The sequence below is a fragment of the Lontra canadensis genome, unplaced genomic scaffold (genome assembly GCF_010015895.1).
Source record: "Lontra canadensis isolate GAN:19392208 unplaced genomic scaffold, GSC_riverotter_1.0 scaffold9, whole genome shotgun sequence".
Taxonomy (NCBI): domain Eukaryota; kingdom Metazoa; phylum Chordata; class Mammalia; order Carnivora; family Mustelidae; genus Lontra; species Lontra canadensis.
In genome coordinates this window covers 31061590-31133492 of record NW_022631003.1, presented here as the reverse complement: position 1 = coordinate 31133492, position 71903 = coordinate 31061590, and the positions used below count along the sequence as shown (strand labels likewise).

Genomic DNA, 71903 nt, shown 5'->3' with positions numbered 1-71903 from the left:
TTCTTGTTCTTGTGATTCTGATAGAATTACGTACATCCCTGGAAGAACATCAGTCTGCCTTGGAACTTATAATGAGCAAGTATCGAGAGCAAATGTTTAGACTGCTAATGGCTAGCAAAAAAGATGATCCGGGTATAATAACGAAGTTAAAAGAACAGCACTCCAAGGTAATCCATTTTATAAATATAATTTGAAATGAAAAAGAAGCATAATTGGTTAACTTGTGTTGAGATTTCTTTTTAATCACAGGTATATAACATATCAAATATTTCATCTTTCTGATATTTTCTGCTTTTCCTTATTTTTGTCATTTCTTATTACATATTTTGTTTGATTTACTTTCTTAACTCCTATTGTTCTCAGTAGCTTTAACATATTTTCAAAAATAAACTTTATTTGGGAAGTAAAGGTAGGTATATTAAAAAATATTTTTATAAGGTTATCTGCTTTTAAGAAATATTTCTTCTAATTTGTGTATTGACATTTGTTGCAAAAACAAAAATTGAAATGCTGAAAAACATTTTCAGAAATCTGAAACCAGCTAAAGGTAGATCTGTTTTTCTTAAGACTGTTTTCTGAATGAGGCTAATTAATCCAGACTGTAAATTATACTGATCGTGATGGAAAAACCATGGTGGGGGTGGTGCAAGGAGGAAAAGAACCAACATATTAAGATTTGACCCCACCCCCACTCCCCAATCACATATCACTTAACACCATTTTTAGAGACAGAGATAAACTGGTTAGAAATTGTTTTTTTCCTCCTCTGTTCATTTCACTTATTGACATCCCTGTGTCTGTTTCCTTTGTGTATGTCCCTTTGTTTATTAGCAACTGCTATGAAGACAAGTAGAATAATTCTTTCCTATTTACATTTTAAGCTGAATTTTAACTGCTGCTGTGAATAAAAATATTAGAGTATTGTGATTTCTAGTTATACCTGTATTGGATAATGATGACCTAACTTAATAATAGTTAGCTCATCATTATCTGATAATTATTAGTTAAAACTAACATTATGTAAGAAATACTGTTTTAAGACATGCATTTATCTTTCTCAATAACTGAAACACATTTTAGAGTCCTTAAAATAATTCTCCCATATTGGTGCTTACAGGTATTTTTAAATTATAAATTATTCTATTAAAATTAATACCTAGTAAATAGATATTTGTGTGACAAGTTTTCATATTAAGAGAATTAGTAATAGATACTCTTGTGTCAATTTTATAATAAATTAATAAATATGGGTTTAATGTTATCTAATTAAACTATTCATTTTCTAACCAAAAGGAAGAACCTTGGATGTTTAAGTGGCAATCTTTTGAATATAGATTTATGTATCTTTAATGAGATCATTATAAAAACAAAAATTTAGATATATAACTTGAGTGTTTCTTTTAAAGGTACAAAGATGAATTGACTGAAATTGTTGGTAAAATAAATATAATCTTGAGAAATTGCAAAAGGCCCTTATGTTTAAAACCTAAGAAATTTGTTAAGATCTAAAGAGATCGCTCTACCAAAGAATGTTTAGCATGAGATACTGCAGGTTGCTAGTTTCATCTGGTAGCAGCTATTCCAAAAGCAAATATTTTCTAGAACACATTAGATTTTACCATTCACTAGTGCAGTGTTATTAATTAGGAAAGTTAAACATTTCTTAAGATAACTGTAGACCATCTTTTATTATGTAGATTGAATTCATCTGAGTGCTGATCCTTCCATAAAATGACTGTTCAGTGACTTGTATGTTAATTCCAACTAATACATATTAATGTTTGTGATTTTGATTTTTCCCAAAAAGGAGACACTTCAACTCAATTAAACACTTATTAACACTTGTCCTGGCTTAGTTATTATAATAATAAGATGAATAAATAATAAGTTCCATCACTCTGCCGTTAGAGCTTAGAGTATAAAGGGAAATATAAACAGAATAAATAAGGTAGGATGTGATGAATCCTAAAATAGAGATGATTTAATATGGAAGTACTAGTGGAGCAAGATTAGTTCTCATGAAGATAATCTGGGAAGGTGTCAAGAAAGACAAATTCATCCAAGTCTAGCCTTGAATTAATTATTGGGGTGGAAGGGTCAATAAACAGAAGTGGGTGAGCAGAGAAACTTGTAGGATAAAGGTGCAGAAATAAGAAATTCCAAGATGTGTTTAGGTGTTGATACTCTGATGAGCCTAAACACACAAAAAATTTTATAACGCATTTAGGGGTAATAAGCGCAGTTACACATAACAGCATTTTGGCATAAGAGATCATTTTAAGACCAACTGTAGTACAGAATTTTACCCTCACTTAGAAGTTTTTGAGTATAGACTGGAAAATCAATAAAAAGTTTGAGAACTCATTTTTTCCAAATACTCATTTTTACATTATTTTTGAACAGATGCCTTTTTGGAAATCTTAAAAAAACAAACATTTCAAACAGTTGGCTAACACGCATGAACTAACACTCATTCAGTTTTTAAATTACGGATAATATCCGTATTAACATTATAATGACTCTATACTACAGATTGACATGGTACATCGTAACAGCTCCGAAGGATTCTTCCTTGATGCATCTCGACACATCTTTGAAGCATCTCAACATGGACTGGAGAGGAGGCACTTGGAAGCAAATCAGAATGTACACTAAATAAAACAGTCAACTTTTGGGGTGTGGATGGAAGGGGGGGAGGTCCATTTAAAACATTCTTTGACATTGAATTTTCCTTCCAGTTTAAATCAGCAAATAAATGAAATTGCCTTAAATATATATATACTGTGCTTTTGATAGCCATGCAAAAATATTCAGTGTAGAAACTTTACATGTCATTAATTCTCTGTGTATTGTATCATACACAGCCTGTTAGATAATGGCGGGCTTTAAAGGTTGTTCAAGCCAGATTTTCATTTTGTTGCTGCAGAATTTTGTAAACAGCTACCCTCTTTGTGGACATCAAAGTATTTTCTTGGAAGTCATTTTAATCTGATTTCATAGAAGTTTTGTTCGAACTATTAAAGGAACAGTTTTAACTCAGATTTGTAATAGTTTGTAGTTCTTTAGTTTGAGTTCTCAATAACCTAAAGATGCCTTTGTTTAGGTTTCATACTATATGTATATGTATATGTATATGTTAGTAATATATGCTACATTGTCTTTTTGTTTTAATTATTGTGGCAGGTCTTTATTGAGCAAATTTGAAATAACCCTAAACAAAAGTTAAAAATGAAAGGCATTTCAAAAAAGTTCAAGGATTGTATTACTGACAGTTCAAGGATTATGTTACTGACTCTTCTTGCTTTTCAGTTTTGAAAGTACAGCTCTTGGCCTCTGTGTTCACTAAAAGACCTAGGATACTTCCCTAAGGATTTTATTGTAATAAATGAACCCTCCATGAACTGGGCCTATAAAACTGTTCTGTTTGAAATCTTGGTGGTTTTTTTTTCTCATGATTTAATTAGAATAGACTCTGTCCTGAAAAAATTAATTTTCTTCCATTTTAAAGGCAAAGAATTATTTGCTTCCTGTACAGCCTTTTACCCTTAAAGGACACTAAATGATAAACTGAAGAAAATGTTGGTATTCAGAATTTTTACTCATCATCCTCAGTCTGTTGCTGCAGTTGTCTGTACTTAAAGCTTGTTTTTAAACATTAAGCTCCCTTTCCAGAGGGAGAGATTTTAATCATTTTTTTAAAAAACTATTTCAGAATATGATAGATGTTTGTCTTGATATTATTGTTGCTACCGTAATCTAATCCAGGACTGTCCGATAGCACTTCCTGAAATGATGGAAATGTTCTTTATCTGTGCTGTTCAGCATGGAAGCCACCAGTGCCACATGGCTATTGAGCACTTCAAGTGTCACTAGTGCAACTCAGGGACTGAATTAACTTTTTTAAAAGGTGTTTAATTTTAATTGACATTTACATAGCATCATATTGGGTAGTACAGATTAGTCCTTTTGTTTTGGCTTTCTGCATACTAGCATTGTATAGGTATCCCCATTAAAATAATTTAAGGACCTGCATTTTTGTTGTTACAATGTACTAAATGTGTGGTTTGCTAAAGATACTATTTGTTCTCCATATTTTTCCACAGTTTACTAGTTTTGTAAGTTTGGGAGGTCCTTTCAAAATCCTTTTTACAAATCAGATATATACAATTTAAGAGACAAGGTTATTGGGGGAGATTTTAGCTTTTGAGTTTGACCTTAATAAAAATCACCCTCAACTGCCAGTGAACAATGGTCTTAGAAGCTATTTGTTGAAAAAATTATTATTCTCAAGTTTCTGTTGATTTTTAAACCTCATGTCTGTCTCTTTCACTTGACTTTAAGCTCCTTGAAATCAGGGAACATGTCTTGATAGGTTTCCTATTCCCATTGCTTAGCACGGTGCCTGGCATATCACAGGTGTGCAAAAAGTAATAATAGCATGAGATTGGAAGAAATTTGTACTACCTGCTGCACCAAATAAATGTGGCCATTTTATACCTAAGTGATATTTGAACGGTTGGCAAAGAAGGCCATTTAATATTTTAATACTCAAAAGCAGACTTCTGTTCATTTTATTCAATATTTATTATCCATTATGTACCAGACATGGGCAAATATAAACAAGATACAGTTCCTCCTCTCAAGGAAGATTATAATCTGGAAAAGTTTCTAGGTTGGATTGAGATCAATTTTTAGACATGGATAATACAGAAAAGACTTGTGAATCATGAAGATGTTAGGGGTAAAGAGATCAAATATGTCAATTTTTGTCTTCCCCATTACTTTAATTAGTACTATATGTAGGTATAAAAAAGGAAAAGTTGTTGATCATTTGTAGGGTGAGAGGAATGTGAAATATGAGTACACTTCTTCTTGCTAGTGGGTTTAGTTATATTGTGGTGTTTATCCTTACTTGTAGCCCTGACAGAACTCTGATTTCAAAAGCACATTCATGGTCAGTCAACTTTCTGGTAAAACTGGTTTATAAAGTACCTTCATGTTAAATGGCAATGTAAGAATATTACATCCATATTAAGTGGCAAGGCAGACTTTTTAAAAAGGAGAGGATCCAAAAATAAAACTAAAGTATTTCACTGATTTGCAACTCCCATCTCTTTTTTTCAGGAATTACAAGCACATGTTGATCAGATAACAGAAATGGCAGCAGTAATGAGGAAAGCTATTGAAATTGATGAGCAACAGGGTTGCAAGGAACAGGAGCGAATATTTCAACTTGAAGTAAGTTTTAAATTGCAAGTGTGGGTAAAAACTGTCCATATAAAGATTTATGCCAGAAAATACATCCCATTTAAAAATATATGTATACACTTCTCTGGAAAACTGGTAATGTTCTGTTTCTTAACCTGGATACTGGTTATATGGGTATATAATGCAAGACCATTTCCATAGTAATAGAAGAGTCCAGGATCAGTAAAGCAGTATTTGAGAACATTGATGTTTTGATCCTGTGTTGCCTCCTGTTACTGGGTGAATATGCTTTTTAATTTAGTAATTTAAAAAATTTCTTCATTCTGTTGGAAATGATGATGATGCAGGAAATTTTTCTAAACCACGGATATTCTTAGGGCACTTGTATTTTTCTGAGGAATATAAAAGCTTTTCCGTCCTTTATTTGTGGCAGCAAAAGCATCAGTCATTGTTGAATAATTCAGATCAGTAGAATGGACTTTTATACTTTATTCATTTTTTAAAGATTTTATTTATTTGACAGAGAGGGAATACAAGCAGGGGGGATGGGAGAGGGAGAAGTAAGCTTCCCGCCAAGCAGGGAGTCCAACGTGGGGCTCGATCCCAGGACTCTGGGATTATGACCTGCGCTGGCGGCAAACGCCCAACAACTAAGCCAGCCAGGTGCCCCAACTTTTATGTTTTAAAAGCTTCATTTTGAAATCATAGTGGAGATGCTTTTGGTTATGGAGGGCCTAAAGTGATTTCTGTCTCTAAGCATTTTTAAACAGGGTTAAGCAAACTTTTTCAGTAAAGGACCAGATAGGAAATATTTTAGGTTTTGCAAACCAAACATTCTGTTGCAACTACTCAGCTCTGCCATTGTAACACAAAGCAGCAATATACAGAAAAAAGACTGAGTTTACCTATGTTCCTGTAAAGTTTAATTTAAAAACAACAGACCTCAAGCCAGGCTGTATGTAGTTTGCTGATCCCTGCTTTGTACCAGTCAAATTTAGAAAGACTGAAGACAAAGTGGTTGAGAATTACAAATGTTATTTTTAAATGTCTGCTAATTTCTTACAGTAACTAATCTGGGGGGGAGGTGGTAGTTACTAGTGCTAGATCTGGTCACTTGCCTTCTTGAAAAATACCACAATTCACTCAGCCAACCCTGCTGCTTTCAAATTAGAGGGAAGAAAACAAACCAGACCAGATGGCTTGTCCTTCATTCCATGCTTTCATGGAAAGGAATAAAAGGACTAAAGTACTAAGAGGTCCTAGTCCCAGGGTATTATTCACAGGCTTTGTTGAGTTTATAGAAATATAAACCTAGATATTATTTTCTTCATCTATACTGTGAGTGTAAAATAAGGCAATTTCTCAGGTTCCATCTATATTCAGAGCTGCATAAATAAGAAGGCTTTGCCCTGCTGGAAAACACTGAGCACAGTTCCTGTATCTTTAAAGTTTTCTTTGGATTCAAGTTGTCAACTTCAACTGCATATATCATTTTGTGTATGCCAATGATAGAACCTTCTGTCACACCTTCATATGTTTGGCTTAAGATATGTTTGTATTCTCGGGGCTGTCCTGCTGACTGCATCTTTGTTTTTTTACCCTCTTTTAGCAAGAAAACAAAGGCTTGAGAGAGATCCTTCAAATAACTCGAGAATCATTTCTGAACCTTAGGAAGGATGATATGTCTGAAAGTTCATCTTTGTCAGCATTAGTGACCAATAGTGACCTGAGTCTGAGGAAAAGCTGAAGAGCCTATAAGTGTGTGAGCTTCTTACAAGGCTCTAAATGGTCACCGGGACTGGTCTACTAAAGTGAATGAATTAACAGAAAAATCTGTCTCAAGCTACCCTTTGCTTTATTTTTTTTCTATAGTATGTACAGTGCACTGGCAATGATATTCTTGAGATAGCAACAAAAAAATGCATAGTTAATGGTCATAGACTTTATTCCAAAATAAAATTTAAAATAGAAACTTTGTTAACTGATGAACAAACTAAAGATTTTCTGAGTGCTAAAGTGTCAAGAGCTTCCAGCAGTGCAGGTGGCATTCTGGATGACACTTGGATAAACGTGACTATCCCCAGTAAGTGTTTGGGAGTTCATGAAATTATTCTCATTTTGCCACAGTTTTATGAAGAAAGATTGTCATACAAATTTTATTTCTCCTTGTATGGCGTCAGAGTTATCAGAGAGCTTTACGTACCATGAGACTTCAGCTTTAATGATTGCCTGTCTACCTTCCCATAAATGTAAATTTTTGTCAAAGAAAATTCAGTTAGCAAGGCCATAGGAATGTTTTATATGCACCATAAACAAGAGGTGATTTAATTTTAGCTAACTTGCCATAGTTAAAATAGCTAACAATTGTCCGTAAGTTGCTTAAGTATATGAAATATTTCAGGAATGAAAGAGAAAGAATATTACTTTCTAAGAAAGAAGATCTTAGACATATTAGTAGGTTAAACTACTCCTTTGAAAGATTTAAGTTTTGGTTCTAAATCAATAATGAAGATGAGATTTTTCTCTTCTCTGGTTGATCTTTAAGGATGTTATGTAGCTCTTAGCTGAAAGAGTTGAAATGTTTGATACAGCATAGGTAAGGTAATTTCAGAGTAAATTAAGAATTGTTCTGCCTCACTGAACCCTTTTTTAAAAGTATTTTTTTTTAAGTATTCTTAAGATACAGAAAGTAAGTTAAAATTTCGAAAAAAAAATTGTTTTCTGGGTCTATTCTTAAGCTTTATCTGGTCCTCATAACCTGTAAGATTTTTCTTATAACCTCTCAGTCAAAGGGGGGTGGGGGGAAGGAAGTCTATGGATTTATAAGTATTTGTTTTATTTTTTACAAAATATATATCCAGTACGTAAATTTTTAAAAGCCACTAGACATAAATGTACTTTAACATCAGTTGAAATCGAAATTTTTCTTATTTTGTGATTATAGAATAAAAGGATAAAAGAAAAATGTCACATATGATTAAATATATTCATTTATATTAAAATTAGCACAATAGGAAATTCCACTTTTGGGTATATAATTTGTTAAAGAAATATTCACATGGTAATTTTTGTGTATAATTTCATATATTGATAAAATTGAAAACTACTTTTCACCTTGGAATTTTCTATCCTAAGTTTGGGGTGAGTAGGGTCAAAGGGGCTGACTGAAAAGGGCTAATGGCCCAAACACTGAACAGATTCTCAGAGGCCTTAATTGATACTTTATAAATGACAGTTTTCATTTTAAACTTTTCTATTGGTTTTGGGGTAAGTATCTCTTAATTTGGTGACACATTCATTCATAGTCTTTATCCCAAGTCAGAATTAAAGAAAATAAGCTACACAGTTGAGATTAAGTCTGAGGCAATTCATTGAGGCAGCTCTGTTACAAAATGTTACTTGATAGTTATTTTTATAAATAATTTATTCTTGGTCCTCTTACTTGGATATAATTTTAAGATCTTGGTGTTTAAAGACATTTACTTCACTATATAGCAACAGTTTTTCATCCCTATTTTTTTTTTTTAAAGTAAAACCTTAAATTTATGTCTGAGAGTGTGTACTGCAAAGGAGCCATTTTATCAATAAAGACAAACGGTTGAAATTGATATGGTCTCCAAGTTAATTTGAGAACAATGCTTACATTTATCCTTATAAACAGGTTTTTTTTATGGCATCTCATCTCTTACCACAAAACTAGTACTTAGCAACAACTTACATCTGTATTTCTTAGGAATTGGCCAGCAACTTATTCCTTATCCTGCAAGCCTTTTTATTGTATGTGGTGGGTTTAAGAGTGTCCCCTCAAAGGTATGCCCAGTCCGGTTCTGATCTCCTGTACCTGTGAATGTGACCAGAATTTAAGTTTTTGCAAATTTAAGGATCTTGGGATAAAATCATCCTGGATTTAGGATGGGCCCTATATCCAATGACTGGTGTCCTTATAAGAGACAAAGATATTTCAAACAGACGCATGAGGAGAAAGCCATGTGAAGACAGGCGGGGAGTTATGCAAGCATTGGGGCCACACCGTGCCACCAGAAACCAGGAGAAAGGTATGGAATGCACTGTCCCTCAGAGCCTCCAGAAGGGGCCAGCCCTGCTTGATTTCGGACTTCTGGCCTTCTTAATTTTTTAGAATTGTGAGCCACCCCATATGGTGATTTGTTACAGCAACCCTAAAAAACAATATCTATTTATCATCTATCCACTACAATTCTAAAAAACCAATTATATACAACCTACAGATGAAGTATTATCTGCTCAAATTGATCTCCTTTATATAAGAGTGACTTACAAAGTATTTTATTTCTAAATTGCCTCAGTGATTGGAAGATCATATCATTAACTCAGTTTTGGTGATCTCCACCTTTTCCGACGGTCAGAGTAAAATAGGAGTCAGTTTTTAGTTAAACAGCAATGAAGAATAATTTCTAATTGGAATTGGAAGGGGCTTTCTTTTTACCTCTGTGGCTGCTTCTGTTCTTTCTTCTGACTTAAAATTAGAGAGCCCAAGGGCTCAGTCCTTATTTCTACTCTATTCCTACTCACTTCCTTGGTGATCTCATCCCATCTCATGACTTTAAATACCACCTGTAATGCTGATGACTCCCAGCTTTACAGCTCTCATTAAACCTCTCATTAATTCCAGACTCCTTCAAGTGTAACTATCAAAGAGAGATCTCAGACAACATGCTCAAAGCAGTCTCACTGTCCAGCCATCTCAGCTTATGATAACTCCATCTTTTCAGCCGAAAACCTTGGTGGCATCTTCGTCTCTACTTCTTGTTCTGTTTTACACCCAATTCATTGGCAAATCCTATTGACCCACCCTTCTAAATATATCCGTATCCTACCATTTCTCACCATCTCCACTGCCTCCCCTGGCTAACAAACACTATGATAGGTGCTAGAGCGAACAAATGAGATTCAACCTGAATATCATACAGTAGGGAAACAGTTTATGTCAGTTGTTAATTTACAATCAACATCTACCCAATGCAGTTTATTATATACCACGGCTTAAAGATTCTAGCAACAGGAACAAAAACATGTACCTAAATTTGCATAACAGAAACCTTAATACTAAATTGCACATACAACTACGTAAAAATCAAAGGCATAGGGAGAAATGTCCAGAAGCAAATAACATCAGTATACTTCTAATTCCATTGTTTTACATACACTAGACACTTAGCTACAAAAAACTTTGTTGCCTGAAAACCAAACTGTCTTTGTATAGATGTCATAATTTATACAACTATTTCTCCTAATGATAGAAATTCAGACTGTATTCAATTTTTGTTAACATAAAACAATGCTTCCCTAAACATCTATGTACATATTTTATGTACTGTACCTATTTCCGGTGTATAAATTCTCAAGAGTTTGTTATGTTCCTTTTTGTTACAATTTATCTTTTACATAAAAGAAAAATAAATGTATACGGTTAAAAAGCCAGCATACAGGAAATATTACAGTTCAAAGTCAGTCTCTTACAACCCATGTCTTCCCAGAGGTAATTACAAGTTTCTTGTGAATCAGAAAAACTTAATCTATTAAGTGCTGTTAAACATACACACACACACACCCACACACACAATTGGAATCTCAACTACACCTTGGTTCCTCAGTTGTTTTTTTTTTTTCAGTTAATGATAACCCTTGCAAGTTTTTTTTTGCCATATAAGGAATAAAGGATTAAACTCACATAAAAGGCAAAGTGTAAACCCGTGGCTTTGGAATAACTAAAGCTGTCAGAAAATTCACTATGTTGAAATCAGTACAGTAGGTAGAACTAGACCCTTATCTTGAAGCACAGGATATACACTTTTTGGGTGTCAGACATTGCTAGGAAAGCTACATTTTCAGCTTTCTATAAAACAAAGAGGAAAGCTGGTTAGAATCTGGGTTCCAAGAGCTTGTCACTGCATAACCCCAAGCCTCAGCAAATTGCTTTTGTCTGTACAGACAGTTCAGGACGAATAGGGCTAGCCCTTGGCTACTTTAAAATGCCAAGGATGTATCAGCTTCATCTTCGATTTCAGCACCACTCAGTGGTCAAATACTCAGTGCTCCCAAATCAATGGTTGATGTGAGATCAAGTGAATGAATACCTCAAATGTTAAATAACTTCTAGAATATGTTCATTTTAAGACCTATCTCTAACTAACTGAATTTAAATAAAAATCTTTATAATAATTTTATTCCTGGTCATGCAGACTCTAGACCTATAGAATATAAGAGGTTAAAAACATCATTCAGGAGAAAATTCAGTAGAGAATCACCGGTATATATCACTGAAGGAATTCAGGAGGGAGAGTTGGTTTGGAAGAAGAATAGTTCTACTTGTGAAATGGAAGACTAGCCTGTGTTGAAAAACTTTCAGGCTTTTTTTTTTTTTTAAGATTTTTATTTGAGAGGAAGAGAGAGATAGTATGAGCATGGGGAGGGGCAAAGGGAGAAACCGACTCCCCACTGAGTAGGGAAGCCAGACACGACTCAGGGCTCCATCCGAGGACCCCTGAGATCATGACGTGAGCCAAAGACAGATGCTTAACTGGCTGAGCCACCCAGGTTCCCCAAAACCTTCAGGCATTAATAAGCAAGATGAGAGTTTTTTGTTTTTGTTTTTGTTTTTTTCCAGAGAAAAGCCTCTAATTCTGTCCATGAAAATAGTCCTCTAGACCCTAGGCCCAGCCCTAGCAATACATATATTCAGTGTTAAGCAATTTGGATATATGGATGGTCTCCTGCTCTAAATACAGCAGCTGGTTTATTTTAGAAAGGTGTTGGAGCTCCTAGATGGCTCAGTTGGTTAACTGTCTAACTCTTGGTTTTGACTCAGGTCATCTCAGGGTTGTGAGATAGAGCCCTGCACTCGGCACTCAGTGCGCAGTCTGCTTGGGATTCTCTCCTTCCTCTGTCCTTTCCCCCTGCTCATGAGCTTGCTCATGTCATTGTGCGACTCTCTAAAATTTTTTTAAAAAGGTGTTGACTGGAAAACTGGGGAGCAAAGGCACACTTAATGTGTCTCAGCTACTTCATCCATCTGCATCACTTTCTAATCTTCCACCCCCTTCCTTAAAGCTCCCAGGCAGGCATCCATGCCCTGCCCAGTGCACTCACCACAAGTTCAGGCAGGCCAGATAACACACAAGCCAGTCTGGACAATAGAGAACCCATTAGCAGGAGGAGCCATGAACCTCAGGTGAACAACCCTTCTAGCCCCTAAGAACTACAAAGAAATAAAGGTTGGTATGGCCATCCTTTAACCTCCTTCCAAAGGAAGGAATTCATCCTGGGGGCAACGGAGTAGGTATATTATACTTATATAGAGGTATATTAAGAGGACTCTGGAACAGAAGGAAAGAATTTGACGACCACAGCTTGCAGATCACTCAAGTGTTCTGACCCACCTGCCAGGAAACACCTGCTAAATTCTAGGGTCTTGGGAGGAAAAGAAAAAGGTAAACAAACAGACAAGGTGTGCTCTGTGCAGTTTTATAGTATAGATAAAATTTAACAAGGAAGACAGACAATAAAAACAGAACCACCATACAATCTAGTAATCTCACTTCTGGGTATATAGCCAAAGGAAATGAAAAGCAAGGTCTTATAAAAATGGCTAATTCCCATGTTTACTGCAGCATTATTCACAATAACCAAAACAGGGAAACATCCTAAGCGTCCATCAATGGATGAGCAGATAAAGATGTGGGGGGTTTTGTGTGTATTAATAATTAAATATTGTTCAGCCATGAAAAAGAAATCCTGCCATTTCCAAAAACATGGATGGACCTTGAGAGAACTATGCCAAGTGAGAGAAGCCAGAGAAAGACAAACACTAGATGATACCACTTCTGCGTGGAATCTCAAAAACCCCAAAATGGTGGTGACCAGCAGCTAAAGGTGGGAGAATTGGGGAAATGTTATTTAAGGAAGGAATGAACTCAGAATTAATAGACAAAATCTGGAGCTCAAATGCACTAGGGATTATGGTCAACACTACTGTATTATAAATTTCAAGGCTGCCAAGAGACTGGATCCTGTTTTCACAAAAAGAATGATCATTATGTGACAGGACAGAGGCATCAGCTCACTCTACGGTGGTAATCCTACCGTAAGATCAATATACCAAATCCACATACTATACCTTAAACTTACATAGTGTGGGATGTCAATTTCATCTCCATTTTTTAAAAAACACCACCAACAACATCCTTTCTGGGTCAAAATGTGGAACACTGAGAATGGGCTCGCCGACCCCACCAAGAACCAAAGTGAAGGGCTGCAAGGACTGGTGGGGAGAGGGAGAGACGCCCCTGGGGGTTCTCCACAGAGCAGGGAAGGCCGTGAAGCTTCTCCTTACGGTTTCCACCCCACTACATGGAATGCACTCAGCCTCCTGGTGGTTTAGTTACTCCTCCTCGTCTTCCAGTTTCAGCTTCAGTGTCATTTCAAGGAATTCTCGCCTGGCATCCTGGATTCCATCCCCTCGTCCATTTTAAGTTTCATCGCATGTTGTGCCTCCTCTGGGTTACTCCTCCAGTACGTGTCTCACCACCCTCAAAACGCTGCGGCAGGGGCCGTGCCAGTATATTCTGCCGTCTTCTTCCTAGTACCCAAGGCACGGCCTGGCACTTAGGAATTCAACACTTATTTATGTAATAAGTAAAAGTGAGATCAAAATAAAACTACTGTCATTTTATGTGGGGGATTTCTTGTTGTTGTTGCTGGTATAGCCTGATCCAGACCTGCCAACCTCCCCAGTGTAATGATTTTACGGTAGTCCCTGGGTGAGCCCAAGTTTCCACTAGCTTGAGCCCCTCTCTACCTCCACTTCATAGAGTGGTCCTTATGATCACAGTGGCCAGATTGCCCAGAAGTCTTCCAATCAACAATCAGGGTAAAATGATTTCTAAAGTGTATGAGTTTCTAGCTAGGGCTGCCATGAAATATGACACACAGAGTGGCTTAAGCAGAAATGTATATTTTCTCACCATTCTGAAGGCTGGAAGTCCAAGATCGAGGTTGGTTTCCACTGAGGCTTCTCCTCTGCTTGCAGAAGGCTGCCTTCTCACTGTGTTGTCACCAATTCACCAGCAGAAGAAAACTGAAAATAATCAATGATTTCTATTTTCATTCTGATACAGTATAAAGCACATTTGGATGGAAGTTAGGTATCCCAAATTTTGATCTGGGCACTATTATTGATAATAGTGACTTAATTAACTCCTTGGTCAAGAATTTCCTCAGTTAGGGGCGCCTGGGTGGCTCAATGGGTTAAGCCTCTGCCTTCGGCTCAGGTCATGATCTCAGGGTCCTGGGATCAAGCCCCACATCAGGCTCTCTGCTCAGCAGGGAGCCTGCTTCCCTTATTCTCTCTCTCTCTCTGCCTGCCTCTCTGCCTATTTGTGATCTTTGTCAAATAAATAAATTTTTAAAAAAAAATTTCCTCAGTTATAAAGTAAAGGGTCAGATCACATGATCTCTAAGGTCTGTACCTGGTCTAATAGTCTAGCAGTTTCCTTGGTAGAACCCATTTTCTCTCCCAACCTTCTACATAGCATTAGTTAACTGCTGTGGTTTGATAACCAGGTAGCTAACCTATAACAGGTTAATCAGAACTAAAACATTTTAGGAATAGTATAATGAATTTTCTGGTGATACTACTACGCACTTTTCTTCAGTTGGACAAACCTGAAGTGCTAAGGACACCAACATGAATTAATCCACCAAAGATACCAGCTTTCCTTCTAACAAGCGATATAAATGTTAACACACTGCCTCAGATTTCCTTCATTTCCTATTGTTTCATTTAGGCTTAAACTGAATTTTTAAGATAAAGATTGAATTCTCCAGATGGAAGTCATTTTATACCTATGAAACTTCTATCATGTCTTTATTGCTATCGTACAAATAGAGTTGGTCAAAAAATTTTATAAAAAATGAGGGGCACCTGGGCGGCTCAGAGGGTTAAGCCTCTGCCTTTGGCTCATGTCATGATCTCAGGGTCCTTGGGAGAGAGCCCCACATTGGGCTCTCTGCTCAGTGGGGAGCCTGCTTCCCCCTGGTGCTCTCTCTGCCTACTTGTGATCTGTCATAAATAAAATCATAAAAAAAAATTTAATGAGACTTTTTAGCATTTTTTCAAAATAGGCATTTATTTAAAAAAATTATACAAAGTGGCTTTTTATTACTCAAATTATGAAAATTTTTAAACAATTTGTTTCAAGCCTCCAAAAAAGTGTGCTCTGTCTTTAGTCTTCAGTGGCAATACATTTTGATGGTATGGAAAATAACTCACAAACATTCCACAGAACTTTGTTAGAATGTGCAAAGATATGACAGAAGTCAGAAGCCCTAAAGGGATTAAAAAAAATTTCAAGTAAGTATTATTGAAGTTAATATAAACAGGATTACAGAATAGTTAACACCTGTATGTAATTTTGCAAAGCAAAAATGATTAGTTTTGTATGTCTGCACTTTGTTTCAGCCTTTCCAAAACACTTTTAAATGCAAAAACTGAAAATTTTCCAGTTACCTGAAACTTCAGAAATCTATTGTACTTTAAAAAACTGTGAAAAGCAGCATCATTTAAATAGTGGTTAACTCACAGATGTATATGCAACCAACGACAAGCACCGTCACTATGACTCAGGCATGCCACATTCCCGGTTTACAATCCACAGCAGAACCAGAGGCAGCCTCCCTGACAGTTAAGACAAAAGGCCATGAGGAGTGAGTATGCAGTGCAGGGCACCCACGTGCTTGCTTGTGGAGGAAAAGGGTCAAAACTGAAAGGACTTTCCTTACAGAATCCAAGGTCCTAATTCAAAGCAGCTCCTTTAAATTACAGGATTCCTTTTGGACTCGCTCCTCATCACTAAAACACAGATGGTACAAAGTATATAAAAGAAAATTTTTGAAACCTGTATTTGACATCAATGCTAATACCCACCAATTTAGCAGAAAGAAGTACAAAATGCAAATTTTAGAAGGTTTCCTTACTTATGGGACTACAGATTGGGGTAGGAGCCAACTGGTTTCCTAAGAAACAATTCTAATGCACTTTAAATTGGAAATGAGATGTCAACACTCCTTTAAGGGCCTTTAAAGGAAAAAAAGAGGCCATTATATCCATATCAAAGTTTTATTATCTATATAAGTTGACCTGTTTTCAAATAACTGACATAATTTAGTATTTAAATTAGCATTTTAAGCAATAAGAGGCAAAAACAAAGTGCCTACTGAACTATACACTTTATGACTGATACAGTAAATGTGTAATTTTACCACGATTAAAAATAAACAAAAGAAGGGTACCTTTTGATAATATATCAGTAAGGACACCACAATATGGTACAAAGCACAGATAGATACAAAAGCCTGCTTTCTTCTCAGACTTGCACTGGAGATGGCTGAAGCATGCCCACACCAAAGCTGGGGCAACGCTTGACTTGTACTTCAAGATCACACTGACCAAGCCTTTTGGCATCTACAGAAGCAGGGGTGTTCTCTCTCCAGCTGGCTGTTCCTTCCGGAAGAGTTCTTTGATCTGGGTTAGTCGGCAGTAGAGCCTCTCTCTCAATGGAGGGATGTGGTAGCTAGGGTCCAGAACGTTCGTTACTCTGCGCTCCCTCTCTCGCTTCCATAACTTGTATGGGTGGGCAGGAAAAAATGGCTGCCCTCTTTCTCTTCGCATCTGTAACGTCACTCCACTTACGGCAAGCATCCCCCATACTGCCAGGATAATAAAGTCTAAAAAAACAGCAAAAAAGCAGTTTGAACTCTTGTATTTTGCAACGTAAAAGAGCTCTAACACTTAACCTTTCAGAGTTTAAATCTGTGTCATTCTTTCTCGGCAATATTAGACTTTCTGGTGAGTTTGGCCAAACGTGTATTTCCTCACTTACAACCGAGGAATGAATAAGGAAGCTACAGTCTTAAATTTTAAAATGGGAATTTTCTGTTACAGGCACTTGAAAGTCCGGAGAGGCTGTAAAGAATCCATTGTTTGGATCCCTGGAATTCTAATACTCTATGACCAGTGCCTACAGGCGTGGTTGTTCGTTGTTTCGTGTTTTCCTGGGGCTGGGGTAGGGAGAAAGCGTCCAGTCCTCCAGCTGTACCCCACAAACACACATCATGAGATGTGTGGAACACATCTACGGAACACATGTGCGGAACATGAGACGCCACTCTGCTCTCTTTTCTCTCATTCCACTCAATGCGGGGTCCATCCCCTTCACACAGAGAAGGTACAGAAGGTTCAACAGTTCAACAGACTAACTGAGCTGCTGGCAAAGGTTGGACAAAATATTGTTTTGTATGTAAAACTTGCAAGACATGTGGATTTCAAGGTCTCTACCATCAACCTCTTATCCAGTGAGGGCAGGCTCAGGATGGTAGAGGGAAAGATTTGCCCTTAAATATTCACAGCAATCAGTACTATGCTTATAGATCTTCAATTCCAAGACATGCTTTTCCATCTTCCATATTTTAACATTTCTGGAACCAATACATCCTATACATCGTTGTGAACATCTGATTCAGTAATTTAGCAATCTAATTTAGTACTTTTTTTTTTCTTCAAAAAGTTAACGGAGAAGCTTTAATGGGTAGAATCTTAAAATTGCAGAAACAATAACACCTACTGATTGAAAATCACTTTTTCTCTTTCAAGTAGCAAATTACATGCTTCTTTAAAGGAAGGAAACAAAGGAATAACTTTAAAAATCAGACCATCATTCTCATCCCACCCCAACTGGAAATTGACCAGGTAACCAGAGTAATCCTGGTTGAGAAATTTCTTAACAAAGTTCATTTTTAGAAGTATGAACTTCAACCTCCTTACAAATTTGAATTTTCTGCTCCTATGATCATAAGTGAACATTAACAGAAGACTCTAATAGCATCTGTATTGTGCGAGTTTCCTCCTCTCATCCAGTTAACCTTCTTTCAATCTAGTTACCAAATGTTCTTGTTAGCACAAGTGGGCTAGCATTTTTGGATTTAGTCTTACCATTAGTTTGAAAAGGCACATTTGTGAAAGCTCTGTGGAAATCCTCGTGGAGTGCTCTCTTGAGTACATTCAAAGTGATGTAAGAAAGGCTTGTATACAAGTAACTGTCAAAGGCCAAGACCACCGAGTAGGAGCCAACGAATCCACAAGTCAGTATGTTCAGCTGTGGAAGAGTACAAGTGTTTAGGCGTCACCACTGGCAGAACAAGGAGTGGATTCTAACCCTCCCACTCACAGGGACTCACTTCTGCTCCCTCAGGGCACAGGAAACAGGGTCAAATCTCAGAGCTGAATAAAGGTTACCTATAAGGTTAAACTGACAACCACCTTTGACACCCACAGTGAGTTCTTAAAACACGGTTTACTTTAATCATAGAAATGTCTTTCCTGGGGAAGAACCTCATTAATAAAGTCTAACTAGATGAAGAACACTTCATCTGGAGAGACCGCTGAAACGAACAATCCATCCGCTTGTGCATTTACACGAGCCCAACCTCTCTGCTCCCACCATTCAAAGCATACGGACAGCGGTGACCTGCCCCACTTGATGAAAAAAAACACTGTGTACTAATTGTAATCAGAACTTCTCTTGCTTTCACAGTAACAAGCCTATTTAAAATTCATCATCTCCTAAAGATTCTCATGTAGCTCTCCCCAGTAAATAAAACATGCAAAATGATGCAGTAAGTGAACATCAACTGAAGGCCTGGGACAGTAGCATGAATAAATCTCACTGGATGAAAACACTCACTATTCTTAGGCAGCCCATGAAAACTACTGGAATGATAACAGCTATACAAGAGAAGGTCACCCAGAACACACCATCATCTTGAAAAATCTTCAGGTTCCCTGCAAAAAGAAAGCAAGAGTTAACAGCAGGTTTACCAAGTTCAATTTCATTTTCTCAACATCTCAACACAGACATGCATCGAAGGTTTATTATGACCACCAGGGAACAGGTTGGCAATTAGAAATGAATTCTGACATTTTTCGTTTAACTGCCAGTACAATCCCCTTTGAAGGATATGTCTGAGAAGGTTGAGGAGTGGGAGGAAAATCAAGCAGGTAAATGCTCTGCTTTTAGTCCCTGGAAAATTTAGAAAAGGCTGGACTAGTCCAAGCTCTTCCATTCACTAGCCATGATACTAGGGCCCAGTTTCCTAACTTATAAAATGAGAAGATTGAACTATTTCGTGTCCAAGCTCCATATCATCCTTCCTTGCTCTGTGTTTCTATCACTCTATGATTTTGTACTGCAAAGTAAAAAGTGCAAGTAAATGGCATTCAGAGCTAACTATATGAACTCCTACCCAATATGAGCAGCAAAATCCATTCACTAGATTTTTGCCATCAGTGAATTTCCTGCCCAGGCCTTGCATCTTGGAAGATCAAGAAAGACGGGGGCTAACCACTTGCCTGAGCTTCCACTAAACCCTTACATTTAAATAGCGAGGACATAAGCCGGACAGTTATACTGATGCTGACACCACCATTCAGTCCAACTGGAGGTGGTCCATATGTTGAGACCCAGAAATCCTGGAAGAGGGTGAGAGTTCCACAGTAAGATATGGCCTTGGGACTCCACATTCTCAGAAAGTGAACTGCAACAGGTTGCAGGGAGGTGAATTTATGGATCATATTCTGTAGTTTAACTGCATTAACCTCCACAAAATACACATGTAGCTTAAAAAAAAAAAAAAAAAAAGTCAAGAAATCCAGGGATTAAAAATAGTAGTTGTGATGCAGGCATGTGAAGACTGACCCCTTCAGAGCATAAGCTCTTTACTATTTACATCATCAGGTGAAAACAGTAGTGACTGCATTAGATCTGAGAAGTTAGTCAGTATTTCTCAAATTTTAATGCTTAAAAAATACGATTTTGCACCCACTGGAGAAGGTCACCCTAACTGCCCTTCATCAATGAGACAGTTCACAAATAAACACATTAACTATTAAAAATTCGAACCAATCATGCCTCCATTCTCCAAGCACTGGCAAAGAAAGGGAAGGGAGCTCATTAAGTAGTTCATTTAGCACTTAGGGAGTAGGGCCCTGAATCTGCATTTTCAACACATGTCCCTGTAAACCTATCCTTTAGCCAAATCTAAACACTGCTACTTTGTATCAATCTAGATAAAAAGCTACTGGCAAGGGGGCCTGTGAGAATGAACCTGACTGTAGGTTTGGCTAAAATCAGAACAAAGGGACTTGGGATGGACAGTAAACACACCGCTTGTCAATTCTTTCTGGTCTTGAAAAAAATATCTTCAGAGAGCCAACCGCACTCTGTAAATTATATCATGTGTGCTCAAGAGATGATGGCCTCAAGAGATAGTTCTTATATCTAACATTTCTATCAACTTTAATCTGATGTTGATATACATAACAGAAGAACTAAACATTATCACAAAAAGAAAATAGTATAGCAGAGTACCTTAGAATATAAAAACTTTTTTTTTTAATATTTTTTACAACAATCAGGAAACGTTAAGTTCTTATACAACCGCAAAGTGGAAGGGGACAGAATGTGCCACTCCAAAATGTACACTTTGGCATGTGGATTATTTTGAGTTGAAGGCAATCAGGACCCAGCAGAGTCAGGAAAAACTTAAACTGCTTCACTAACTGCCTACATTTATACAGGGAGCCTGACCCAGAAAGAGAGCAACTACGCATGGTAACTATTTTATCTGAGATGTTCACCTGCCTGGGAAGGCAAACAGCTGATTACCACATATCTGCTCTTCTTTTCTTGCGACTTGCACTCCCCACCTTGCAAACCCCAGGCGCCTACCCCATTCCTTGGCTTAGGATGACAATGAAGCCTCAGCTGCTGGACAGCCTTTGGGCCCATATTTTTAAGGGGCTCCTATACATACAAAATTAAATTTGTCCTTTTGTTAATCTATCTTATGTTAATTTAATGATTAGACCAGCTGACGAACCTTAGAAGGATAAAGGGAAATTTCTCCAACCCTACAAAAGATAGTTAAATTACAAGTTAACCACATTCTTAAAACTGATAGAAACTGGATTACTTAAAAAAAAAAAAAATCCCCAGAACCATCCCATGCTGCCACCCTTTAGTAGATATATGAGAATGCCTGGAGTCTGGCAGGTGGCGGGAGTGAAAGTCAGGGTAAAAGACAACCCAGGAATGAAGCACCAGGTTCCCAACCCAGCTGCTAGCACAGCTGTGCCAAGCTTATCTGTGGGATACACCGGGCTTCAGTGCTCATGAGTCACTTTGTATTGGCCCTCCCTCAAGTGCCACATCATCCATAGATATTTCCAGAACTCTACAGGCAAGGCCCCAAGTCCCTGATGGGGCAGTATTTGCACCTAGAGAACCCAAATGAGGTCTTGCAAACAGTGAACTGAACGCAGAAAACATTACACATCTCCTACCCAGCAGGGCAAAGAACGTCACTGAGGAGATGAGGAAGCCCAACTCTAATCCAACACACAGCATGCAAATCAGGAGGATTCCAAATCGCCACCAAGCAGCTACCAGGAGAATCCCACCAAGGCTTCCAGTGACGGCTGTCAGAATCAGACGAACTGCACGGAAGGAGAAGATGAACTGTTTTACCAGAGGCAGCTTTTCCTTACACATGCCTTAGACACACGATACCACTGCCAGAGGCAGCCTTAGCCTTTCTGTGGGTCAGGCACTGAGGCGATGTCGGACTCCAGCACGGGGAGGCCTTCCCTAAGGACAGGCTGGTCAGAGCTGCAGAAACCTCCTGGGCAAGTGATAGGTGTGGCTTGGCACAACCCTCAAATTGGGGCTAAGGAAGAAGGGGCAATAAGCATTCTGCTAAATGTGACAAAGAAGGATGGGTTGTGTTTGAAGATAAAATCTTAATATTTTGATTGTTGTAAATCTCGTATCTTCAATATACCACATAGGTGGACTACAGCAACATAACCCTTCACTTCCCTAAGTACCACGGAATTCAGCAGGCAAATTAAAAATCCAGAAGAGGGGCACCTGGGTGGCTCAGTGGGTTAAAGCCTCTGCCTTTGGCTCAAGTCATGATCTCAGAGTCCTAGGATCAAGTCCCACATCAGGCGCTCTGCTCAGCAGGGAGCCTGCTTCCCCCTCTCTCTCTGCCTGCCTCTCTGCCTACTTGTGATCTCTGCCTGTCAAAAGATAAATAAAATCTTAAAAACAAATAAATAAATAAATAAAAATTCCAGAAGAGAAGGTCTAAATGAGCATCATAGAAAAGCTGTTTCTATGTGTAAGTGGCTCATTATTTACACACATAACAAGCTATTACACATAATACTGTTCAAACTATAGAAAGAAAGGGGGAGTATGAGCACAACCCCTTTCTTCCCAAACTGTATTATTTTCACTTACCATCATACGTAAGAAGCGTCAGTCTTGTAATTGGTATATAGAAGAAGAAACCCATGAAGATAAAGCCTATGAAAAATAATTCTAGTAGCAAACCACCAGAAAAAGAAGAAAAAAAAAATAGAAGCTATGGTTAGGTATTCTTTTCACAGTGCAATTTAAATTTCAAACCTACAAATACATGCTTAAGCATTCAGAATTCACACATATTAGGACATTCTGAGGAAAGATACACCTGAAAGACAGGAAAAATTTAGAAGTGGCTGGGAGTAAATATTCAATGAATACAGTATTAAAGTATTAACTATTAGATACACTGCATAGAGGTCAGTATCAATTGGTAAGTCGTTAACTGTTAATTTCATAGCTCATTTTAATATCCCTGTACTTCCCACTGAAAACAAGAATGGTATACTTCTGTCATTGTGTCTGATCTGAAACTACACAATAGATTTAATTTGTTACATGAGCAAAAATAAAAGGTAAGGAAAAATAACAAAATATTTCAAAGTAAAAAGTGACTTTTGGGAAGCCTGGGTGGCTCAGTCTGTTAAGCATCTGTGTTCAGCTCAAGTCACGATCCCAGTGTCCTGGGATCGAGTCCTGCATTGGGTTCCTTGTTCAACAGAAAACCTGCTTCTCCCTCTGCCTGCTGCTCCCCCTGCTTGTGCGTGCTCACTCGCTCTCTCTCTCTGACAAATAAATAAATAAATAAATAAATATTTTTTTTTTAAAGTAACTTTTTTTTTTTTTAAAGTAACTTCTATACCTTCCTTTAATTCATCCTTTCTTGTCTAGGCTGAATAATTAATCACTGTCTTCATCCATTAAAATACTTAGTAATATCTTTGGGACCTTGCCCAGAGCTAAGCAATTATATTCTTTGTTATAGAATCATTCTATACTTTGAGGAATTAAACATTCTTCAGAATATTTTCTACTCAATCAAGGAGAAAATATAATAATGAAGAAGTTGCATATTTCAATTCATAATTTTTTTTTTAAAGTAGGCTCCAGGCCCAGCATGGAGCCCAACACAGAGCTTGAATTCATAAAGGTGAGATCAAGATCTGAGCTGAGATCAGGAGTCAGACACTTAACCAAATGAGCCACCCAGGCGACCCCACAATTCATAATTTATTAAAGCAAGTTTAAAAAGTTTGAGATCAGTATTATTTTCACTCTTTCCTTGATGCTCTGTTTTAGTTCTTGTAAGGATTTTTTTTTTTTTTTTTTGGTGATTGCCAACACTGTTACACAAAGGGCAGCCCCAAAATTCAAATCAATTCAGTGAGCATAATTTATCTAGTAGTCCCCCTCATCACGGTTTCTCTTCTCATGGCTTCAGTTACCCCACAGTCCAGAAGCAGATGATCCTCCTTCTGAGGTTCCAACAGAAGGTCAACAGTAGCCTAACACCATGTCACAATTCTTACCTGCATCTTACACCTCACTTCATCTCATCATATGGGCATTTTATCATCTCACAAGTGCAAGACAAAAAGATATTTTGAGAGAGAGGGATCACACTAACCTACCTTTTATTATAGCATCTTGCCATAATTATTCTATTTATTATTAGTTATTGTTAATTTCTTACTGTGCCTAAGTTATAAATTAAATTTTATCATAGGTATGCATGGATAGAAAAAAAAAATATATATATATAGGGTTCAAGTACTGTGCATAATTTCAGGCATCCACTAGGAGACTTGGGAAGTATGCCCCATGGATAAGAGGGGACTACTGTGTCCCACTCCCCAAATGGGTTTCACAGAGAAGATTGTGGAGCTCCTATTTGCAGTCTGAACCTCCCAGGACTAAGGAGACATTTCAATATACATATACCACAGACCTGCTGCTCGATGTATGTGAAACCACATCAGTCACCACTGTCAAAATCCACCCATTCTTACACAAATGTCTTGATTTCCAACCCCAGTTACTTTTAGTCAGCTAGCCGACCTAGCAATTGACGTTCACTGAATAAATCCAGTTTTGTTCCCCTCTTAGTAAGAGGAGGTTATACTCCATTATTAAAAGAAAAAATTAAAATGCACTAAGTAAAATCTTTACTGAACTAAACTAAGTAAAATCTTTACTGAACTAAGTAACTAAGTAAAATCTTTACTCAAAAGAACCCAGCCACAAATCTATGAAGACAGCTAGAGATAAGCAGTTGCTTCGCCTCCTTAAAATTCAAATTCCCCAGCAGAATTTAAGCAAAAAAAACCATGTCATGTAAACAGCAACTACATCAGTAATACCTGTTTTCCAGAATCTGTGTCCAAAAAAACAAATGAAGAGACCAAGCAGGGCAAAAAGGGTGAAGAACACTTTGGTTGATACTCTTCCTAAAAATAATAAAAATTTAGTGGGTAATATATCCAAACCTTTTAATTACTAGAACAAAGCTTCATGAAAAAAGCAAAGGGTGCTGACAATAGTATGTACACTTATTTTAATTTATAATATATCATTTACAAATATAAGCATATAAATTATAAACCTACTTGGAAATACCCTTGCCATCCCCAACAAATTATTTTATATGGGCAATGACCATCAATGCTACTACTATAACAAAAGAGGAACCAGAAAATCTCTGCTTCCTGACAAGATATGCAGCACTACTTTTGACATATTCTTGGGGAATCGTGTGTGCATAAAATAGTTTCATTTCTTCACCAACTGCAAGAAGAAAGGAGGGCAATGGAAAGGACTACGGATTAAAAGACTTAAAAGACACATCAAATAAATACAATGTACAGACGTCATCCGAAACCTGATTCAAAATAAAAAAAAAGAAAAACTGAAAAACAATTGGGATGACTGGGAAAATGTAAATATTGGCTGTTAATTTGATGGTATTAGGGAATTGTCTTTGGTATTTTTCACTGAAACTTGCGTCAGTGATTACTGTGCCTATATCACACACACACACACACACACACAAGTGTGCACATACACACTGAAATTTTGTGAACAAAATGATGGCCACAGATTTCCTATTAAAAAAAAAAAAAAATCCAGTAATAAAGGAGGGCTAGGAGGCCAAGACCCAGGTGGGTATATAGCTGAAATCAAAACCATGAATCAAAATCGTTAATGCTGAAAAATTAGTATATGAAGATTCTTTGAAGTTCTTCATCATAAAAAATCTTAACTGAAACTCACATTAAAATAAAAAAACATGTACTACACCATAAGTCACACATGAACAAATCATTGCCCATATTCATTACACATATTGCTTCTGAAAAAAATGTAACATTATAACTAACAATAAAGCACAATATACCTCATGATGCCAACGAATCCCAAATCTCATGGCCCTTAATAGGCACCAACTCAAATATAAATAACGCAAACCAAAAGAATATTTCTCTTACCAAAGAGAAAAATACACTAAATTCACCATCATGCCTCCTTTGAGATAAACACAAGAAAATAATCCCTGAACTAAAAACAAAAACAAAACACCTATACAATCTCATGTGAAAAATGTTACAATGTTACCACAGATCAAAACACATAAAACACCTAAGAGTGCTCAGATAGAGATACCAGGAAGACTTATATTTAAATAAGAAACACAAGGCAGAAGACCAGAATTTGCAGGACATGATACATACCCACGCAGCAGCTTTTCTGAGAACAAAGCACCCAAAAGAAAGATGAAACAAAAGGTAAGACGCCACATTCTGCTTATTTCAGAACTGTGGCTGATTGTTGTTCTATGATTTAATCTTTATACCACGAGCATGGAGTCTGCTGGGATAGTTTTTTTCCTAATGAAAATCTAGTGGCAGTTTCCAGCAAGTACAATCATCAAGGTTAGCAAGATCTTCCAACCCAATAAAAACAGACACACAGCTTGCTTCCATGATATCAGACAACAAGTAAGAACTAAATGGAAACCCCAATCACAGAACCAGGAAAGGACAGGAAAAAATGATACAGGAAAAACCAGACGGCAGAAGGTTTCATAAGAAGTAGACTCTAGAGACAACGCTCAAGACAAAAGGGGCACTTTGGGGGGCAATGAAGACAAAGGGGTGAATGGTCTGGAAGGACAGAAGACAGTCCTAGTAGAGTCTTTAATCATCACAGTATCACTTAGGTTATGATACGTAGGGCCAAGGTTTTAATTAAAAGGCAATGTGGATACCTCCTCCCTACTCCAACCTCAGGAAAAATGTCCTCATACACATCAAGCTTGAAAATGAAAGCAACAATAGGACCAACATCACCAGGAATAGTCAACTCTAGGTTGAAGGAATAGGATCAGAGCTCCCTTTCTCCTCAGCTAACACACAGAGATGGAAACCCAGGGGAGAGGGGCTTTCGGATTGGGGGAGGCTCTGGTGCAGAAGGGCTCAAAGGAAGGGGCCTAGAGGAACCTAGGTTAAGTCTACCAGCGAAAAATGCAGAATATATAACTGCCTGGGTTTCCTACATTGTAACTCTCCAGGATCCTGAGCATGGCAATGGAAGACAGATGGGATACAGCTCTACTGGAGAAGAAGGAAGCCTTGTCCCCGAACACAATGGACTTTATTCTTTAGAGCAAAACTCCTGGCAAGTGCTATCTGGACTCTTCTCCAATTTCTTTCCTCTTACTTGTTCTTGAACATACTCCAGGAAGGCTTATCCCAGCACTCCCTTGAAACATCCCTAACTGTGGAGGCCGAGAAAAATTAAGGCCATCCCACCTCAGGTTTAGCCTTAGCATAAGTACAGCCATCTCAGACCCCTGTGCCCAAGGGCTGAACTTTCCCCTACTTTACTTTAGTTCCAGGAAGCCCCACCCTGCTTTGGTTCCAGAAACCCCCACCCTGCTTTAGTAAATTTTCTCTCCTCCCCGCCAACCCCTTATAACGACCCATAAATACCCCTGCCTTAACTAAGCTCGGGGTCCAAGTCCCTACTCCGTTATGCGGGGTATACTTGGGCCCAAGCTTAAGCTTGTCAAATAAACCCTCATGTGATTCCATCAGTGCTTTGCTCCTTGGTGGTCTCTCGGATATGAAAACTCGGGCATAACACTAACCAAATATTCAAGGTTATCACCATGAGTCATGGGAGAAATAGATATCTGATGCCTCCTAAGAAGGTTACAATATCATTTTTTTGTATTCCCACCAAAAATGCATAATGTGAATTTAATCGTGAGGAAACATCAGACATACCCAAACTGGAGGACATTCTAAAAAGTCAGCCTGTACTCCTCAAAAAGGTCAAGGTCTTAAAAGACAAAACCAGACTGAGGAATTGTTCCAGATTACAGAACACTAAAGAGACCTGTCAGTTAAATGTAACACGTGACATTTTTTTTTTTATAAAGGACATCAGTGGAATAACTAGTGAAATTCAGTGACGTCTATAGGTTAAATAATAGTACTGCATCAAAGTTAATTCTGTGAATGTGATCATTTTTACTATGGTTACATAAGAAAAAAATAGAAATATTTAAGGGAAAAATGTCTATGTCTGCAACTTACTCTCAAGTGGCTCAGAGAAAGAGTAGTATGTGTGCACATACATACGGAGAGCGTGCACACTAGCTCACTACAAAGAAGCAAAAGCAAATAGCGTAACATGTTCACATTTGAGGAATATGAGTAAAGATTATGCAGAAATTCTTCGTGTTTTTGCATCATTTCTGTGAAACTATTTCAGAATAAAATGTTAAACACACACACAGAATGATCTCGCCACACCTCCACTACCACCATCCTATCCAAACCACTGTCCTATCAAACCACTGTCCTCTCTCACCGGAAATGACCAGATAGTCTGATCCACCTCTGTTCCTCTTCTTGCCCCTGACTTTTCTCAGAAAAGCAGCCCAGTGATCCCATCAAAACACGAGCCAGATCACCACACTCTCTGCTTCAACCCTCCCTGCCTTTCCATTTCACTCTGAATAGAAGCTTCCTACCATGCCAAGACCTAGGAGGCTGCACCTCTCTCCCTCCTCCAGCGTCCCTTCTCCCTGCCTGTTCGTCAAACACACTACAAGGCTCCCCGCTGAGCGCCTTTGTTCCCTCTGCCCGCACTACTGCCCAGAGGCATGCAGGCCTCCCCTCTGTGCCTCCTGTCTCCACCCAAAGGTTAGCTTTTCCACCTGGGCCTCCCTGGCCATCGCTCTCAAACTTCCTCCCTCACTGTCATTTGCTATTACCCACCTTTCCTACTTCATGCTTGCTTCTTAGCACTCAGCAGTTTCTCACATGATGAATATTTTACAAATTTATCTTGTCTGTCTCATTGCCCCTCCTAAAACATAAGTTCCAGGACGGCAGGTATTTTGTCTGTTTCCTCCACCGCTATATCCCTGTGCCTAAAACAGAGAGTGGAACAACAGAGGGGCTCAAAAGGCCTTTGCTGAATGAATGAAGACCAGACAAAAGCATTTTTTAATCTTCTTAAGTTCTGGATTGGTTGACCTCGATCTGCAAAGCCAAAGAAGAAATTTTCAAAGTTTAAATCCACATACTCACCAAGGGAAGAACAATTACCCTCCTTGGCCTCAAAGTGGCAAGCGTACGTGTGAACAGGAACATACGCGGCAGATGTATTGAGAAGTGGATCCTGAACAATGACATTATAAATGACACCTTGTCCTCGGAGAGAGGAAAAGGAAACACTTGGCTTATCATTAGCTGTTAGGGTAACCACCTGAAGCCAAAAATAATGTGTGATTAGTGTTCAGATTTTTTTTGAAAAGCTATTCTATTATAATCCCACCTATAGGTGATATTAAATTATATTATAATTCTTATTTAAAATATATACAAACCCAGTTAGCTCTCTCAAACAACTGTCCTACACAGTTATAGTTATATGTGCTAATATAAGCAAGTTCTTATACAAAATGCTTCTGAAGTTTTTGCACAGCATCAAATGGTAACAATTTAAGTAAAATACGATATAAAGTATAAACACTAATCAGGACAAAATTTTAAAAAAATTCCTGTTGTCTACTAGATTGTAAACAACACAACAGCAAGAACTGCATTTATCTTGCTCCCTAGTCCTTCTTTCCTCAGTTCTTAGCACAATGCTTGGCACAGAGTAAGTGTTCAACAAATGTTAGCTATTACTACTAGCTACAGAACTGCCAGCAGACAAGTGTTTATTAACATCTTGTGGAGAGGACCCAGCTATCTTTGCTTAAACAAACTCTGCAATAAGAAAACATTCCATGCAAGTTGTTATGCAGTGGTCCTTCACTTCAAAACTTCCATTTTAGGGGCACCTGGGTGGCTCAGTTGGTTAGGCGACTGCCCTCAGCTCAGGAGTCCTGGGATAGAGTCCCACATCGGGCTCCCAGCTCCATGGGGAGTCTGCTTCTCCCCTCTGACCTTCTTCCCTCTCATGCTCTCTCTCACTCTCTCAAATAAAAATAAATTAAAACAAAAACAAAAACAAAAACACCTTCCATTTTAAAGGTTGTTTTTAGGAAGGTAATATATGTAATAGAAGAAATATGCCCCTACAATGTCTTTCATAGCTTTTTTCCCCCTTAACCAAAATCCAACCATTTCATGCATGCTGTTTACCTCCAATATCTAGGACAGTCCGTCCCATCACTCTCTCCCACCCACCCAATGATTCTTTTTTTTTCTAAGATTGTATCTATTTATTTGACAGACAGAGATCACAAGTAGGCAGAGAGGCAGGCAGAGAGAAGGGGGAAGCAGGTTCTCTGTTCAGCTCCTCGCTGAACAGAGAACCTGAAGTGGAGCTTGATCCCCGGACCCTGGGATCATGACCTGAGCCAAAGGCAAAGGTTTTAACTCAATGAGCCACTCAGGTGCCCCACCAATGATTCTTAAAGAGAATAAGAGCAGTTGTCTTTTTCTGTTTGCTTTTTTATTGTGGGGTGGAGAGGGAGAGAAGAATGTTAAGTAGGCTCCATGCCCAGTGCAGAGCCCAAAATAGGGCTCAATCTCATGACCCTGAGATCATGACCTGAGTCGAAATCAAGAGTCAGTTGTTTAACCTGCTGAGCCACCTAGGCGCCCCCAGAGTACCTATCTTACAGGGGCACCTAGCTGGCTCAGCTGGTAAAGCCTGTGATTCTAGATCTCATGGTTGTAAGTTCAAGCCACAGGTTGGGTAAAGAAATTACTTAAAAATAAAATCTTAAAGGGCGCCTAGGTGGTGCAGTTCAGCCTTCAGCTCCTGGTTTCAGCTCAGGTTGTGATCTCAGAGTTGTGAAATTGAGCCCCTCGATGGCCTTCACACTCAGTGCTGGAGCTGCTTAAGATCCTCTCTGGCCTCTCCTCTGCCCCTTACCCCCACTGCCTGCTCACGCTGTCTCATAAAATAAAAATAAAATCTTAAAAGAAAAAAAAAAAAAGAGCAGTTGTCTTATAGAACATTCCACAGTCTGGATATGCTCAAGGTGTCCAACTTATTCTTTTTTTTTTTTTTAAGATTTTATTTATTTATTTGACAGACAGAGATCACAAGTAGGCAGAGAGACAGGCAGGGACAGAGGAAGAAGCAGGCTTGCTGCTGAGCAGAGAGCCCGATGCGGGGCTCGATCCCAGGACCCTGGGATCCTATAAACAGCAACTCCAGTGGACTGAATTCAGGTTAAACATGTTTTGCTAGAACATTTCACAGGTGAACATGACGATGTCAGATGGAGTCATATGAGCACATAAGGCCAGCTACGTACTATCAGTGAACCCCACGGACCATACAGATAAGACCAAGACCATCAAATCATTCCACTCCAAAAGTTAAGTTTTTCCTTTGCAAATAGAATTAATCTGAGCATGCTGAGACTACCCTGTTCCCCAGCAGTCGTTCACCTGCTGGTCCTTGCCTGACTTATTTCACTGACGGTGGAATATGGTGATTTTCTCATCCTATTATTCCTTCTACATCTACTGGCTGGCACTCTTTCATGAAGAGCCTTCTCTCATCCAGGAGGATGAATTACAGGGCCTGTTTTGAAAACACAGCATAAATTCCTCCCCTGCATCAATTTCCAGAGTAACTTGGTACAGGAGTCTCCTCCAATGTTGGCAACTTTTTCTCTTTTTTTCCCCTCTTTCGTTAGCATTTGTATGGACTTATTTTTATTTATTCAAAACTTATAACCAATCATTACTCTTTTTGATGACTGAACTGCCCCAAAGTTGGTCAGGGCAAGCCTCTTTAAACAGGTTCTGACTCTTTTCAACATGCCCTCATTAGTCAACGAGGGTTTCCCTCAACTCTGGCATACAAAATTCTAACTCTTCCCTGAAAGTTAAAAAGTATATGAATTCTTACATTCTTCATGAGAATAAAATAAAATGATCTTCAAAATTTTCTATGTAAAAAGGCAACCAGTAAACTTGTCCAAAAGAGCTTCCAAATTTGTGAATAAGCACAATGAGTTTTCTTGGGTAAGGCTCCTTCTTAGCATATGACCGTAACATCCTAGGTGACAAGACGACAAAATGAGATCTTGCTCTGCAACAGACTGAGGGCCTAGGCTAATCACATAGGCCACTGCTTCCTATAAAATCTGGTAACCTATCAACCTTCTAGAAGAATCAGAGCAGTCTAGAAAAACTCTACCCATAAACCATTAGACCGAAGGATGAACTTCTATATTATTAGACTGCTATCAGGTACTTTTTAAGACATAAATCCTGCCCTCCACAAAAATCATCTATAGCATGAATCTCAAATTTTAATATGTATAGGAATCACCTGAGGCCCTCAAAATGCAACTTCTGATTCAGCAGGTTGGGGTAGAGCCAAAGAGTCTACAATTCTAATAAACTCCCAGGTGGTGCCAATGCTGCTGGCCCATACCCCACACTTGGTATTCCAAGAATTTACAGGGCTTCCAAAGGTCAGAGAAAACTTCTGCTTCAAGTTAGAGACTTCTGAGTTTGGGTTTAAATATTAATGTCAGGGGCTCCTGGGTGGCTCAGTGGGTTAAGCAGCTGACTATTGGTTTTGGCTCAGGTCCTGATCTCCAGGTCATGAGATCGAGCCCCACATGGGGCTTTGCACTCAGGACGAAGTCTGCCGGTCCCTCTCCCTCCCCTTCTGCCCCTCTACCCATCTCCTCTCTCCACATGCACATCTACACTCTCTCTCCCTAAAATAAATAAAAACAAAAATCTTTTAAATAAATAAGTAAATATTAATGACAATGTGCATATCCTGAAACAGTTTCTCCTTGTTTTTTAAAAGACACTATAACTTTTATACTTGCCAAAAGTTTTTATCTAATAGTTATGGGAGTACAAAGAAAAATCACTTCCATCTGTAGCTGAAGATTACCATGTCATGTATGTGACAGCAATTAAAACATAATTTACATGCACCTCCTCAAAAGCCAACATTACTTGGCGATATCACTAGCATAGTGATATCGTAACAGATATGATAACAGAATGAAAGAGAATAAAGTGAGAACCCCAGAAAGACCAAGGAAACAGTAAAGAAAGAAGCTCCTGGTAGCTTCTCCCTTTCTGGACTCTGACAATAGTGCCACAGCCTTGGCCACACAAACGATAAGAACCAGATTTACCTTGATTGCATTGGCCTTCACCTGAGGCACCTCGGCCATCCTCTGCAGATGCTTTAGCAAACCCTCCTGACTGAGGTCATTCTCGGGCAGAAAATACTGATAGACATCATACAGCAACCTCCACCTAGAGTCCCGGCCTGTCCCAATGTCACACGGCGGAGGATTTGTGCCTCTAAAGTCAACCAACAAAACTGAACATCAATCTCTTGTGGTGCATGTCCCATCTATAAAAGGAACCAAAAGCTCAAATTTCAAACTTCTGCATTGATTCCAATTTTGGCATTATGAAGAAAAGGAACCTACTGAGAGGCAGTATGGTGAAATAACTGCATGTTAATTTTAGTCAGGCCCAGAGGGACATGCCAGCTTTGCCATTTGTTAGCTGTGTGGATATGAGCATGTCACTTAATCTCAATGACCCTTAGGCGCCACTCGGTAAAAGAACCACCACCCCTTCTTAAGAAAACTGTCAGGATTCAGTGACCAAGAACACTACGGATGATACACAGACAGCATTCAAGTGTTACTCAATGTTAGCTACCATTACTATTAAAGTAGAAACTAAGGCAGAGTTTTAATTAAAATAACAAAATCCTTAAAAAAATATAAGGTGTTTCATGGTTTCAGAATGCTTTCTATATTCAAAACTCCACAGAAACTAAATGTACTTCTAAGCTCACAACAGAAACTCAACATCTAGCTCTAAGGATGGAGGGAGACAATATTAATTGTAAGTGACAGATCAACTATTACTTACAATGCTGAAATTACCTCCGTTCCAAAAAAAACCATTTCCGTAAAGAGAACCATGGATTTGGAGAGTTCACTGAATCAACACAACAGCTACTCATGGATGTCCTATAAGCAGTTTTAGGAGATAGGAAGATAGACATACCTTGCATAGCCTAGGTTTGCTGGGGCAAATTTAATAGTTGTTTCAAATAAATTATATTCCAAGTAAATGTTGGGATCAATATCTAAATCAAACTCCAAATTACAGCCTCCAGGGACAGGATCTGTATGAAAAATAAGGAAGTTACTCAACACAGAATCCTTCTACATTCAAGTCGTACTCAGAAAAACAGAACTCTACTCTTGTAAGAACTTTCCATTTAGAAGTTAAATATAATAGAGCTTCTGGTTTTGTAACTACCTCACGAACTGAGGTTAAAGAGGGAAAACTTAACTGAGGTAGAGGGCTCTGGAACAGAGGTCAGCAAGCCTTTCTGTAAAGGATAAGATGGTGAATATTTTAGGCTTCACACACCAGATGGTTTCTGTGGCAACCACTCAGCCTTGCCCTTGAGGCACGAAAGCAGCCACAGGCAAAATGTAAGCAAGGAATGTGGCTGTTTCTAGTAAAATTTTATGTACAAAACAGGCAGAGGCTGGATTTGGCTTATGGTCTTGTTTGTCAACCCTGTTCTAGAGTTGAAAAGGTCTGGAGACAGACATTCTTAAGCTGGTATCCAAAAATAGGCTTTGGAGGTCCCATGAACACCTTGAAATTGCATGCCAAAGGTTGAACGCATGCATTTTTTTTTTTAAGATTTTATTTATTTATTTGACAGACAGAGATCACAAGTACGCAGAGAAGCAGGCAGAGAGAGAGGAGGAAGCAGGCTCCCCGCTGAGCAGAGAGCCCGATGCGGGGCTCGACACCAGAAACCTGGGACCATGACCCAAGCCAAAGGCAGAGGCCTTAACCCACTGAGCCACCCAAGCACCCCGAATGCATGCATTTCTTAAGGTTAGAGGTTTTTATTAGATTTTGGGGGGTCTGTGATCACATAAAAAGAGCTTAAGAACCCAGGGACAGAAGGGAAAAAACAGTGCCAAAGAGAAAAGGAACTCCACTGGCAGTAAAGAAAGGGGTGTCTACTTTTCACATGCTCCTTTCAACTGTTAGAAAGATGGCATCATCCTCAGTGTTAAAGGAGTCTTTGTGCACATAAAAGAGTAAAAATAAAAAAGACCTCAAAAGACTCCCAAGACCATGTACTGGAATAGCACTTGGATATTTAATACAAATTTTAGGTACTTCATCCTCTTAATAATGTGGTTCAAACAGCTCTTCTTTTCTTATTAGGCATTCTATTCATGACCTTAAGCATGACAAAACTTAGAGAAGTCACTTAACATGCGTTCAATTCTATGCAAACTAGGTAGACCCAAGTGGAAAGGTTAAGATAAGACTGATCTTATCTGGTAAACCAATTTAAAGCTCTTCAAGATCTCAACTTCATACACTCATGCAATCATTCCCACAGCTGGGTCCTGGTTTCCATCAATTGTTGGAATTCTGGTGGTGGACGCCCCCTGGCCAGATCTGGAATGGAGAAACCCAACGTGCCTATCTGTCTCAATGGTGCTCTTCTTCCACACTCTGCTTTTCCTGCATTTACAAATCTTTACCACACCCGAGAAAATTATATGGATTGCAATGGAAGCTCTACTCTAATTCTTCTTTGTACACTATCCTTGATGAAAACCCAAAAGTCTGTGGTTTTCTACCGGGGCATTACCTTTTGCTCCCTGGAACACTGTGTAAGAGTAGTCTAAGTATCCTCAGCTCACTTTTACTCCTCAATCACCATAATCAAGTTTTCATCCTCACTGTGCCAGTAAAATGACTCTCCCTAAAGGCCACCCTTCACTGCACTATCACATGGACACTTTCAGTCACTTCCCTTGACCTCTCTACAACATACTATTTACACTCCTTACCTAAAGCAGAACCTCTGGGCTCTTCTCTTACCTGCCTGACTCCTCCTTAGTCTTATGCTAATTCCTCAGCAGTTAGCATCGCCCAGAAACAGTGCCTGACATGTGGTAGGCGCTATGAAAGTACCCGCTGTTGTGTTTTTCCCCCTAATTCTCTGAGTACACGCCTGGACAATCTTATTCGCTGCATGGCTTTTACTCAGAACCTTGCAGGTGGCTATCCAACCTCAGGTCTCCACTCCATGCCCTGAAACTCCCTACTACACATTTCCACCCAGATGTCCTACAGCATCTCAGATTCCTTGTGTCCTAAACCAAAGTCACCATCTTTCTCATCCGGATCGCATAAACTGCCCAGCACCACAACTCTCTCTCAACCCTATTTTGCATCACTATCTCCTCGCACCCAAATGGGAAGCCTACACTCTTCCCTTTTATAATCCATAACCGCTGGTCACTGTGTCTCATCAGCGCTACCCTCCATTTTCTCACTCTGAGACCTTAAAGGTGAGCTGAGTCCTGACCCTGCTATGCCTGCTCCACACCACTCCCCACACCGCTTCCAGAGTTAACTTTCTGACAGAGGAAATGCATATCATTCCTCTGCTTCAAAATTCTTTGTGCTCCTTCAGAATAAAATACAAACCTCAAATTACATACAAGGCCCTTCACATACAAGGCTTCAGCCACACCCCCCATTCTGTCATTCTTCAAATACTCTCAGTTCTTCTACCATGCCTTCTTCTGCCTGCTAAAGTGTTCAGGACTGTGTCTTGCCTTTGTTCCTGCTTCTCCAAGGCCTCCTTAAATTTTGGGGGGGGTGGTTAATGACTGCATTCTCCAACACCCCTACCTGGGCTTTCAATCACCATGCAATTCTTTGGCTCTCTTGCTGTTAAAAATCTTTGATTCAATATACTGTACTTGCAATCAATACTTTAACAAGGATTATAGTTTCCCTTAAGTTTTCATGAATAAGTTTCACATTCTGGAGAGTCAATAGGGAGTTGAAGATAGAAAGGTTACCTCTTTCTGAATAGGAGAGTGGGATGGCCATGTTTTGGACAGGCTCAGCGTCTAAAGTCTCCAAGTGCCAAGTGCACGTACTCTGCTCTGGTCTAAGAATGAAAACCAGTCCTTTGTCAGTGCCTGTTCCTGAGGTATTATGAAGAATAGTCTGCAATAAGGTAGAAGAGAGTCATTGTGAATAGGGAGTTGAGCAAAATATTTCAACTCTAGGCTGGATTTCGTCTGTATGTCCTATTTCAAACCTTCTCAAAACAAGAAGGAAGAAACACAGACCTTCCTTATAAAGGATTCATCTCTACACGCAGATGCTCACACATATGCACAAAGAACTATTTAAATACATGATCTTTGACAGGAATAGGAGATGCACAGTTTAATTCCCAAGTTTTCCAATTCCCCAAATTAAGATTCACTGTGTTAAGTACTAAGACTACGGTCAAATGACAACACTGAAACAATTCAGTAAAGAATTTGGTGTCCTTTATTCAAGGAAAAACAACCCACAGATCAGGGTAGATTAGTGCCTTAGAAGCAGTGAAGAAGCAGCTGAGGGATCTGGGGCAACAGTGAGTTGTACAGTGTTAGAAAAAGCGAAACAGAAGTGGGACATATTGGCTAGGAGGTCAGGAATTTCCTTATAAGGAAGGAGAGCAGGTCCTATTCTCTACGGTAAGGTGAAGGAGCTAGAGCAGAGTTGGAGGATGGTGACTGTCATGTTACGTTTCCCGGACAGGTGTTTCCCGGAAAGTACAGCTGACTCAGGTTTAGATTTGTGACATGGAGCAGGCCACTGAGGCAGACTCCATCTTGTATATACATATACATATACAAATTAACTTTATCATTATGAAAACAAAAACATGAGCCCCACCCCTAAAGAATTCACGTTCTGGAAAGTTTCTTTAAAAAACTTAGCTATAACTGTCATATTATATAAATTTATTATATAATATAAATATATATATATTTATATATTTAAACTCCATAAACACTATATGGGTGAACAAGGATGGAAACCCACTAAAACATATGCAGAGGTAAAAATCATTAAAGATCCAGAAGAGAAAGTAAAAATGGTGAGAAATCACAAGAAAAGCTTAACTGCAACCAGGAGACATCTGGTAAAGACCGTCCTACTCCAAAACATGGCACTTGCTCACCCCCTCTTTAAGTCAGAGGTCACCATACTCAAGAGGCCTGATATGCACACCTCTTAGCCAGTCTAAACCTCTAACTTGACAGGCTCCAATCTTGATTTTTTTCTTTTAAGGACATAAAGTCACACATAAAGAGGCATCAAATTCTCATGTTTCTACTAAATACAAGACCCCCAAATTTGGAAATGGTATTTAAAGAAATAACTCTCCGTACTTACCTTAGTAAAAGAAATTGTTGTATTCTGATACTGTGAGTGTATCTGGAAAATAAGGAAAGATGCATTGCTGGAAATATGACGCAAAATGGCATCCTCTGGGGAGGGTCTGTTGAGCATGAAGTATCTAAACTTCCCTACAGAAAATTCAAGAAGACCTGCCATGGGAGAAACGTTTCATTGTAACATTTATACCTGTAATATCAACTTGTAGAAATCACAAACATAAGCATACATACATTCCTAATTTAATCCTGAGAAAAACATGGGGAGATAATTATTGCTGCCCCTATTTACTGATGAGGACAGTTAAGCTTAAGAAGGGGAAGCAGCTACTCAATTGTGTAACTGAGCACTAAAGCGTAAGATAGGTGCTTTGAAAGATTCAAACAAAAGAGTACTCAGGGGGCACCTGGGTGGCTCAGTGGGTTAAAGCCTCTGCCTTCGGCTCAGGTCATGATACCAGAATCCTGGGATCGAGCCCCACATCAGGCTCTCTGCTTAGCGGGGAGTCTGCTTCCTCCTCTCTCTCTGCCTGCCTAACTACTTGTGATCTCTCTCGGTCAAATAAGTAAATAAAATCTTAAAAAAAAAAAAAAGAGTACTCAGGATGCCTTAGATGCCCAGTGCCCAGAGCCAGAACATTCCCCGTTGTAAGCAGCCTTAACAATTCCAGTCAAAACAGAGACCCAGGCAGTGCCTGGCTGGCTCAGTCAGTAAATCATGTGACTCCTGGTCTCATGGTCATGAGTTCAAGCCCCGAGTGGTATAGAGCTTATTCTGAGGCACCTGGGTGGCTCAGTTGTTAAGCCTCTGCCTTCAGTTCAGGTATAATCCCAGAGTCCTGGGATTGAGCACCACATCGGGCTCCCTGCTCGGCAGGAAGCCTGCTTCTCCCTTCTCCCTCTCCCACTACTTGAGTTCCTCCTCTTGCTTTGTATCTCTCTGTTAAATAAATAAAATCTTTAAAACAAATTTTTTTAATTAAACAAAAAACAAAACAGGGTGCCTGGGTGGCTCAATGGGGTAAGCATCTGCCTTGCTCAGGTCCCGCTGCCCCACCTCCCCCTTGTAACTGCACACGCTTTCTCTCTCTCTCTCAAATAAATAAAACCTTTAAAAGCAAAAACAGAGCCCATTAATTTAAGGGTTTAACAACCCTAAGAAAGCACTAACAATTATGAATACACTGATATTAAAAACAGAACCTGATCTAGTGAATTCTGAAGTCAGCTCAGCCCAGAGGGATATAGAGGGCTTCAATTTTATCCCACCAGTTATGAGCTGTGTGATCTTAGGCAGGTTACTTAATCCCCTTAAAGCTCAATTTCTTCATCTGTCAAATGGGTCTGTTATTACCTACCTTGCAAAGGAAGGTGCCATCAACACTGACAAAAAATGTCTGAGTGCCTACACCAGATACTTCACATGCAACCTGAACCCTGGGCATGCTGGAAAAAGGAGCTTTTGGTTCAAGAATCAAGTTCAGAGTCCACACGAGTTTTACAACACCTCATCTAAGCCTTTGTCATCTGTCTGCTTGCCTCCCTTTGTGTTTCACTCATCCACGCACTGTCTTTCTCCCACCTGCACCCCAGTTCTTTCTTTCATCAACCCAATTCTCAAACAATCCACTAAATAGGTTGCTTTTATGTGTGTGATCCTGGATGCCCGTCCCATCCTCTACCCTGTAGTTGGCATCTTTCTGCAGAAATAACAGAGGAGCTCCCACATAATACATAAGCAGTCCTTGGGGGGGGGCAGATTTTAAGTCTAAAAATAGAAAAAAAAAAGATTTAAATTTAATAAAATGAAACAGTTGACAATAGATTGTAAGTTCCACTGTGGAACTATCATTTTATTTTGGAAGGAAATTAGAGTCAGTGGGTGGTAAAGGAAAATACTCCAGACATTAAACTTCAAACTCATTCTTATGTATTATTTCGCAAACAGGCTAATTTCCAACACTTTTTTTTTTAAACACAAATACTCCATCTGGATGATTTAAAAAAGACTATCAACAATGGTTAACCAAGAAGTAGAACAGAATAAATGAATAAAGCTAGGCTGAGATCAAAGTTTACTCTGCCTAAATTCCCCAAACTTCATGATGCCATTATATTACCTTCATAATTTTTTTTATAATTGATGATAGAAAAAAAAGTTACTGGTGGCTACAATTTAATTTCTGAAACTCCAGGGAAAAATGTAATTAGTGGCAACAATGACAAATGAAGATGGTATATTTCCTCCCAATTATGTAAGCAGAAACACATTTTACCTTTTATGTAAAACTAAGCTCCAGGGGCACCTGAGTGGCTTAGTGGGTTAAGCCTCTGCTTTCAGCTCAGGTCATGATCTCAGGGTCCTGGGATCAAGCCCCGCATTGGGCTCTCTGCTCACCCGGGAGCCTGGTTCCCTGCTCTCTCTCTGCCTGCCTCTCTGCCTACTCGTGATCTCTGTCTGTCAAATAAATAAAATCTTAAAAAAAAAAAAAGAAAAAAGAAAAAGAAAACTAAGCTCCAGCCAGAACAGAGGTAAAAATATTAGGAAGAATTTAATAGACCTTGGACAGGGAAGTCCCTTTGTATAAAGGGAAACAAGAAAAACACTTCTACATTTTCCAGGTTTTCCCATCATCATGATTATTTTATTAGGGAACCAAATTATACATAAAATTAAGTAAATCTCATTAAGTGGCTCTAAAAAAATTGCATGTACCATACTTTAATTTTGGTCCCATCTATCCTCAGTTTCCAAGTCTTAAAAATATCCACAAATTCTAGTCTGCCAAACTGAAAGCAGTATGTTTTTTTTACCTAGGAACTAATTGGTCCTTTAACTGTTCATCCTTTAACTGTTCAAAGCACTAAGCTCATTTTTTATTTTTCACTGCCTTTTCTAGTTATATTCTCAGTCTTTTTTTTTTTTTTTTTTTTTCAGTTTTCTCCTCTTCTTCCCCATTTTCTCTATTTGACAAATATTTATGAAGTTCTTATGGACGAGCTGTTCTGACTATTGGGTACTGTGATCAAAACTGGTTCAAACGAATTTGTGAAGGCTGTCCAAGATTTCTATAATTCTCACTAATTTGCCTTTAAGTATATCTTAGAAACTGTTCAGATAATCTTGTATGTTTATCCCCCATTACAAAGACCTTGAATAAAAACTCTACCCAGGGCGCCTGGGTGGCTCAGTGGGTTAAAGCCTCTGCCTTCAGCTCAGGTCATGATCTCAGGGTCCTGGGATCGAGCCCCGAATCAGGCTCTCTACTCAGCAGCGAGCCTGCTTCCTCCTCTCTCTCTGCCTGCCTCTCTGCATACTTGTGATCTCTGTCAAATAAATAAATAAATCTTAAGAAAAAATTAAAACACATTATTAAACTGGTAACTTAAGGTAAGTATGGGTATTGAAAGTAGGTATCACTCTGAGTATATTTTAAGGGATTTTTCTTTTCCTTACACATTTCACAGTTTATCAAATTTCTATAATGATGGTGAGATGTTCTTACCAGAAACTGAAACTGCACAATTTGGAAAAATCCTCCATTCCTGACAGCACTCAAAACACAGATTCTACCTCAAGTCTTCATCTCAAATTTATTAAGATAAGAACACAGATAAAATAAGAACCTAGACAAAATGATGACACTCTCTCAACACTTCCATCACTTGTTTTCTTTTTCCCTTAAAATCATAATATTTTTCCAGATAATACATAACCTTTATTATAGAAAGGTAAGAAATGCTGAGAAAATCAATACCCACAGCAAATATACTATGCAGAAATAATCACTATTAACAGTTTGGCATACATCTTTTAGGACTTTGGCAGATATAATAAATATTTCTACATACAATGGAAAAATATAAATCCATTTGGTATAGCCCATTTAATAGATCTTAGAGATTTCTGCATATCAACATAGATAACTCCAGCTCTACCATTTTACACGTTACATAATATTTCATTCTGTATGTGACCATATTTTTTCAACAAATCCCCTACTGATGAACATACAGGCTGTTACCATTCCAGCATAAAAATTAAGAAATAGTTCTTTCTGTAAAAGGGTCTACTAGAAAGCATACATATGTATCAGGCAGTAAAACCTATCTGAGGTTTTTCCTGTGACAGTATAACAGATCACTTTTCATCCTAAATGGTTCAACTACCTAAGAAGTCCTGCTCTCATTAAGAAAATCAGAAATGAAAACAAGCAGTCCATATGAAAATATATAATGATTAGGATCAAAACATTAAGTTACAGTCTCTGCTTTTAAATTTAAGAAAAACACCTGGCTACAGCTTTCATTTATTACTTCCTGGATTTCCAGAAGCTATGGGAAAGATGACGCCTCACTAACCCTTTTTCCCCAAATACCTGTAGCAGGAACCTGGCAGATACAAGATAATAAAAGAAATGGTATCCATGATTTGAAAACCTGATCACTTGACAAGATAAGTAGGGGTATTAAAAGCAGGTGCCGGGGCACCTGGGTGCCTCAGTGGGTTAAAGCCGCTGCCTTCGGCTCAGGTCATGATCCCAGGGTCCTGGGATCAAGCCCCACATCGGGCTCTCTACTTTTTTTCCCCTTTTTCTTTGCACATTTCTTTATTTTTCAAATTTCCTACAGCACTCATAAGGTGGCCTTATTGGAAAGAAATCTAATACATTGGTTATCCTTTCTGGCTGTGCATTACAACCATCTGGAGGGGCTTCTTAAAAACTACTGCTGCCTGGGCCCCTGTCAAGACTGGTTAAATAAAAATCAAAGGGGTTAGGGTACAAGTGTCTGTTAAAAAACATTTATTGAACATACACACAGAGAAGTACATGAAGTTTACATGGTAGGTGAAGAAAGAGCATTTTACCATCTTAGAGGTCTTGTGGTCCCTTTCAATCACTAAGCCTTCCCTCCTGCCCAGAAATACCATGATCCTAACTTCAAACACCACAGATGGGCTTTGCCTATTTCTGAACTTTAATTAAGGAGAATCACAAAGGATGAATTCTTTTGTTTCTAGCTTTTTAAAAATCAATAGCATACCTGTGAAATTAATCCAAGCTACTCTAAGTAATCATGACTTACTCATTTTCATTGTATACTTCGTAAAAGGAATATACCACAGTTTACTTATCTTTTCTTCTGTTAATCAACATTTGGATTACTTCTAATATGACGTTATTATGAATAACTCCAAGCAATTTTTTGTATGTGTCTTTTGGTGCACATACATACACATTTATATTGGGTAGAACCCACGGGTAGAATCATCGGGTAATAGGGTACACTTACATTCTGCCTTAGTAGCTACTGCCAAACACTTACCCCACATGGTTTTGCCAATTTACACTCCTATCAACTTGTGGAAAAGTATTGTGGTTGCCCACGTGTCTCACCAACACTTGGTATCATCAGTGTCTCTGTTGGATGCATAGTAGTATCTCACTGTGATTTCAATTTGCATTTCCCTAATCATTAAAGAGGTTAAGAACATCTTGTTTTGTTTATGAGCCATTTGGACACTCTCTTTGTAAAAGGGTCTGTGTTCAAGACTTTTGCCCACTTTAAAAATAGACTGTCCTGACTGAATTTTAGTTCTTTATACATCACTGATATGAGCATTCTGTCAGTGTATCTTCTACTATTCCGTTACCTCCCTTTCCACTCTTACTACCTTTAGATTAACAGAAATTTTAGTTTTAATGTAGACCAATTTCTTGGGTTTTTCTTTTATGCTTAGTCCTTTTTGGGTCATTCTAACCCAATCTTTGCCAACATATTCTAAGATTATGAAGACACATTCCCCATGTTAACTTCTAGACCTTTGTTTTACCTTTAAGACTAAAATCAATATAAAGTTGATTTTTACATATGGTGTGAGGCAGAGGGTCAAGGTTCATGTTTCCATATGCATACTGAGTTGATATAATACCCTTTATTGAAAATACCACCATTTCCCTACTACTCTGCAATTTCAGTTTTCACATGTGTTGGTCTGTTTCTAGGCTCTTAATTGTATTCCAGTGGTCTATTTGTCTATCCTAACACCAACATTGCATTGGTGTCGATTTTGTCCCAAATTTGTTCTTTCTCTTCAAGACCATCTTGACTATTTTGGCCATTTTTCATCTCCATATATATTTTTGAAAGCAGCTTGTTGATTTCACCAAAATAAGCTGCCAGCAATCTGACTGGAATGGCAATGAATGTATTGAGGAAGAAATGATATCCTTATAACATAAAATTTTCTAATTTATGAATCTGAGATATCCCTCTGCTTACTTAGTTTCTCAGTTTGTCTCAAGAATGGTATATGGTGGGGCGCCTGGGTGGCTCAGTGGGTTAAAGCCTCTGCCTTCGGCTCAGGTCATGATCTCAGGGTCCTGGGATCGAGCCCTGCATCGGGCTCTCTGCTCAGCAGGGAGCCTGCTTCCTCCTCTCTCCTCTCTCTCTGCCTGCCTCTCTGCCTACTTGTGATCTCTGTCAAATAAATAAATAAAATCTTTTTTAAAAAATGGTATATGGTTTTTCCTGTAAAGATCTTTACATATTCCATTATAATTACCCCTAAATATTCTATGTTCTTTGATGCTAACAGAAATTCATTTTTTCTTTTACATTTCAATTTCTAATTGTCTCTTCACCAAACTGCCTTTTTAAAAAGTTCTCCAGGACAGGGCGCCTGCATGGCTCAGTGGGTTGAGCCTCTGCCTTAGGCTCGGGTCTTGATCTCGGGGTCCTGGGATAGAGTCCCTCACCAGGCTCTCTGCTCAGCGTGCTTCCCCCCACCCCGCCTCCCTCTCTCCTACTTGTGATCTCTCTCTGTGCGTCAGATAAATAAATAAAATCTTAAAAAAAAAAAAAAGGGGGGGGGCGCCTGGGTGGCTCAGTGGGTTAAAGCCTCTGCCTTCAGCTCAGGTCATGACCTCAGAGTCCTGGGATAGAGCCCCACATTGGGCTCTCTGCTCAGCAGGGAGGCTGCTTCCTCCTCTCTCTCTGCCTGCCTCTCTGCCTACTTGTGATCTCTATCAAATAAATAAATAAAATCTTAAAAAAAATTAAAAAAAAAAGTTCTCCAGGTGATTCTAATGTTCAGCCAGGTCTGAGAACTCCTAACATGATGTTTGATGAATTAGGAAAGGATAAATACATTTTTTCCCATTCTTAGTCATCTTTAATCTAACTTCTGCGTGAAAATCCTTCGGCAGTATTACCTTGGCAGTCTGTTAACCACTTCGCAATTTTAGAGAAGACTGAATATTCGCCAAACCAGCTGTGGCTACGCAGGGCTTTGTTATAGTTGACACCCTGGTGTCTAGTACAGTACCAATCACATAGTTGGCACACAGTAAATGTTTAGTGAAGGATGGTTGAATGTTATGACCTCAGGAAAGTAATTTACTTCCTCTGGGCCTCAGTTTCCCCATGGTGAAGTGGAAGTCACGTACCTCATACATCATTTGGCTGCTGAAAGTACAAAATAAATAGGAGAAACAAATTTTAAACTGTCCAGTGCTACACAATAAAGTATCATTATGAACTTCCCTTAGCTTCCCAGCATTTCAGGGACTCATCTCCTTATTTAAAAAAGATGTCAGGGATTCAATATGGCCCTACGAATAAACTAGTAGAAAGAAGGGGACTATACATGTCCAGCATGTCCATCATAAACATTAAAATGAGAAAGAGACTTCCAAGGAGCGACAGGGAAAAATACTAAAAATCAAGACTTTAACACTAAAGTCTGGCAGAAAATGCATTTAATTTCTACTTATAAAAACAGACAACAGGGGCACCTGGGTGGCTCAGTCCGCTAAGCCTCTGCCTTCGGCTCAGGTCACGATCCCAGGGTCCTGGGATCAAGCCACGCATCACACTCTCTGTTCAGCAGGGAGCCTACTTTCCCCTCTCTCTGCGCCTACTTGTAATCTCTCTCTCTATCAAATAAATAAATAAAATCTTAAAAATAAAAATAAATTAATTAATTAAATAAAACAGACAAAAGCAAAAGAAGGCATGTATCCAAACTATACCCTGAAGAAGTTAACAGGAACTTCTCCTCTAAGCCACCTGGAAAAGGATTCACTTTATGAGGCATAATTAGATCTTGAGACTTTGTGAGTGGGAAGGAAAAAGACAGCACATCAAATGATACTGCAGGCAAATGGCTAACATGGAGACAGAGCACTCAGGCTGTGGCTCTCCTCTAAAAAACAATGGCTCTGCTTTTTCTGCCAAAGGTATTTTTTGCCATCTCACCCACAGCCAGGCACTCTCTTCTATTTTTCATACCCTTCCTCCATTCCCACCCAGAGTTATTTTTCCTTCTAATAATTTCTTTCTAAAAAGAGCTGACCAGTACTAATCTTTTCCTCTTGTTTCTCAATCAGATCCTAAACTTGACTCTTTTAATTATCCAACTCTATTTATTTTTTTTTACTAAAATTTACTTGTTTGTGCTTTGACACAACCAAATTCTAGATCTGTGAAATCTTAGTCTTCTTAATCCTCTTCAGATGAACTATTAAAAAAAAAAAGTTCGGATACTTAAGTTCATAGGCATTCAACTGCCCCTCCCCATATCTCATTTATATCTTATGAATTTTCATTACCCCTAAAAGCTGAAAGGAAACACAGAAATGTACACACTACCTTTTACATACTTTTAAAAGAGATCACTTGCAATGAACCACACAAATAGCCTGCTGCCTTAAACCCAGAACCAGCAATAGCACAAAGACTAGAAGGCCCACATGGCATTCCGCTCAACTCCAATTACTACTGTAATTCCATGTAAACTACTAGATATGAATGTAAAACAAGAATGGAAGATAATATTAAATACAAATGCACAGGCTCAGGTCATGATCGGGGTCAGGGGATTCAGCCCCACATCAGGCTCTGCAATCAGTGGGGAGTCTGCTTGGGATTCTCTCCTTCTCCCTCTGCCCCTCCCCACTTTCACTCAATCGCTCACTCGAAAATAAATCTTTAAAAAATAAAATGGAGATAGCATCACTGTTACCTCTCTCGTAAGGTTATGTTGAGGAATGAGAATTCACAGAATTAAGTGTAAAGCACCATACTAAGTAAAATATCTTTATTGGAGGCCAGCTTTGCAGAAGTGGAAGGACCATGAAAATTAAAACTACAGCAAGACACACATGAATTCAAATATCACCTGTGCCCCTCTTAACTGTTGACCTGTGTAATGAACATCATCCTGGCCCCAGTTTCATCCTCTGCCTTACCATCCTCCTCTGAGGAGGATAATTATCTCATAGGGTTGTGAGGATTAATTAACAATACCAGGGAAAGCACCTGGCACTTCCTGCACACAGAGAAATGTCAGTGCCCTATCATTAACAAGGCTATTTTCTCTGCATAAATATAACTGCCCTTTTCAGCTCTGGCCTTAACTCCTGTGCAATGACTCTAAGATTCAGTTTGCACAAAAGCTTTTCTAAGATGAGCAATTAGGAACACAACCACATTATTCAGAAAATAAACTGGTTCAGAAGTGCAACTGCTCTCTTAAGCTCAAAATAAAACGAAGAATGTGATTGAGCTCACAGAAAAGCGCATGATTATCATCAGCCTAGCACAATTACTGTTTTTTTATGGTTTATATGAACAAACCAGGAGCTATCGCTAAAACGAATTCACGGAGCACATGACCTATACCAACCAAAGTCCCACTCTGGGTTCACTTTTCCTTTCAAATTCCGTAGAGCATACCCAATCTGAAAAGCATCTAGATTCTGGAGTGTAAAAACCCGCAGCAGCTTGGAGGAACATGATTAATAAAGCCCTTAAGTCTGCACCAAGCTTCACAGTCGAGTCTCAGATACACCACTTGAGAGCAAAGAGGTGTTTTCATGAGTCAACTTAAACCTACAAACACGTGGTTGCTCCCTAAGGGAGATTAAAAACGTGTCTGACCAGGAGAGTTACTTAACCCTTCCCATTCCCTCAGCCTAAAGTAGGTTGACAGTGAGGCCTCCTTGGCAATGGGAATCTCCTTCAGCAGGAAAGGACCCTGATCCACTCCCGCCGGTTCTGAATTCACCACCCGCCCTGCGAAATGCACAGATCCCAAGGTGGACTGCGAACCTGCAAGAAATGCAAAACCAACTTGAGGTTGCAGAACTGAGGCTCCCCTGCCCTTACCCTCGCTGGAATTCCCGACGGTCTCGGCTCCTCCGGCCACGCCGGGTTCGGACGCCAGCACCGCGAGGACCAGGAGCCTAAGGAGCCCCATGGCTGCTCGGGCGGGGCTCTGTCGCCTCACCCGCGCTATCCCGGGGCGCTGGCGCAGGGTCCCATCACTTGTCAGGCGCCCCCACCGCACATCTGCCGGCCCCCCAGGGCGGGAGTCCAAGGCTAGCTGCACGCCTGCGCCCCACTGGGAGGTTTCCTGTTCCGGCAGAAAACCCGCAACCCCACACCGCGCCTCTCCCCGCCCCCTTTACGTCACCGCCCGCGGGCCCCCCCCGCACCGCGGGCGAAGGCGGAGGGGCAGGTCCGTTCCGGCGCGTGCCTCCTCCCCGCGCCCAGCGGGCTTGCTGAGCGCCGCGCACCCTCGGGTCCTCGCAGCCCTGCGCTGCGGGGGGGCAGAGGAGACCCCGGAAAGTTCTGTGGTGTAACCCGTACTTCTCAGTTTTGTATCTTTCTCGCTTACGAAAACCGCCGTTAGAGTAAAAAATAACTTTCTGTTGCGGCCTAACGTCTCCAGGCTCCTGTTCCCGGGCTTAACTGCCCTTCGCAAGAGGGAAAGACACGAATCCCGGACTCAAAACCCATGATCAGTGGGTAGTTTCCCTTCGCTGCTCAGGCCGATGTTAGTACGAAAATGAGGGGCGGGTCGTGTTTCTGTAGTGGTGAGCTCCACTTTTAAAAATCAAGTTTCATTTTCTCTGAGCGAAATGTCCTCGAAGACTTTAGACCTTGACCCCAGCTTTCTCTCTCAAACTTTACACCTGAGGGCTGTTTAAAGGACAGCAGTCCATATGACAGACGGCTCGTGAGCGCATTGTGGAATTAGATATGTAGACTCAGTTATTTGGGGGAAGATTGCTCTGTTTTCTTTTGCGGGCTCTTTAAACTTTTCATTTAGGTATCTTAATGAGCAACTATCTTGAAAAAGACACATTCGGTTATTCCACTATTAAACTAAAACCAATAGCAATCACCGTAATCTGAACGGGCACAATTCTTTTCCTGTTTTCCCCTCTACTGTCTCCCACATGTCATTCCTGTAACTCTCAGTAGATGAAATCCCAGGATGATGGTAATAAGGGTAACATTTGAATCAATGGGTAGATTTATTTTATCTACCATTCAGTTACCTACCATTGATGATAACTGAATCATCAAATGAGTTAATCTGATGACTGACTGACTGCACCCTATTGGGGAGGCAGTATTAGAACTCTATCTCACCCTAGCAAAATGAAATTCCAAAGTATTCGTTAAAACCGTAAGAGAATTAGAAGAAATACGTGTTTCTTATTTTTTTAGGACTTTATTTGTTTGAGAGAGAGCGAGAGCAAGCACGAGTAGGGGTAGAGGCAGAGAAAGCCGATCAACCAGACTCTCCTAAACTGGGAGCCAGAGGTGGGGCTGATCCCAGGATGGCAAGACAGGACCTGAGCCAAGTCAGATGCTTAATAACCGACTGAAGCACCCAGGCGACCTGAAATAAATGCTTTTAAACAAAACAAAACTTGATCTCAAAGTGGAAGGAACCTCCTTTTAAAAGAGTTTATTTAAGCAAAAATCTATTTGAATCTGGAAGCACCAAGCAGGAAGTGGTTTGAAGCATTCAGGGGAGGAAATTTCTCAGCAAAAAAACAAAGGAGGAAACCATAATGGAAAAGATTGATAGATTTAGCTACTTAAAAATTTAAATTCTATGAAAGTCAAAAAACTCCAACAGCAATAAGAAAAGTCAAGGGGCACCTGTGAGGCCCAGTCCTGCAGGTGAATGACTATTGGTTTCAGCTCCAGCCGCGATCTCAGGGTGATGAGATCCACCCTGCCTCAGGTTCTGGACTCAGCCCAGAGTCTGCTTAACATTCTCTCCCCTTGTGCACCTCCTGCTCACGCTCTCTCTCTCTAAAATAAATAAATAAATCTAAAAAAAAAAAAAAAAAAAAAAAAAGAAAAAAAAAAAAAAGCCAAGTTAATGACCAAAAAGAAAGAAAGAAAGAAAGAAAGAAAGAAAGAAAGAAAGAAAATACAAATGGCCAATAAAAGAAAAACATTCAAACTCATTAGTAACAAAAACAACAAAAATCAAATTAAGACAATGAGGGGGTGCCTGCATGGCTCAGTCAGTTAAGCTTCCGGCTCTTGATTTCAGCTCCGGTCATTATCTCAGAGTCATGAGATGGAGCCCTGCCTCAGGCTGGGCATTCAGCCTAGAGTCTGTTTGAGATTCTCTCTCCCTCTGCCTCTACCCTCCCCCCACATGCACATGTGCACTCTCTCTCAAAATAAATAAATTGAAAACAAAAATCTTTTTTTTTTTTTATTTGACAGAGAGAGAGATATCACAAGTAGGCAGAGAGGCAGGCAGAGAGAGAGAGAGGAGGAAGCAGGCTCCCTGCGGAGCAGAGAGCCCGACGCAGGGCTCGATCCCAGGACCCTGGGATCATGACCTGAGCGAAAGGCAGAGGCTTACCCCACTGAGCCACCCAGGTGCCCCAATCTTTATTTCTTTTAAGATTTTATTTATTTATTTGACAGAGAGAGAGAGAGAAAGAGCACAAGCAGTGGGAGTGGCAGGCAAAGGCAGAGGGAGAATCAGGCTCCCTGGCGAGTAGAGAGCCCAATGTGGGGCTGGATCCCAGGAGTCTGGGATCATGACCTGAGCCAAAGGCAGATGCTTAACCGACTGAGCTCCCCAGGCACCCCCAAAACAAAAATCTTAAAAAAAAAATTAAGACCTAAGTTGTAAATATTTTAGAAGAATATCCAGTGTGGGTACAAGAGCTGAGAAGCAGACATTCTAGGAACTTTTGGAAATGTAAATTGACAAGTTTTTATAACCTAATCTGCACAAAAATCTTACAAATATTCATACCTTTGGTACTATAATTCCACTTTGAGATTTAAGTACATATATATGTACAAACATTACATACCTGTGTAAAATTAGTGCACAAAACTACCGAGTATTAAAGATTTTGTTTATTTATTTATTTGAATGAGTGCATAAGCAGTGTGAGGAGCAGAGGGAAAGGGACAAGCAGACTCCACACTGAGCGCAGAGCCCCACGTGGGGCCCAGTCCCACAATCCTGCGATCACAACCTGAAATCAAGAGTAGGACACTTACCTGACTGAGACACCCAGTGGCCCCTTCATCAAGGTGTTAGAGCAACAAAACCCAGTCTAAATGCCCAGCAATAAGGAATTGATTAAATAACCCATGATGCATCTGTATAGTAGAATACTGTGTAGCCCTTCTCAAACCGTGTTTTAGAAAGCAACTCATTGTGAAGTGTTTATGAAAAGGCAAGTTAAAAAGCGATGAATATACCCAGTATAAACTTTATCTTGTTTTCATTTTAGTCATGTTTATATACAGAGAAAAGTTGAAAAAATAAAATGTTTTAAAGAGTTATCTCTGGGTGATTGGATTAAGAATGATTATTTTTTAACTTTTTAAACAATTAACTTCAGTGCAGGGCTTGAATTCATGGCCCTGAGATCCAAGACATGAGCTGAGGGCTCCTGAGTGGCTCAGTTGGTTAAGCGACTACCTTCAGGTCAAGTCATGATCCCAGTGTCCTGGGATCCAGTCCCACATCGGGCTCCCTGCTCAGCGGGGAGTCTACTTCTCCTTCTGATCCTTTCCCCTCTCATGTTCTCTCTCACTTATTCTCTCAAATTAAACAAAACAAAACAAAACAAAAAAAACCCTGAGATGAGTTTAAGAGTCAGATGCTTAACTGACTGAGCCATCCAGGTGCCCCAAGAGTGATTTTCGTTCCACGTTTCTGCACTCTGTAAAAATTCAAGATTGAATATGCATTGCTTTTGAATAAAATATTAATTTTTAAAAGATATGTATAATTTTAAAGATTTTTCTTATATAAGCATTCAGGATAACAGTCCACCTTCCTGAGTATGACACAATTGTTTTCATAATATAGCCCCTGCCCACCTCTCCAGGTTCGTGTGGCAACTAAACTCAATTCCTCTATGCTAGCCACACTGAATTAATTGCAGTTTCCTGAATTCATCCCACTGTCTCCCCTCCATACATTTGCATCGCAGGTCCCTTTGCCTGCAGAGGACAGCTGATGACAGATGTGTCAGCAGTCAGAAGAGGGCTTTAGTACCTTGGCTCTGAAATACCGTGACAGCTCAGGAAGAATATTGGCTGAGGTTCCTTACTCATGTCAGAGTTCCACTGGCAACCTGGGAAACAAATGAGCTTAGCAGCTTTGCAGATGAGTTTGTCACTCCTATGAATTGAAAGGAAATGCCCGGGCACCTGGGTGGCTCAGTCGGTTCAGTGTCTGCCTTCAGCTCAGGTCATGATCCTAGGGTCCTGGGATAGAGCCCCACGTTGGGCTCTCTGCTCAGCAGGGAGTCTACTTCTCCCTCTCCCTCTGCCGCTCCCCTGGTCTTTGCTCTCTCACACTCTCTCTGTCAAATAAGTAAATAAATTATTTCTTAAAAAAGAAAGGAAATGCAAAAACTGAGAAGATTCCTAAACCCAAGATACAGATAACTACTAGTGCCTTAGAGTCTGCTTAAAATTTAGAAAAGGAAGGAAGGAAGACAAGTAACCTATCCTAGATATTTTATAAAACCCAAGACCTTGGATAGAGAAGGGAACAGGGCTCTAGGGGAAAGGCAGGAAAGGCATTCTGTGAAACTTGCCCGTTCATCCTATCCCACTCTAATCTCACTTTTGCTCTGTATTTTTTTTTTAATTCTTGTTTCTATGGGTTACATTATTTTGACTGTGTTTACTAAATTAAATCCAATAAATGTTTACTTGATAGTTATTATATGGAAATTATTATCCTAGAAAATGTATTCATTTGGTCCAGAAGTATGCATGCATTGGCTTCTATGTGCCAGCTAAATGCTAGGTATTGGAAATATGGAAGAAATTTAAATGTTTCTGCCCACAAGCAGCTTATGGTAGTGAGTCAATTATTCATGAATGAATAATTACACTTCAATATGCTAAGTGCAATAACAAAAGTATAAGGAACAATCGTGGTGAAGATTGGGAACAATTACCCTACTGTAGGGTTTCAGGGAGGGTTTTATAAAAAACAAGAAATATTTAAAATAAGGTAAGTGGATGGTCAACAAGGAAACAAAGGGAATCTAGTATAGCAAATTCTTATTTTTTTTAAAGATTTTATTTATTTATTTGACAGACAGAGATCACAAGTAGACAGAGAGTCAGGCAGAGAGAGGATGAAGCAGGCTCCCTGCTGAGCAGAGAGCCCGACACTATGCTGGGCTGATCCCAGGACTCTGGGATCTTGACCCAAGCTGAAGGCAGAGGCTTTAACCCACTGAGCCACCCAGACGCCTGCAAATTCTTATTTATAGTATTTCAGCCCAGTGCTTGATATGTTTTACATATTTAATAAATTGTGGTCAAGTAGGTAATAAAGGTAATTAAGAGCGCTAAGTTAAAGAATTGTTAATTTTTTTTTCTGAAAAGATAAGGAATCACTACAGATAAAAAAAAATGAAAGTACTTACCACAAGATTAGCTATGAGTTGATAATTAAAGCTGGATGATGAATACATGAGTGTCCACCTTATTATTCTATTTTTAAAAAGATGTTATTTATTTATTTGATAGAGAGAGACACAGCAAGAGAGGGAATGCAAGCAGGGGGAGTGGGAGCTGGAGAAGCAGGCTTCCCAATGTGGAGCAGTGAGCCCAATGCAGAGCTTGATCCCAGTACAACTGAGATCATGACCTGAGCCAGAGGCAGACGCTTAACGACTGAGCCACCCAGGCGCCCCTTATTATTTTATTTTTGTATATGTTTGAAAACTTATAATAATATGAAGCTTAAGAGTGCTTAGCTAGCTCAGTGGGAAGAGCATGTGATTCTGGGTCTTGGGGTTGTAAGTTTTAGCCCCACACGGGGTATAAAAATTACCACAAAAATAAGTAAATAAAAATAATATGAAGTTTAAAAGAACATACCAAAATTATATGTTTAAGAGATACGTAATACTGGGTTTCTGCTCTTCAAACCGTATAATCCAGTTGGAGATGCAAGAACAGCAAGTGAAAAAGCATATGAAAAAGTGTCAGAATCCTAAAAGGGAAAAAAGAGAGGTCCATGTGGACTCCAGTAATTCATAAAATTTATATGAAAAAAGGTAAAACTGTAAAAGAGTAAAGAAATCACAGCAAAGAAATCATTTGGATGAAGGTAAAGAATGAGGAAAGAGCTAGAGAAGTGGTTCCCAATTGGGAGCAATTTTGCCCTGCAGGAGACATTTGGGGATATCTGGAGATATTTTTTATTGTCACCACTGGAAGGGGTGTTTGCCATCATCACTTCATGGGTAGAGGACAGTGATCATTCTAAACATTCTACAAAACACACGACAGCACTCCAGGGGAAAAAAAAAAAAAAAGAATACTCCAGCTTAAATGTCAATAGTGTTGCTGTTGAGAAATTCCAAACTAGGGGCGCCTGGGTGGCTCAGTGGGTTAAAGCCTCTGCCTTCGGCTCAGGTCCTGATCCCAGGATCCTGGGATCGAGCTCTGCTCAGCAGGAAACCTGCTTTCTCCTCTCTCTCTGCCTGCTTCTCTGCCTACTTGTGATTTCCGAGTGTCAAATAAATAAAATCTTAAAAAAAAAAAAAAAACGAAATCCCAAGCTAGACACAAGAGACAGTTTTGGGCGGGTGAATTTTTCCCTGAAGTCCACAGCTTCAAGAGATTCATAACCCCCTTAAAGATGTATGCAAAATTTTGAGCCTGGTCTGGGGAAAGGGTCCATAGCTTTCATCTGATTCATAAAGGTGTCCATGGCCAAAACAGTCTTAAGAAGCCCAGAGGACCAGGGATAAATAATAGATGAATAATCTTTTTTTTAAAGATTTTATTTATTTATTTGTCTCAGAGAGAGAGAGAGAGAGAGAGAGAATGTGCGCACAAGCAGGGCGAGTGGCAGGCAGAGGGAGAAACAGGCTCCCTGCTCAACAGGGAGCTTGTTGCTGGGCTTGATCCCAGGACCCTGGGATCATGACCTGAGCCAAAGTCAGATGCTTAACTGACTGAGCCACCCAGATGTCCCCATGGATGAATACTCTGATTTCACTCAAAATATTATTGGGAGAGTTGGCTGGATTTGTTCTCTGGAGACAGATCATAGTGACCCTTGAAAACCAGGCAGAGATGGCTGGACACCAGCCTGAGGGCTCAGTGGAGCTATTGAAAACCTGTAAGAAGATAATGACAGGACAAAAGCTCTGTCATAACATGATTGTCTTCAAGTTGGCACCTCTCTGCCAGGTGCCCAAGTTCTCTTCAATCGGGCCTTAAAACAGTATTCTCCAAGACAGAATCTCTCCAAAACAGTGTGGGCTCTTATTCATCCCTTTCTTTTTTTTTTTTTAAGATTTTATTTATTTAGTTGACAGAGAAAGAGAGAGAGAGAGAGAGCACAAGCAGGCAGAAAGGCAGGCAAAGGGAGAAGCAGGCTCCCAGCTGAGGAGAGAGCCCAGTGTGGTGTTTGATTCCAGGACCCTGGGATCATGACTTGAGCAGAAGGCAGACGCTTAACTGACTGAGCCACCCAGGTGCCCCCATCCCTCTATATCTAACTGGGCCCAACTCCTGCTTACATTTCCTTCAAAATGAGCCTTTCTTCCTCTCTTATCAGAGTCAACCCCCTAGTCTAGGCCCAACCCATTTCATTCTTGGAACTGCAAAGCCCTACTCCCAGTGAGGCCCTAGCTTATTCATCTTTGCAAACCCAGCATCTAACATATTTCTTGGTACATGGCAAGCATTCAATAAGGTATACTCTAAACTGAGGGTGAGAAGAAACAATCACGACATTATTCCATATTAAGGTTAAAACAAATTAGAGTCCTTTCTCATTAATCCCATGATGGTCAGGGGAGGTGTCTCATCTGGAGAGGTTTCTAATTAGGTCCCAGCAGATATGAAGAGGGATTGAGAGGAAGGAGTGGTGAAGCAGAAGTACAGTTTACCAGCTAGCATTGGGGGTAAATCCGACAAGCTGAGTTTTCAGTGGGTAATTCTCCCCAATTTCCCCCAACCCCAGTAGGCTGATAGGGGATAATTAACAAGAGAAGGAGGGTGTAAGAGATGAGTTTGTCCCAAGTCCACAAACCAGTCATTTGCTGATTTCAGGCTCATTTCTTGCCACACTATCCCCAGGCTATAACTTTTTTTAGATACCAAGTCTCTTTCTTTTCTTTTTCTTTTCTTTTCTTTTCTTTCTTTCTTCTCTCTTTCCTTCCTTCCTTCCTTTTTTTTTTTTTTTTTTTTTAACATAATCTCTATGCCCAGCCTGGGACTTGAACTCACGACCAGGCGATCAAGCATCACATGCTCCAGTCTCCGAAACAGCCAGATACCAAGTTTCTACTATCTTCCTTCACACCTAAACCCTCAACAGGTCTCAAGGCTAAAGTCTAAACTGCACATCTTATCTGTTTAAAAATTGTTGCCGCCCTACCTACACATAAAGGCTCATTTTCCAGGAAACTTCTTTCTCCCAACTACACACTGCAACCTCCAATCTCCTTTCCACGGACCCTCTTTTGTTCTCCACAGTGAGTTCCTCTCTGTCAAAGGAACGAGATTTTTAATAGTTGCCTACACTCACACCTTACCTCTGAACTCCAAATGGCTCTTCTGCCATTCACCTTTGCCCACAGAAACCTCCCTTTTCTAACCATTCTCTTCTTACACCATCAATATAGCTCGATTTAGTACTTAATTTTTTTTAAGATTTTATTTATTTGACAGAGAGAGATCACAAGCAGGCAGAGAGGCAGGCAGAGAGAGAGGAGGAAGCAGGCTCCCTGCTGAGCAGAGAGCCCAATGCGGGGCTCGATCCCAAGACTCTGAGATCATGACCTGAGCCAAAGGCAGCGGCTTAACCCACTGAGCCACCCAGGCGCCTCTAGTACTTAATTTTTCGGATGTTTTCCATCCCATGTGTGTCAGCTTCCCCAGCACACCCACACTCAGAATTAAAGTATGCAATCAGTCTCCACTTGGGAGATCCTCTCCACCCACCCCCCACCCCCGCCTCCAAAAGCAACAGAGGAGGCACCCTAATGCTTAGCCAAGACTGCCTGGTGAATTTTAATTTGGATGTGTTTTCGTTAAAATCGGTATCGCGACCCTCAAGGATTCTTGAGTTGCATGCTGGGTATATGTTTTGCGGTCCACCTGGAAACCCAATGCAACACAAGTATTCAAATCAATGTTTAAACACGAATACAAGGGAGGGCAGAGAAAATTACTTTTAAAACCGCAGAAGCTAACAATCCCTGTAGAATGTTTAACACCCAAAAACCTCGAGAACAGTATGTTGGACCCAAATCACGAACGGACTCTGAACTACTGCCAAGTTACTCAAAATACGTGCAGCAGAGATGCTTCGCCGATGGAGCGAGCCTAAATAAAGGCTCGGAAAAGTCCCACCCTCCCTCTTCTCGCCAGGCTTGGAGTTCTGTTGACACACCCCGTCTAAGAACGCTGCTCTGTGATTGGCCACCACGAGTCCTGAAACCGCCCAATCGCGTACGAGCAGCTTCTTTAGCTTCCTTAGCTTGCAAGGAGGAACATGGCGGACCGGCTCACACAGCTGCAGGACGCGGTGAACTCGGTGAGCAGTTTCGCTCTCTTAGTCTCTGTCTTCCCTTTTCTGATGTAAAACGAGAGGAAAAGGGGCCCGAGAAAAACACTCGCAAGTGGGGAGCGGACTGAGGAGGGGTTTGAGCAAGAAGCGCTGGCGGCAGCGGGAGGCGGCGCGGCGTCCTGGGAGGTTTGAGGCCGGCTGCGGGCTTTGCGGAGAGCTGAGGGAGGGAGCAGCCTCGTTCGCCTGAAAAGTAGAGGATCTGTCTGTCAGGACACTTAGGCGTCACGGTCCTGTCTTGTTCTCTGGGAACAGTTTTATTTTATTGTCAGTAGCGCTTATGGGATCTCTTCTCTTCCGGGGGTAAGGGGAGAAGCAGCAGGAGCTGCTTTTTCCCTTACCAGTGTTAAGCCGCGGAAGAGAGACTGGGCTCCTGATGATCGGAGCTTTTTCGTTAAATGTCGGCCGAGAGTATTCCTTTCCCTGGACTTTCAGGTTGAGGCTGGAGTGATGTGAGGTGAGTTTTGTTTCATCTTAGTTGGTTCCTACAGACAAAGGGTTTCGTTCCGTCTCTTGGCGCTCTCTAGCATCAGTTTGGGGAAAACTGACGTGCTTACGAGAGGGAATCTTGTAACGCTTGTGTATGTTCCCACTTACTTAAGTCGTCTTTAATGTGTCTCAGAAAGTCTCCTTCCTCTTAAGGGCCAAGTCTTTTAAGTCGACCCCCTTACGTTGATCGTTCTTATTTTTCCGGTTCTGCCTAACTGGAGAGTATATGCAAACCGAAGGATTCATATACTCATTACCATTAACAGTTGAAGGGTTTCCCATTAGTAGTTATATTTTTTATTATCGTTCTATTGATATTTTGATGTCTCAGGTAAAATGTCTGTATAGAGAGAATATGTTAACTGGAAAATCTTAAGTATCTGGTCCCTTGCCAATTTTTTCACACTGGAGCCTAAGAAGTTAGGATTCTTATCATTGCATCATCAATCTTTGTTCACTTCGAGGCTGTGAATCTGCCTGTGAAAAACTGATCTACTCTGTAAATAAAATAAGACCTTCTAGGACTGAGAGGGCTAGCCCCTAAATGTTGATGAATTCACTAAGATAAATTCTATTTATGGTATTTATGGGCTGCCAGCCAACTTCCCTCTGGGAGATATTCTTTGAGGCTTTTCAAAATCAAATTGTAATGATGCTACTGGGTAGAAATGTTATTTTAGGAGAAATGTTGCATAGTCATATACGTCTTGTAACCAGAAAGTTAGTAGGAGAAAGTGAATATAGCCTTAACTCCAGGGTTAGCATGCTGATAATTGGATTTTGGGGAGAAACCTCTAGGTTAACAAGTATGAATGCCTACTGTGTATGTAAGCATTATCATGTTTACAGAGAAATACTCCTTAAGGACTTCACAGTCTAATTAGAAAGATGTCATATACTCAAGAGACACTTAAATAACATAAAAGTAGTATTTCGTTAGGTAGTTATAATGAATCAAATGTCTTCAATTGTAAGTGCTGAGTTAAATTGGAATATAGAGTGATATGCATTAAAATAGAGCAGATCTTAGCATTGATCTAAATTATAGTTATTTGTAAAAGTATTAAAATAACATTTGTTTTTATCCTCTTGAGAACTCCATGAGGGCAGAAACTATGTCTTGTTCACTGTATCACTCTAATGTTTATACACAATGCTTGTCATAGAGTTTTATTTTTGATAAATATTTGTTGAATAAATGGATTTTGAGAGCTTTTGAAGAACACAGCAGATAGCCACCGTGTTGAATTTTGTGCATGTTTGTTTTTTCCATTCCTTAGAACAGTGGTGTAATGTGAAAATGTTTCCAATTTAAAAATGAAAAACCCTATTCAGGTTACCAGAACCAGAACTGGAATCCACATTTGTGCATTTTCTGAGCACTTACTGTTGCTCCATTTCAAGTAGTAGAATGTGAGCAACACAGTATAGTCAGGAATGAATTTATTACTAGTTAGGTATATATGAAGGATTAGTAGAAAATGAATAAGTAGAGTTGAGTTAGATTATTGAAAGTTTTGAAATAGCCTGAAGAGTTGGAGATTAGTCTTAAAAGCCATGTTGGGGTGAGCTCAACAATTTTTTTAAAGGTTTATTTATTTGAGAGAGAGGGTGCACATGAGCAGGAGGGGAAAAGGGAAAGGGAGAGAATCTTCACCAGATTCCACATGGAGCCCAACACAGGGCTTGATCTCACAACCCTGAGATAACTACCTGAGCCAAAACCCTGAGTTGGACACTTAACCAACTTTGCCACCCAGGCTCCCCTGAGCCCCAAATTTTTAAGCAGGGTAAAATAACATAGTGAAATGGAAAACAAGAAGGAGGCTATTGTAACAATTCTGTTGTGAGATAATTACAGAGGCAAAGATGATAGAATGAAAAGGGAATAGAAGGATTTGAAGGTGAAAAGTGAGACTCTGAAGTTAGACTGCTAGTAACTAGGAGATTCTCAATACAAATTAGATATTAAAGGAAACAGTTGATTTTGAGTTCAGTTTAAATAATGGCAGAGAAACTTAGTGGAAGTGGTCATGCACTGATTGGAAATTAAAAAACTGAGGTTCAAGAGGTCAGGACAATTGAGGGAAGCTGTTTGGGAGGATAGGAGTCTTAGGTTTGCTGCTTGTAAGGAAGTGGTATTCTCAGTCTTCAGAACTGCTTAAGGAATACTTTTAGAGCAGTGGGAATTTACAACTTGAGTCATGGAGAAAAACATTTCCAAATACTTAAGGTGGAGTCCCTTTTCTCACTCTCTTTTTTAAATTGAGGTGTAATTGACATAATATTAGCTTCAGGTATACAGCATAATGATTCAATATTTGTGTATATTGTGAAAAGATCACAGTAAGTCTAGTTAACATGCCACCATACTGTAGTTACAAAGTTAAAAATTTTTATCTTTTGAAGAGAACTTCTAAGATTTACTCTCTTATCAACTTTCAAAAATACAACACAGTATTAACTGTAGTCACCATACTGTACATTATATCCCCTTATTTATTTTATAACTGAAAGATTGTACTTTTTGACCCCGTTCACTCTTCTTGCTCACTTTAACCTGCACCTCATCTCTGATAACCACTAGTCTGTCCTTGGTGTGTGAGCTCAGTTTTTGTTTTGTTTAGATTCCATATATAAGTAATATTATGTAGTATTGGTCTTTCTCTGACTTATTTCATTCAGTGTAATGCCCACAAAGTCCTTTCATGTTGCAAATGTCAAAATTCCCCTCCCCACTTCTTAAAAAGATTTTATTTATTCATTTGAGATAGCGGGAGAGAGCAGGAGCAGGGGAGGAAAGGGAGAAGCAGGCTCCCTGCTGAGCCAGGAACCCAGACACAGGGCTTGATCCTAGGACCTTGGGATCATGACCTGAGCCAAAGGCAGATGCTTAATCGACTGAGCCACCCAGATGCACCCCCCTTTTTTTTAATGGCTGAATAATGTCCCTGTGTGTGTGTATACCAGTTTCTTCATTCATTCATCCATCAATGGCCTTAAGATTTCTTAAGGTGGAGTCTTTTCCATGCTATTTCTTTATACTTGTACCTACTTTAGTGTCAAAAAAAGGGACTATGTACTTTGTATATGAGTTACACATTTTAAAATTTATCCTAGGGCCATACTTTTACTTGCCAGTCAAATTTGCTCTTTCCCACCGCTACCCCCCCCAAATCCTTACTTATGCTTATAACAAATATTGGCATAATTTCTCTTATTATTCTGTTACCTTGGGGCAAAAACAAAGATTATCTTGTATTTCCTTTTAACTGTTTCGAGTATGTTGATACCAAACCTTGTTTCTTTGCCTGATTAACACATTTAATCATTGTTAATAATAACTGGCTAATTTTATCCAAAATTATTCCTGTTCTGTTCCCTTGCTCAGAGGTCATTATTATAGAAACTTATTTTTGTTGCTATTACCGATAAAATCCTGAAAACTGATAAATCCTTTCTAACTCTGACACATGTTCTTTGGCCTCAAGCTTGCAGATCAGTTTTGTAATGCCATTGGAGTGTTGCAACAGTGTGGTCCTCCTGCTTCTTTTAGTAATATTCAAACAGCAATTAACAAAGATCAGCCAGCTAATCCTACGGAAGGTAAATTTTCTTGGCTTGTCTTAATTTGACCATCATATATATTACTTGTAATCATTTAAGATTAAGTTTATTGAGAAATGTAACTTACTTATAGCTTTCTTACAGTCTTGTTGTTTGAGAATATTACTGAAAGTTTTGTTATAAAAGAAATGAATTTGTTACAATTTACATAACATTTCATAATTCCATTCATGTCAAATAACAGATTGTTACTCCTTTAGAGATGAATTTGTATGAATTTAGCTGAATTTCACTTGAGGGACCTTAATAAGAAAGACATCCCATTAACAGATTCCTTTATTCAATTGACTGGCATATTGTCCTTAAAAATGAAATAATTATGTTTAATTCCCAATTTGAGTTAATAGTAAGGCTAATTCTCAAACATGTAATAGGATTGGTGTGTTAAAATTACATTTTAATCATTCAAAGCCTAGTACAGAAGTAGTTTATGAACTTTTCTGGTTTCATTAGCTTCAAATTTAATTTCTTTTTCTGAAAACTTGACATTCCCTAATACTCTTAATGAGTGATATCTTTCTTTAGAATATGCCCAGCTTTTTGCAGCACTGATTGCACGAACAGCAAAAGACATTGATGTTTTGATAGATTCATTACCCAGCGAAGAATCTACAGCTGCTTTACAGGTAAAAATCTTTTTCCTTTGAGAAATTTGCTAGTAGAATTTTGATGAAAGGAGATAGATTTTTTAAAAAAGATTTATTGTTATTTTCTTTGCAAGTAATCTCTACTCCAGTGTGGGCCTTGAACTCATGATCCCAAGATTAAGAGTCACATGTTCCTCTGACTGAGCCAGCTAGGTGCCCCAAAGGAGATTTAATACCTTTTGTTACAGTATTCAAAGGTTCATTAAGATTGTTTTATTTATTTATTATTTTTTTAAAGATTTTATTTTTAAGTAATCTCTACACCTAGCATGGGGCTTGAACTAACAACCCTGAGATCAAGAGTCACATGCTCCATAGACTGAGCCAGCCAGGTGCTCCATGATTAAATTTTAAAATTGAGGTTTTGTTAATTGTAAAGTACTGTAGTTTATTAAAGATCATGCTGAGTATATTGGTTGTCCAATTTTGAGCTATAAGTAAACTTCTATTTTTCTCATTTTGACTCTTTTCCATTCTTTTGGGTAGTATTCTGGGTATGGAGTAGAATGTCCACAAGCAGTGTGGAAGAGAGTCATATGTAGACATTCAGAGATCTCTGACTGAAAATTCATTCTTTTAAATAATTCATACAGGGGATAACTCTTAAAAATCATGTGATTTTAGAATTCCTGACACCAAGAAACCTATCATAATGGTTTCAGAGTCCTCCAGATTTAAAAGTAAATACTTCTCTAGTTTTTTATTTCCTTCTCAACTCTTACTAACCTCCAAGTTTTTCATTTCTCAAAAGATTTTTTAATTTGTGTCTTACAAAGGCTGCTAGCTTGTATAAGCTGGAAGAAGAAAACCACGAAGCTGCTACATGTCTGGAGGATGTTGTTTATCGAGGGGACATGCTTCTGGAAAAGATACAAAGTGCACTTGCTGATATTGCGCAGTCACAACTGAAGACAAGGAGTGGTACCCATAGTCAGTCTCTTCCAGACTCCTAGAACCGGTATATACCATGTGGCTGAGAAAAGAACTATTTCAGTGCCACTAAGAATTCTGCATCAAACTTAGATGGAAGCCTTACCAACAGTTACAGAAACATTAAGCACTATGACACGTTACCTTCTTAGCTCTTTTTTAATAGTCTTCTATTTTCACTCTTGATAAGTAAGCCTCTAAAATTGCGATTGAACCAGCTTTAAACCATCATTATACCATCATTTTTTATTATTGAAATGAAATTATTGAGGTAGATATTGCATTAATGGTTATAATATAATTAAACAGATGTACTTTAAAATTCTACTGTGACGTTTCTATCTTTATTTTATCAAATTTCTACAGTCTTTTTTGCAAATCAAAACATCCCTCAAGCCGGAGAGATGGTAAGTGTAGAGATATGGGGCATTTCAATTTAGGCTAATGTCCTTCTGTCTCTTCAGAGTTTTCATTATATAAATTTGGAGCTTGAGCAAGGAAAGTTTCTGAAACCATGTTGCTTTGGAGAAACAGAGTGTTATGGGGTACCTGTGAGGCTCAGTCAGTTAGGCGCCTGCCTTTGGCTCGGGTCATGATCCTGGAGTTCTGGAATCAAGTCTGGAATCAGGCTCTCTGCTCAGCTGGGAGCCTGCCTCTCTCCCTCTGCCTGTCGCTGCCCCTGGTTGTGCTCTCTCTCTCTCTCTTTTTCTTTCCCTCCCTCTGTGTCAAACAAATAAATAAAATCTTAAAAAAAAAAAAAAAAAAGAAAAGAAAAAGAAACAGAAGGCTAGTGTGGTTGGATGAGAGACTAGATCACTTTTCTGGAAACATTCTTCTTTTTCTAGAACTTCATACTCATTCTACTTCATCTCCACATGTGTTTCTACTAAGAAATTATCTTCTCTATCTGTAGAATTCCTGTGCTTTTGTGAGAGGGTTTTTCTTCATCCTGAACTATCCTTTTCCGTATCTCTTGATCTGCTTTTTCCATGCTTCTTAATATGCATTGTGAAGTATGTTCCCAGAGTCATTGATTCCTTCTTATCCTTTTTATTTATCTGAAGGTTCTGCTGATCTTATTAACCTCTCAATTTTTATTCCTGCATTCTAATCTGACCAGAACCTAATTCTACTACATAAGTTACTTTAACATTTTCTGCATTCCACCTTATTTTGTTATTGCTAACATTTGTGTCAGTGTTATCAAGTATGATTGTGCACCAACTCTTCCTTCTCCTTGAATCCTTTGATTATTTCCACAAGAATGCTGAAGTTGAAATGCATCTACATTAACTGATTCTGTCTCCTGAGGCTACACTTTTCAGAATATCCTGAGCTACATTTCCTGCAATCTGTTACTATCCGGAGTTTAAGAAAGTTTAAGAACAATAGTCTGAGATTCTGCCTGTTATTCCCATCATAATCAAGCTCTTCCACAGTTCTCGGAAAATACTGCTTAAAGGCACATTATAACTCCAAATTACAATTTAGAGTCATTAATTTTTAAAGTTATGTTAAATGTTATCTATACTAATAGATATTTAAAATGTTGGCTTATTCTCTCTGCCATCACTTAAAATGCATTTTATTTATTTATTTATTTAAATTTTTAAGTAATCTTTTGGGTTGGAGCTCACAACCCTGAAATCAAAAGTCACATGCTCTACCAACTGAGCCAGTCAGGCACCCCATGAGTAATCATGCTTTCTTTCTTTTTTAAGTTTTATTTATTTAAGTAATCTCTCTACACCTAATATGGGGCTCGAACTCACAACCCCAAAGTCAAGAGTCCCACTTGTCTCACTCCCCTGACTGAGACAGCCAGGTGCCCATTTAAAATGAATTTTATTTTTATTTATCTATTTATTTGAGAGTGAGAGAGTAGACAAGCTAGGGGTGGGGAGGTGGGGAGAGGCAGAGGGAGAAGCAGGCTCCCCGCTGAGCAGGGAGCCCAGTGATGCAGGGCTTCATCCTGGGACCCTGGGATCATGACCTGAGCTGAAGGCCAGATACTTAACTGAGCGAAACAGGTGCCCTGTAAAATGAATTTTATTTTTAAATACTAGCATGAGGTAGAAGATAACTCACAAAAGAAAGTAATATTCAAAGTACTGAAAAACACAATTAGCCCCAAGAGAAGTACAAAAAGTTATAGCCTTAAACTGTTAGACTACTGTTACCCTTACCTGAGACTTTTTTTATATTTGAAATTGCCTGTTTTTTCTGGTTTAAGGTATTACAGAAAAAGAACAATACACATTCTGAAATATTCATAAAGATTGTATGACATAATTCATAAAGACTGCATATAATAGCTTCTCTTAGCTGTCATTTTGTGGACATGGCTGTTGGGTGAGGAAGTCCTGAAAGCTGAAATGGGTATATGGGCAGTGATAGTTTTGCTGCCTGGTACATGGCTTTGGGAGGACAGAAAACAATGGATGTCTGTGTCTTTCATCCCCTAATTCTTCCCTCCCCTTCTACCCAGATTTAAGTTGTTTTAAGGAGAAAACTCCTTAAAAATGGGGTTATGGTCTCTTTCTTCCCAAAGGACCATAGACCCTATATCCCTGTTGGAATTTTCTGGAGAATTCAGGAAAGGAGGGACACAACCCTTCATGGCTTTGTTGGATATGGGTGCTATCGTACTTGGTCTAGTGGGGAGAAGGGACATACAAATTCAACTTTGGGTCTAGGTAAAGTGACCAGTGAGGATGTTAAATATAACTTTATTGCTAAATATAACTTTGAGCTCGATCTGATAACACTGTAGTCATGGCTTCCACTATGAACGTATTATTGGAATAGACATCCTGTGCCCTTGTAATTCCTCATGCAAATGCCAGAGGAGATACACCCATTCAGGACATGCTAAAGAGAGAGAAGTAGTCGTGTGATCTGTAAAACAATCCCCAACCCATCTCCTTGTCCTATGTCTATGAAGCACCTGGCCATTGACAATTGAATACTGTGCTCCTGGAAAACAGTTACGGTTTCTCCATCTTACTGTATTCCTGGCAGTGGCTTACTGCAAAGAACCACCTTTCCCTGTATGGCTTTGTTCACATGTGACAAAGCTGGACCCAGACCTCCAAATTCCCATTGTTTGTCTCATAAATGGTTAGTTGAACTGTTTGTCCCCACAGACCAATCTGGACAAAATGCCCTGAAAGGACCTAATCAAACTTTAGGCTTCTCCCCTCACAGACCCCTGAACTTTAACCCACCCTCAGTCTGAACCTGCACTGGAATGTGGAATAGTATGTCCTCAGACACTTCCTGAAAATTAACTAACCACTAAAAAAGACTTCCACTTATCAACCATCCCCTTATATCCATCTGATCTTTGAGACAGTTGGAGATCTTATGGTCAGAGCAGTCTCATTGCCACAATATTTTCCAATAAAGTTTTTCTGTACCTAAGTGTGGATTCGTTTGTACTTGATAACACTTGTGTAGGAAAAAAAAAACTCATCTTCTCTCATCCCATACCCCCAGAGGCTAAGGCTGGGGCAAAGGGGGCTGAGGCACTCATTCACTGTGAAGTAATAAATCTCTCAGAACATCTTATGTGTACATTTAGGATAAAATTCATAAAGAAAATATTAATAGTAAATATTAAAACCCCAACCCTATGAAATGTAAATAACTCAGGGATGAAAGAAGAAATTATAATGGAGATTAGGACATAATTCAGAACTTAATGAAAATATTATGCACAGAAACATGGGGAGAGCAATAGATGTGCAAGGGAGGTGACCTTGCAGCAGGTAATAAATCATTAATCAAGATGTCTTCAGTGTCTGAGCCTCCCAGCTTTAAAAAGGAACCACCCAAAGAGACAGACTTTGAAAACCCAGGGCGCAGAGGTCCATACAACAACCTTATTTCAAGTTGTGAACCCAGAGCTCTTCATTAAGCCTAACCTGTAATGGCTTTTGGATTCGCATGGCTTACATTGGTTATCTACATGCAACACAAGAGAATACGAAGAACCTTTCTGAAGCTATTGATAGTGAGGGATACAGTTTTATAAGGAGGAAAACCTCTCAATGGGATTAATAGTGCTGGATACAGCAGATGGAGCTTTACTGAGGGCTCTGAAAGCTTCAGATGAAAGATAATGTGTAGTGTCATGCTTCTTGGCCTAGAATGTGTTCATGAGGAAAGAGAGCAGTTGCAATCAGGTCACGAGAGTAAATTTTAAATTTCTTCCTTGCGAAGCTGCAGCCCTTACCTCAGTCTCCACAAAAAGAGCTTCTCCTCGCATAACAGTGCCGTGAAATCGAAGTTGTTTTTGCTAATTATTAAGTTCTATGTAATAAAAGCACTCAGTGTTGTTAAAAAACAAATAAAAACTTGTGACATTCTTCTAAGCATTTAGGAGAAAATGCAAGTATTACCTTCCTTGCTTATATTAGGGAAAAAAAAAGAGGCTGATAATTCATGAGCTAAGCTTCCAGTTGAAAGAAGGAAGGAAATAAAGGCAATGGAAGAAATAAGAAAACAACCATACCATGAGAAAATAAGAAAAGCTCAAAGTTGGGCTTGAAAAAGTAATAAAATTGACACCTTCTGCAAGTTTGGTCAAAGAAAAAAGAGAGATGATATAAATATACAATATGAAGGGTTAAAGTCATATGCATTGTTTAAAAAAAATTTTTTTAAGATTTTTATTCATTTATTTGAGAGAGTGAGAATGAGACCACAGAGGGAGAGGGAGAAGCAGACCCCCAGCTGAGCAAGGAGCCGGATACAGGCTCTATCCCAGGACCCTAAGATCATGACCTGAGCCAAAAGCAGACACTTAACTGACTGAGCAACCCAGGCACCCACATTGATTTTCAAATGAGAAAATTTGAGTACTGTTATATGAAGAAATTTGAAAATTTTTGATAAAAAGGACATTCCTAGAAAAAAAAATGTAACAAACAGGCTCAAGGAAATATATAAATCATGGTCATACAATCTTTAAAAAAATAGTCAGAAGTCTTCTCAATGAATAAAGCACTAAGTCTAGAGAGTTTTATTAGTGAGTTTTGTTAAACATTCAGAGGGCAACATTCTAATTTCACACAAAGCTCATTGTCAAAATTTCATGGACAGCACAGAAATTAAAACCAATCTTGCTCATGAATACGCAAAAATACTAGCAAATTAAAAGCCATTACATATTAAAAATGGAATATATCACAAATTTATGTTTAATTCCAGGGATACATGGCAGTTTTATCTTTATAAATTACTTTATATTTTTATGAATGCTAATAAGATGCTTACCATTTTTTTCTTAATTGTACCTTAAAATTGGGATTTTGATTTTGTTTTTGTTCAATGGGATTTTGTTTTTCCTTCCTTATGGTAACATAAAATGGTATGCTTTACAATTGCCAGAATTTTTGATTTGATTAAAAATAGTAATTTGTCACAGTAGGTTAAAATCGGAATCATATGATCATGTAACTTGTTGATAAAATTCAACGTCTATTTGTGAAAAAAAACTTTTGGCAAAGGAGAAACAATTTTTAAAATATGAAGGGTGTCTTACAAAATACAGTGAACATCATATTTTTTTTTTAAAGAATTTTGTTTATTTTATTTTTTTTTTTTAAAGATTTTTATTTATTTATTTATTTGACAGAGAGAGAGATCACAAGTAGAGAGGCAGGCAGAGAGAGAGAGGGAAGCAGGCTCCCTGCTGAGCAGAGAGCCCGATGCGGGACCCGATCCCAGGACCCTGAGATCATGACCTGAGCCGAAGGCAGCGGCTTAACCCACTGAGCCACCCAGGCGCCCCGTGAACATCATATTGAAAGGTCAAATGTTTTTCCTTTCAGTTTGAGAATAAGACAAGGATGATTGCTATAAACATATCTACACATTTTTGTGCTGATAGTCCTAAACAATCTGTCTAAGCATGAGAAGGAAATAAAAATTATAAGATTAAAAAAACGGAAACAAAATTATTATTATTTAAGGATGAAATAAGAACCTGGAGAGACAATCAAGAGGATTCCATAGATGAATTTTGGAATGGTTGTTGAATATAAAAACAATGTGCAACACACCAGCCACAAATGGTAGGGAAAAAAATACCTTTTTTTTTTTTTAAAGATTTTATTTATTTGAGAGACGGTGTGAGAGAGAGCACAAGCAGGGGGAAGGGCACAGGGAAAGAAGACTCCCCGATGAGTAGGGATCCCGATGTGGGACATGATCCCAGGACCCCGAGATCATGACCTGAGCCAAAGGCAGACACTTACCCCACTAAGCCACCCAGGCACCCCAGAAAAAATTAGTTCTAAAAATATCTTCCAGAGCCACCTCTGTTGTGCAGTTGGTTAAGTGTCCAGTTCTCAGTTTGGGCTCAGGTTATGATCTCAGGGTTATGGGATGGAGCCCCTGTCAGGCTCTAGGCTCAGCACAGAGTCTACTTGAGATTCTCCCTCTCCCCTTGCCCCTCCTGCTCTGTCTCTTTCTCTCTCTCTTTCTCTTTCTCAATAAATAAATAAAATCTTTCCATAGTATCAAAAATGATGTTTCAAAGAGTAAGTACAATTCAAATGTAAGACAAAAATGAAGGAAAACATTGGGCGCCTGGGTGGCTCAGTGGGTTAAGCCATTGCCTTCAGCTCAGGTCATGATCTCAGGGTCCTGGGATAGAGTCCCACATCGGGCTGTCTGCTCAGCAGGGAACCTGCTTCCCTCTCTCTCTCTCTGCTTGCCTCTCTGCCTACTTGTGATCTCTCTCTGTCAAATGAGTAAATAAAATCTTTTTAAAAAATTAAGGAACACATTCTAAAACTTAATTTTAAAACATTTTTAGAGACTGAAAGACAGTAATACTATCTTTATGAAACAGAAGAGTCAATATTGTAAATATGACAGTTTTCCATAACTGACTCATAGATTTAATACAAGTTTAACTAGGTTTCCAATTGAGATTTCTGTGGAAATTGACAAGTTATTTTAAAAATGTATTGAAAGTATAAATTGTCAATAAATATCAAGATATTCATGAGGAAAGATACCATAATGACAGAGCTTGCTTTAAGAGCGATTAACACAGGGGCACCTGGGTGGCTCAGCCGAGTTAAGTAGACTACCTTCGGCTCTGGTCATGATCCCAAGGGTCCTGGGATCAAGCCCTGCATTGAGCTGGCTGCTCAGTCTGCTGCTTTCTCTCCCTCTGCCACTTTCTTGCTCTATCTCAAATAAATAAAACCTTTAAAAAATAGTAATTAACAGAGCATATTAGTACAGGGATAGACAAATGGACCAATGGAAGAGAACAGAGATAGAATCTAACAGAAATCCACACAGATAGGAAAATTTGATCTTGATAGAGATGATGCTAAAAACCACTGGGGAAAGAACAGAAATGGTGCTGGAACACTGGTTATATATATGCCATATATTAAAGTCAATGACTATGGGGTTTCTTTTTGGGGTGATGAAAATGTTCTGGAATTAGTCATGACAGCTCTGTGAATATACTAAAAACACTGAATTGTGTACTGTAAAAAGATTAATTTCGTAGTATGTGAATTTTATCTTAATAAAACCATTATTTAAAAAATTCATGCCAGGTAGTTTAAAAACATATATAAAGGACAAATACCTAAAATGTTTTAGAATACATTACTAGGAAAATATTTTTAAGACTTCAGGATAGGAAAGCATTTTTAAAAATAGATACAAAAATTTCCCATCATAAAGGAAAATAACACAAAAATTACGGTAAGCAATATGTGTTAGACACTATTTCAAACTTACATATATTAACCAATTTAGGAAAGGTTAAATTGAACTGCATTAAAATTTAGACCTTCTGTTCATCAGAAAACTACATAAAGAGAGTGAAAATGCAAGCTCAACTTGGAAGCAGTTATTTGCAACACTTGTAACTGCACAAAGGATTAGTATCTAGATTAGATAAAGCCCTCTTAAGAAATAAGAACCAATAGGAAAAAGATGAACAACCCATTAAAAAAATTGCAAAATCGTCATTT

The 71903-nt window shown here is 39.1% G+C and overlaps 3 protein-coding genes and 1 pseudogene across 6 annotated transcripts in view; 3 read left to right on the top strand and 1 right to left on the bottom strand.

Moving 5' to 3' along the window:
• FGFR1OP2 (FGFR1 oncogene partner 2) overlaps positions 1-8178 on the top strand; it is a 29320-nt gene extending 21142 nt beyond the window's left edge. For 2 of the 3 annotated variants that reach the window (XM_032855208.1, XM_032855209.1), the window contains 4 exons: positions 25-167; positions 2533-2646; positions 5125-5238; positions 6818-8178. In XM_032855208.1, coding sequence (XP_032711099.1) covers positions 25-167; positions 2533-2646; positions 5125-5238; positions 6818-6955 — 509 coding nt within the window. In that variant the 3' untranslated portion in view covers positions 6956-8178. The remainder of the gene's footprint in view (positions 1-24; positions 168-2532; positions 2647-5124; positions 5239-6817) is intronic. The other variant, XM_032855210.1, reaches the window with a different exon arrangement.
• Positions 8179-16080: 7902 nt separating this feature from the next.
• TM7SF3 (transmembrane 7 superfamily member 3) lies at positions 16081-48670 on the bottom strand. Its single transcript, XM_032855207.1, has 12 exons — positions 48460-48670; positions 38285-38439; positions 36907-37057; positions 34052-34172; positions 33157-33328; positions 29108-29285; positions 24869-24955; positions 22605-22685; positions 21644-21796; positions 18987-19084; positions 18236-18398; positions 16081-16971 (listed from the first exon to the last, which is right to left on the bottom strand). The coding sequence occupies exons 1-12, from the start codon at positions 48548-48550 to the stop codon at positions 16709-16711; spliced, it is 1713 nt and encodes a 570-aa protein (XP_032711098.1). The 5' UTR covers positions 48551-48670; the 3' UTR covers positions 16081-16708.
• A 9411-nt stretch (positions 48671-58081) lies between these two features.
• MED21 (mediator complex subunit 21) lies at positions 58082-64218 on the top strand. 2 transcript variants are annotated; one of them, XM_032855205.1, is made up of 4 exons: positions 58082-58168; positions 62179-62293; positions 62840-62940; positions 63738-64218. In XM_032855205.1, the coding sequence occupies exons 1-4, from the start codon at positions 58127-58129 to the stop codon at positions 63912-63914; spliced, it is 435 nt and encodes a 144-aa protein (XP_032711096.1). In that variant the 5' UTR covers positions 58082-58126; the 3' UTR covers positions 63915-64218. The 2 variants fall into 2 exon arrangements, with proteins under 2 accessions (XP_032711096.1, XP_032711097.1); XM_032855206.1 differs by lacking the exon at positions 63738-64218 and having other exon boundaries at positions 62824-62891.
• A 3437-nt stretch (positions 64219-67655) lies between these two features.
• On the top strand, positions 67656-67953 carry LOC116866441 (annotated as a pseudogene).
• Positions 67954-71903: the final 3950 nt, after the last annotated feature.

What these genes read in the sequence shown, in the direction of transcription:
- TM7SF3 (XM_032855207.1), bottom strand. Translation starts at nt 48,550, where the DNA reads ATGGGGCTCCTTAGGCTCCTGGTCCTCGCGGTGCTGGCGTCCGAACCC. An exon ending in CAACAATTTCTTTTACTAAG is followed by an intron (nt 37,058 to 38,284) that starts GTAAGTACGGAG and finishes ACCTTATTGCAG; the next exon opens with ACTATTCTTCATAATACCTC. An exon ending in GCAAACCTAGGCTATGCAAG is followed by an intron (nt 33,329 to 34,051) that starts GTATGTCTATCT and finishes GGTTGACTTTAG; the next exon opens with AGGCACAAATCCTCCGCCGT.
- MED21 (XM_032855205.1), top strand. Translation starts at nt 58,127, where the DNA reads ATGGCGGACCGGCTCACACAGCTGCAGGACGCGGTGAACTCG. An exon ending in GCCAGCTAATCCTACGGAAG is followed by an intron (nt 62,294 to 62,839) that starts GTAAATTTTCTT and finishes ATCTTTCTTTAG; the next exon opens with AATATGCCCAGCTTTTTGCA. An exon ending in AATCTACAGCTGCTTTACAG is followed by an intron (nt 62,941 to 63,737) that starts GTAAAAATCTTT and finishes TGTCTTACAAAG; the next exon opens with GCTGCTAGCTTGTATAAGCT.